The sequence below is a fragment of the Argiope bruennichi genome, chromosome 10, assembly GCF_947563725.1.
Source record: "Argiope bruennichi chromosome 10, qqArgBrue1.1, whole genome shotgun sequence".
In the NCBI taxonomy this organism is placed as follows: Eukaryota; Metazoa; Arthropoda; class Arachnida; order Araneae; family Araneidae; genus Argiope; species Argiope bruennichi.
The window spans coordinates 5,132,856-5,204,944 of NC_079160.1; the positions used below are offsets into that span (position 1 = coordinate 5,132,856).

General features: G+C 30.5%; 1 protein-coding gene across 1 annotated transcript; it reads left to right on the forward strand.

The window, feature by feature from the left end:
- The first annotated feature begins 23,227 nt into the window (after positions 1-23,227).
- Positions 23,228-39,802, forward strand: LOC129989272 (uncharacterized). Its single transcript, XM_056097683.1, has 7 exons — positions 23,228-23,432; positions 26,193-26,341; positions 30,527-30,597; positions 30,784-30,933; positions 33,438-33,533; positions 34,080-34,136; positions 39,035-39,802. The coding sequence occupies exons 1-7, from the start codon at positions 23,380-23,382 to the stop codon at positions 39,224-39,226; spliced, it is 768 nt and encodes a 255-aa protein (XP_055953658.1). The 5' UTR covers positions 23,228-23,379; the 3' UTR covers positions 39,227-39,802.
- Positions 39,803-72,089: the final 32,287 nt, after the last annotated feature.

Consider the following 72,089-nt stretch of genomic DNA (forward strand, 5'->3'; position numbering starts at 1 on the left):
CATTAGAAGGGGGGCGTGTGAATATCCAAGAGAAAATATTATTTTAAAAAACGATTAACTGACTGAAAGGAAAGCACACATACACATACAAAACAAAATACATTTCGACATATTTAATAACTTATTAAAGTAAAACAACTTACTTAATCAAAACATACTAAATTAAAAACAAATTTAATAATTAATAGTGACTTTCTTGGGCCTGTCTTGCAAAGCAAAGTTTTTCGAAGGAAGGCTTAGCATTATAAATAGCCACTCTCAGTTCTGTTTTTATATTTTGTCTTCAAAGAAGCCACAGCAGAAAATTCAGTTTCAGAAAAGTTGGATGTTGAAAATGGTAATAGAATGTGAAATGCCCATGTTTTTAGTGCAGAAAAATCCTCCTTACTCCTGCCCAAAATTTAAATAGAGATTTATTAATAAATGTCTTTTAGTTTCGCCACTTATCGTGAAGTCTATGAATTTTTCTTCCTCATCAATTGAGATTCTTTCGGGAGTCATGAAATAGATCCCTAACACACTCGTAACTTGCTATCAGTTTGTCGTCAGCAAGAAAAAACTTTTTTTAAATTCTTTACCAGCATGGCTAAAAGATTTTCAATGGTTACAAAACAACTTTTACATGATCTTCTACATCCTTGTAAGTTTTAGTACAATCATCCACATTTGCAAACATTGTTAGGTTTTTTGTTTTAAATTTCTGCTCCACAATTTCAATTTTCTACAAAAAGCATTAACTTTATCACTCGTATGCAACATACGTATGTGTATTTGCTCCTTGGAGTTGAAGACTCAAGTTATTTAACTTCTCGAATATGTCGACCAAGTACCTCAATTTCATCACTCATAAACCATTGCGAAAATAATCAGCCTCCGGTCTGTTTTCTTCTGCTAGGAAATTGGCGATTTCTTTTATTTATTCATAAACACGTTGCAAAAATTTCCCATGTGATGAACATCTTGCCTCGCAATAAAATAGTAATGCTGAATGTACTGAAACCCATGTCTTTATAAAGTGCGGAAAAGATTCTCGATTTCAGGGGTCTCATTTATATATAATTTACTATGGTTACAACCGTAGTTAACACAATATTCAGACCAGGACTCATTGCTTTCGAAGCTAAAGCTTCTCTGTGGATCATACAATTTGTCCAGACGCACTGAGGCGATTTTTGTTTTACAAGTGCGTGTATACCTTGGAATCTTCCGGACATTGAACGAGCACCATCGGTGCATATACCGACGCAATTTTTCCATTCTATGTTTGCCTCGTTCATAAAATTATTTAAAATAGCAAATAATGTGAGCGCTGTTGTTTTGAGTTCTATTGGTTTGCATAAAAGTAGTTCTTCTACTACTGACATATTATCACAAAACCGAACATAAGCAACTAAATGAGCATCTTTATTACTATCTGTTGCTTCATCAAGCTGCAATGAAAACAATTTGTCATGCAACTTCGAGAAAAGCTGACACTGTACATCTTCTGCTATATCGCCAATCTGACGAGCAACAGTATCATTTGAAAGAGGTATGGACTGCAATTGTTTTAAAAAATTATCTCCAAATATAGTTTCTACAATCTCAATTGCTGCTGGCAAAATAAGCTCTTCACCAATGGTGTGAGGTTGTTTTTTTTTTACATCTGGCTATTTTATATGAACTTTGTAAGATGCAATTAAAGCTTTTTTATTCACAGACAAAGTTTCTTTAAAAATGATTTTTGCTTTTTATATGATTTTAATTTCAATTCGAAGAATTCTCTGGGTTTGTTGACGTACTCACTATGAAGCGTTTCTAAATGTCGTTTAAGTTTATTAGGTTTCAGGCTGCTTGCGGCCAACATTTTTGAGCAAATGATACACAGGGGCCTTTCTTCTTCATTTACTTCAGCACTGGTAAACCCAAAATTTAAGTATTGTTGAGAATATTTTCTTGATTTTATTTTCGGAACCACGCTCGTCTGTGTACTTGTTGATGCTTGACTATCGTCTAATGCTTGCTTACTTTCGCTTAAAAATTTATACATGAGTCTGCATAAATCTACTGTCGTGAATATTTAATATGGTGAATTGCAATTAACACGAAAACATATATAACATACACATTCACTATAGATTCGATAGCGATAAAAGGATCGACTCAATTGAGACTGGCAGGAATTGAAACTTGCGTTATCGAACATTTTCCTTCTTTCTATAGGAAAACATTTGCTCCGCGCATGCTCGAGACGGCATATTTCGTGTGGATTCCCTTCCACAAACATTGCTTTTCTGTTTTTTTGTTTTTTCACTTTTGTGTAGTCATTCTTCTGTTTTATTTCTTTTATTATTCGAAAAAATGTATTCCCAGTTTTTAAATTTAGCTCACCCCGTCTAGATTAACTTTCATTAACGGATTTTTTTTTTTTTTTACTTTCATATTTTTTTAACGTTATCTCCCTGTTTGGCTTTTATTTCAAATATAATATTTAAATTTTCCCCGCTTTCATTTGCTTCATCTGTTTACCAATCTGTACTTCATCGGTTTGCTTCATCTGTTCTTGTCCAAAATGCAAGATGTGGTTTTTCGCCAACGTTGGTTTCGCTTTTACTCTTGTTTTGGTAGTTAATTAAAAATAATTTAAAAACAGAATCCAAAATACTCAATATACATTACTGTTGCATACATTTTATTGTAAGCGGGGGGGCCGATGAAAATTATGATTGAAAACTGGGCCGCAAATACTGAAAGGGTGAGAAACGCTGTTTTAAATACATGGATTTTGGATTTGTGGAGAGATTTAAATTTTCGAAATAGAAAATAATTGAAATTTGAAAAATCTATGTCTTTATTGCTGAAATAAATTAATTTCATTAAATTTATTTGTAAATAAGTTATTCAGATTTAATTAAATTTGAAAATAATAATATTAAGATTCTAAGTAGCTGGATTTCGGATCTCTTCTATATAATGTAAAATCCCAGTGAAACAAACTCAGGTTAAGCGAAACCCGGGCTACACGAAGTGCCACTGAAATTGTGAATCTCAACAATAAATACTGCAAAGGAATTCAGGGGATGCGAAGACATGAAGGCTTGCGAGGCGGATGAGTGGGTTGTTCGCGTAAAATTTGGAAAAATCAAGGGGCCAAGAAATTGTTGATACAGTATTGCAGTTAAATGCTGACTTAATCCAACAGCCCCCGAGGCAGACGATGTGGGTGGCAGAGTGAAAACTGTCGGTGGCTTTAGCCTTCGTAGCGTACAGGTAAGCCTTTGTTATGCCTTTCAGTCACTTACTGCCCTATTTTAAATGTTTTGCTTTTTTTAATTAGAAAATTAAAAATAGGCTTTGTACTAGCTAAGTCTACTTATAATGCTCATTTTTCTTTTAAAACAGTAGGAAACTACAGTTCATGTACTGTTGTCATTTTAAGTTTCCCCAAGGTTTATTGTAATGATGTTCTTCTAATGGGAAAAAATTGACCAGGGAAAAATTCTGCTCAAAATCGCTGAGAGAGACAAAAAGAAAAAAAAAATGGCTGAGTTTTGTAAAATAATTCATATATTATAAATTATTTCTGCATATATATACTGAAGAAAAGAACAAAAATTACTGTATTTTAATGATTAATTCATATGCTAAAAACTATTAATGAGAACATGTTGGGACATAGTTGTTCAAAATCATTGAGAGGGACTCACAAAAAATTCTGAATCTAATCAACAAAGAGGTTTTGAATTCTGTTTACACTCAAAACTTTTCAGAATTTAAAAAAACTATAAATTAGATACAAACTAGTAATAAATGTGCGTAGCTTAATTGAAAAATTATTATTTGAAGCGATTTCAATCCAATTTAATTCGGTTAACTGGCATGTATATATTTTAATATGAATTTTGACTCTAAAAATATGTAATTATATTAAAAAGTCAATATTTTGCGAAAATATAATATTTTTTATTTAATATTCTTAATGTTTGAACATTTTTTATAAAACCGTTTAAACTTTGTTTCTAAGTTCTTTTTTTGAGAAGTTACATTCATTTTTATATTTGCAAAAAATGCTTTTTTATATTTGCAATGCACGTTTTAACGCAATTTTGAAACTTTCAGTATGATTTTTTTCAAATTATAATCTATGATAGTATTTTCTTAGGAAAAAATCTTGGAAATTAAAATCTAATGTATATTTTTTTTTAATTTGGTACAATGATTTCTCAGTATACTCTGCAGTTCAGGAACTGCAAAACGAATAATCTATTCATTTAGAATTATTCTACAGTAGTTTTAATGCTTTGCAATTAAAAAAATTTGAAAATTTTCTGAAAATAAAAGTGAATCTTATTTTTTCAGTTAAGGGACTGAGCAATATTTCTTAAACAGTCAGCAAAAGTTAAAGCAAATAATTTAATTTAGCTCTAAACTAAAAGATATTTTATTTTATATTTCTTTTTAACCAAAAAATGCCTTTTTCCAATTTTTAAAAACTCTTGTCCCTTAACTAGTATATTTTGTTTTCATAGATATCTTTTAATCTTTTTTTATCCAAAAATTCAGGAATATAATTATTTTAAAGCGTTGCCAGGACTAAGAGCGTCCATCCCGCCCATACCTACAGCCCTTCTGGTTATTGAGATTACTTGCTTCATTGAAGTAAATTGAATATTGCTCACATAACAAGCAGTTCACCACCTCAAATTCAATTTCATATCCAATTTATAAAAACAGCCTATCCCAATCAGGCATTTAATTTCCCATTGAGCTTAATATTTACTGAAATGTAGTAATAACATTTAGAGTCCTACTACACAACATCCGGTCGCTTGCTCTCCACATTAACAATCATTAGCGGATTCATTTGCAGTCATTTCCTCGCATATTTGGTCGTTAATCATCGCTTTAATGTCTTCCAGACTTCGTCGGAGGTTTTCCGTCCTAAGCAACAAAATGAATAGAGCTTCCAACAGCAGGTGTACGCATCTTTGATAAATGGAGTTACCTCTGGAGACGTGCTCCTGCGACAACTTTAAATATTTGCTCGAGGTTAACTGTAACCTCGCTAGCAGCGTTTAACAAATTAGATTTAGCGCACGAAACCGCAGACTTTCTGCCTTCTCGGAGTTGTAAATCTACACTCGCTCAGATAATCCTAGAAATTAAATTACGTTTCTAAACACTAAACATCTTTCGCATTCCTGTGTAATGAGTTCGAGCGATATTTATTGAGTTACAGCAATGTTTAATAACAAGGTATTGGATAAAGTAATAGTGTTTGAAAAACGAGATCATATTAGACAATATTATGCCGTAAGTATAAATAAAATCGTTACTTTCTGAATTTTGGTAGTCTCAAAATAATTAAAAACTTATTTTTTTTAAAAAACGGGTCAAATGTAAAATTTTAAGACAAAATGATAAACATACTTTAAAATGTTATTTAATAAATCTTTGCTAAAAAGTTAAAAAATGATGGCCTCTGTACTTTCTATTGTATACTGCATTCAAACATACAGGTGTTCCTTATGATTTTTTAATACTCCATTCTCGGTTAATATCAAAACAATTCCATAAAAGTGCTTTCTTTTATTCTCTAAATGTAATCTACACTTTTGATGTTCAGAGACAAATAATTTTGCCCAAGTAGGTGTTATTTTAATTCTAAATATAAAAAATAAGGATTAAAAATCATTAATTTTTTTTCTAAAAATCGAAAATAAAAAATGAAAAGATTTTTTTAATTAAAAAAAAACAATTACGGAAGTCTATCCCTGCTGAGCTAGAAATAGATGTTTTAACCCAATATTTGATGCGAAGGAACTCTAGCTAACGGCAACGTGTTCTTAAATAAAATGCGGTGACTTACGGCATAAAATGTTAGCAAGGCCAATATTACGTGAGAGCCCGATCTTTCATTTTTGTAATTAAATGCTGAGAGCTGTGATTGATCTGAAGCTTTCAGAAGAAAACTGGGTTCAAAGTTAACTTTAAGCTGATGGAAATTTCCCGCGAAATGATGAATTGCTGCTAATTCATTCAGAGCAGGAATGAAACCGCTTCATATCAGAAACTTTTAAGCTCTTGATTGCTTCTTGACATCATTTCCGTTCACTTTTAACAAATCGTTTTATTCTAATTATCTTCTCCTTCTGCCGGTTGTCATCATAAGGAAGTTGGTTTGTTTCTCCTAAAAATAGCTTTCATTTTTATCTCAGTTGTCATAATTTAATTGTTCTCATTGAAGAAAAATTCTGTATTAATAAAAATAAAGATTTTACTGTATTAAATTTTTAAAGTATAACGTCATTTATTCAAATAAATTTTTTGAATATACAATGTTTTAAAAGGGAATTAAAATTATAAAATAATTTCTCCTAGTGCATACAAATTTTTAATAGTCACAATCACACATTTTAAGGACGATTTCTATGGGGCTAGGAGAAAATACGTACTTTTTAGTCGTTTTAAAAGAATGGTAAATTCTGTTTTTTTCATCATGCGTGTTTGAAATTTTGCAATTCGATTTTTATCTAACTTCCTGATGGTCAGTGCCTGATGACCAATTTGAACAAATAAACAGGCAAGAGAACAAATTAATAAAAAGGCATTTAAATTAATAAAAAAATCAATAAACATAATTACGATTTTTCATGGTGTCGTCTTTCGGTAATGAAAGTTTTGATTTGTTTAAAATCAATTGCGAAAGTTGTACCGAAGAGAAAAGCAAACAGTCAGACAAGAAAGTGAATTGCCACCGAGTTCTCATTGATGTTTAAAGCTTTAAATCTCTAACTCAACGGGAAGTTCTTTAAGAACAATTATAAAATTTGTACCGAACTGGCAGATAAGAAATCAAGTAAATTGAAATGTGCATTAATTATCATAAATAAAAATTCAATGCTTCGTCTTAAAGTCATAATTGTGATATCTACTTTTATCTGCTATTGCGTAAAAAATACTATTGGGTTGCTTTACAGGATAAAGGATTTAACTGCTTTGCCGAGCTTCGATGTACACCTTCCACTGATAAGAGATGCATTACTATTAAGTTACCGACATTTCGAAGGTTGTGAGCACGTTAAAAGGAGTCATTATTTCCAATATCATTTTATTAATTATCATTTGATACTTTTATCATTGCTCTGTTTTTCCATTTCTGAAAAAAATATTCATTCAGTCAAATATTCAGTCTGACTCAGTAAGCAATTTAATGCTGTGAACTATATACAAATATAGTGACTTACAAATCACTTATACTTAATCACCGAAATAACCACGTTTACCTTTACAACTCTAATTTCCAATTATTGCTCAAAACTATTTCTCTGCTACTGCTGTGCTTTTATTATTTTGCCTCGGATATTATTGTTCCGTCTGATGGCATGGTAATGAGGATTTTAATTGCACGAATTATCTTTCATAAATCATTATCTTCTATATGATATCATTATCTTCATAAATCCATTTCAAATCCATAGACTGTACTTTAGTAGAACTATTGAATGTTGTTAAAACTGTATTTGAAAGGTAGTGACTGCTGATGTATCAGATAGTGTGAAAGCTAATTAGTATTCCATTATATTCCTTCACAGGCTGGTGATCCACTGCATGTTTAAAAACCTTAAAATACTAAAAACAATAACGAGAAAGAATTGAAATTTTTATGTTTGAAGTAATTATTTATGATTCTGTTAAATTTATCTTTGAAATTCAATTATATCTAATATAATTTAACTTTCGAGCCTTCATTTAGGTTAATTCTATGATAAAATAAAATAATTTTCTATTTAAATGCTAGAAAAGATAAAATTACTTCATACTGTCATGCACGTAATTTCTTAATTTAATTAAAATTATTTTTAAGTAGATGATTTTTGTCTTGAAGACAATTAGGAGGTAAAATTTTACGTGTATTATGGAGTATCGCAACCAAGAAAATAATTTTGAAAACTTATTTTTTAATGTTTATCCAGTTTGATTTTCAATGTTTTTCCCTATCAAAAAAAATGACATTTCACAATGGAAGACTCCCCTTGTAGAGCATTTAATTCTGCATTTTGGATTCTGCATTTGTCATTTACTTCAATAATAAGTGTTTATTTTTTATTATTTTAATGAAAGAATTTTGAATTGTTTTTAAACAATCGAATTTACTGACATTTTAATTTAGCTACTATTTCTACCCATCCACAAACTTGGCGTTTTAAATTTCTTTAGAGAAATCTATCGAGTAATTCTCTAAAATTTACTATTTCCCGATTTATTTGCAAATTTTAATTAATATAATTTTTATCCGTTTTCTTTAAGTGTTTAATACTTTTGTGTGACAATGTAGGCTATTGCTAGGAAGAAACGATTTTAAAATCTTTTATTTATGTAAGCTGGGTTTAATGGTTATATTCATTTATAGAACATACAATGAATTCTGTCTAAAATTTTTTCACATAAGTATTTTGAATGGAATTTCCTCGAAAGTATCGACTTTTTTAAAATGTCTAAATATTTTTAGGGGAGATAATGCCTCCAAAAAGATTTTTTATTAATCATTTGTAATCCGATCTCTGTTATTTTCAAAGAACATATTAAAATGAGTAGTGATAAATCGTTTAATATATTGTTTATCAGTCGAATCAATCAATAATTAAAATATATTTGAAATAACTTTTGAATGATTACAAAAGATTTATATGTATCTAAATATATAAATTGTAAATAAACGTAAGATTTTATGGAACCCCTTCGTGAGTGAATGAAAAATGCACCAAAAATAAGTACAAAAGCAAATCAAAAACATGATGCTCAGCAATCGTGTCCGAACTTCCTACCGTGCCATTGAAGATTCATTCAGAGCTCTGTCAAGTTTTGGCTGTCTTTGGATATTCGTATTTATAAAAATAGCAACCTCAAGACTTTTTGTATGTAATATAAATACCATTTATTCTATGCTAAAGTTCGATAGGTATGATGAACTTTTTTAACGGTATTATAAAAGCGTAATCATCGTTTTTGCATATTAAAATAAGAAAATTCAAGATCAAAATTCTCAATTTCGTTTCAAAACAAGACATTTACACAGAGAAATAAAAAAAATTTAAAAAATATATTAACTATACTGAGGCAAAGCATTGCTTTTCTAAAAAAAGGTATAAAAGTTGAATGAAGATTTTCCATACATGTGTCGGCGATGCAAATTGCAGCAAATAGAAATACCCAGACTTTTTACGAGACTACGACGAAGCTTTGAAACAGTTTTTTACGACTTTTCTAAAGTAATTTGCGTTAAAATCCATCTTACTTTGGATACTGAAAGATCTCTCTTTTTTTTGAAGTGGTATCAAAATGTTAGGAAAGTTTCGATGAATTTTTAGTCAGATTTTTTATTATTTCCTCTAAAGAAAAATGAGTTTCGAAGGCTAACTGGACCTAAATGATGGATATTGTCGCAACCTTAGAGTCTATTAGAGGTCACTGAACTTGCATACATACATGTTTCCATGGAGCACATAAGAAAAGGCTGTGAGGTTTCCAAAGGGTATTAGACTCGGAAAACTTTAGAAGATTTTTTGACACTTTCTCGTATTCGAGATATAGAGAAAATATTATAATTATTAAAAATTTCAAATCGAGATTTAGAGGAATCTTCACGTTTTAGACCTCCTTGAATTCGAAATATAAACTTTTGAAAATTGTCTGTCTGTGACAAAGGTATCTCAAAAACACTCTAAGCAAGAAGTATGAAATTTGGTATATTGTCTTTACACCAAATTTGCATATTATTATCTAATTTTGAGCAATATTCATTGAAATAAATCTGTCTATTCTGCTGTTCGAATGCAGCGTAAATCGCGGTAACTACAAAACGAAGAGAGCTAAATGGATAAAATTCAGTACTTTTATCCATTGTCTTCAATACAGATTTAACATCTATATTGAGGACACTTATCAAATTTTGAGCTAAATTCAACAAGTGGTGAACAGCTGTCGTTCTTATTTACAGAAGCATGCAAACGTGATAACTCAGAAACGCAATGATTTAAACATATCAAATTTGGTATGTGATTTTGTGACTACATATATAATTCAGTGACGTACTTTGGATTCAATGGGTTATTATCGAATTGCAAATTTTGAAAACTAAAATAGGACAGCAATAAAATAAAAAAACGGTGATTTTCTATCCCCATTTGATATATTGCACCTGCGTAATGATTGTCCATCTGTATCTGAATAGTGATTTTCAATGCATGGAAAATTCGTTGGGAAGATTCGAAAAAAGGTTGAAAAACAAAGGAATTCTTTCCCAAAGTTAAATTAAATCGCATTTCTTTTTAAATCAAATTTATACAGAGAAATGTATATTTAGGACTTGCCAACATAATATTGTTATGAATTCGGGGGTTCTTTCGATTTGTTAATCGCTAAAAAAAACAGTCCTTTAAAAGTCTAAAATATTTATTCCAGAAAATTCCAGCAAATTCAGGACTTTACACGAACCAAATATTACACAGACATAAATACACAAGCAAACACACGTAATACACAGCAGCACATTACAATAAACAGTAGCCCACAAGTAGTAATCGGAAGAAATAACAACCACAGCACAGAACGCGGCCAGACAGAACTCAGCAGGAGGAAAGAATCTACGTAGCTACACTCTATGGTCTCACCAAACGCCTGCAGTTCTCCACTATCTCCAACTTTAGCTGTATCCGCTTTAGCTACTATACGGCTTCTCCACTCACGACTCGATGCTGCTTCTGTAATAAACTCCAAGATGCGGCTCACATCTCAATTCAGCAAACGCTTGAGCTTCACTTAACACCTGCGCTTCGCTCGACTGATCCAACTAATTCGCCATTGACTCATTATGAGACTCTAAACATCTCGGTGACTCTTTCCGCGACAGTCTTCAGCTTAGACTGCCGGCCTTTTATAGTTCCCGGAGCCGGGAAGAGCAGCTTCTGGAACAAACAGGCATATCTCGGTTCCTATTGCTCTATCAGCAAAAATTTGGAGGTTCCAGTATTATCTATTCTGTCACCAAAGTCTCCAAATTCGTCGCCTAGTTTGTTGCCAAGACCTGAGATCACTGATTTGGTATCCGATCAGCATTCAACCGAGCTGATCGTAAAACAGTCTTTCCAGTGATTTAACTAACCCTGCTGGGAAGCAACATTACAGGTTTGTAACAATATAAATCTTTGGCAAGGAATTATTTTGTCAATATGGAACTTTAGAAGGAAACTGTATCCATATAATTAAAGAATGCTCCACGTGGGACAGTTTGAAGATTGATTTCCTTTTTGGTTGCCAACAACAAAATTTGAAAAATCTTCTATGACATCTAATAGAAAAAAAATCATGTATCACTTTTATTGCTCACCTTTTATCCCTTAACATTGAGTAACTTTTTTGCATAATTTTGTTTTTGTATCATTTAATTGTATTACTGTTATTTTGCATAACTATTTTATATCGTAACTACTGTTATTGTATAAGTATTATTGTTGTATTATTAGAGTATTGTTATTATTGCTATAATATCTGTTTAACCAAGTAAGAATTGGGTGGTTTTTCTCTTGGATATGTTGATGTGGTTTAGTGGCTGTTACACTGCTTGAGACATTTGGCGCATTCAGTTAGAAGGCTTGCGTTGATTTTCGATTTACAGTATCGACAAGTGTTCTGCTGGATGGGGTTGCATTGTGGCGACGTCATTTAGTATCCCGTTTGGTCTTCGGCTTTGTCGGGTTTGCTTATCTTTATCCTTATCTGTATTCTATCCAGACAAATCAAGTGAGTTACTGTAATGAGAAAAAATAAAATTTAAAAATGCTGCATTGATGATTGTATAAAGTAAAAAAAAAAAATCGACTTTACGATTTAAAATTAAAGTAAATTAAGCTTTGGGTTTTCTTAGTAAGAAACTCATTTTAAATCCTTTTTTAATATATTTTTCATTTTTTAATATGATTTAATATATTATTGAGTTGAAAATAGGGTGATTCTATGGTAAATATGGACTGCTTATCTGTACAGTTATATCTATTCTTTTACTGTTGTTCATTGTTCACCAAAAACTCTTTATTTCGAAAAAACAAATTTTCGAAAATTCTTTTTCTAGACGATTACTGATCCTTCATTTATTAATAAGCATTTAAGTAAGTAAACCAATAAACACTTCGCCTTCGCGTTTTATCAACTTTTCTACTTGTGCTGCATCCATCATCAGCAATGATTATCATAATAGCATTATAAATTAATATTAACAATTAAAGGATACAATTTTGGCGAAACATCTCAGCTATATTCTGAAATTAATTAAAAATTACTCCTCAGTAAATCACTCTAAAATCAATCACAAAAATTTTTTAAAAATGCGTTTAACTAAAAAACTTCCAATTATAAAGTTTTTGCTGTAAAGAAAAAAAGCCAGTTTTTATTCATAAATTAATCAAGCTTTGATGATAAAAATATTGTAAATTTGCTGATAAAAAAAACTTTAAAATCACCCCTGTTTGACTTTTGCATTAATTATTTTCAGCTTGATCATTTATTATTTTATCATCAGTCAAAAACGGACTCCCCGCTGTCATTTGCGACAGGAGCTCGTTTTGGAAAACTTTTTCGCAACAAAATACAAAATGTGAAATAAAGTATTAGTCAATGGTTAGGGAAGATCTAACTGAACTAATTGCCTATACTTTGCAATTTAAATTTTCCTTTCCCATGTGTCTTAACCAAACTTTAATTTCTTGGCGATATTGGATTTAAGCATGATTTGAAGATGTTTAGTTTTATTTGATAATGCAATGGATTTACCAAAGGCAATATTTTCAAATCTGTAAAGAATAATAATTATTTTTTTTTTCTATTTTCAATATAATGTGCAAGAGTGGCAGCAATATCCAAACGATTCTATCACATTGAAAGTCATGAAATTTGATGAACAGATAGTTGTAAAAATAACTCTAGGAACCTCAGTTTTAAAATTTATTGCAGAAACTTTTAATTAATATTTTGTATCATTTTGGGGGATGTTTCGAACATAGTTTCGTGTTGTATCTTTTCTGATGATCGTACGAAAGGATCAGGAATGGTCTTTCTGATATTTCCTCACATATTCTCTGCTACAGTATGCCTAGATGACAAGCTGATAAGGCCTCGGCTTCAAGACCGAAAGGTTTTAGGTTCGAGTCCTGTTTTCACCGATGAAAACAGGACTCGAACCTAACAGTTTAATGTGCACTAGGTGTAAGCGCACCTAGTGCACATTAAACTCGTCGGGGCCTCACTCTAGTGTAGTGCAAAAGTTTGTAGAAAGCGATGCCGGCTCTGGTGTTGCCGCGTTATCTGATTGCGGTTCGAAATTACGAGGTAAGTCTCAAAATTACCTTAGTGTAGCTTTAAAACGAGATCTTAATGTAATTAAACCACACTAAGAATAAACTGGTCTAGCATTATTACATCGAATGGATGATGATCGAAGTGTGAGGGGAGGAAGGCGGGTTCTTATATTTTTATCTGCTGTATCATCGCTTCAATGTTCATATAATATTGTATTAAAATTAAATTATTAAAAATTGTATTAAATATTGTATTGAAATTAAAATACTTAGGTACTTCAAGGTAAAGTAACTTTTTAAAAAATGCATTCTCTTGATAGATAGTTTTGTAGCACTGCTAATTTCTGGACTGGTGAAGAGTTGAAAGTCTCTTTTCATTTCTTAACTTCTGAGAAATTTTTGCTAAAGTTCATTTTTATCAGAAAAATTCTTCGGTAAGAGAATGTAAGGAGTAGTAAGGAAGTTATGAAGAATTCATATTTTACGCTTCTCCATCCATCATTTACACTTCCTTTGAGCTCGATTGAAATCGACTCAGAACTGCCACGCCATTCCTACAACATATTCCTTGCCTATTCAAAGTCAGTAAAAATTTCATGTTAACAAGATAGTGTAATATCTTGATTCATACTGATCAAATAAGATGAGTGTTGTAACAAAAAAAATCATTTTATTTACGGCCTTAAATATATACAAAAACAACTTGTTCTCACCTTGGTTAATATTATTTACAAAATTCACACAACAGTTGAAAGTTTAATCAGGAAATAGTTCCTCGATCAAATTGAAGAATAGAGACACAAAAAAACACTAACCGGTTGTTAGTTCAAACGGCTACTCCAGGGGCCACTTCGGAAATCCGCCGATCTTTATCGGGTGGATCGTAACACGGAAACCCGAATCACACGGAGCTTCTCAAAAAATCTGGAAAAACTTCTCCGAATACCGACATTTCTCCAAATTCCAATTCGAAGCCTTTCTCTCTGCTCTCCTCTCTCTGACTAAAAACAAACAAAAATACTGCATTTTATTTCTGTTATATATCCGCCTCCGATTTTCTCAGTGGTGGACTTGAATTCCCTATTATCCGACAGCTTCTTAGAAATCCTTCCTCAATGGTCTTCAATTGATCGTGGCCCCTCTCGAACACATGTCAATTAAAATCAATTCATAACTAAGAGCGACTGAAGTCCACCTGGGTTCGACACTTAATGACAACGGTCGCTGGTGATTGATCGTTTCTGGATGATTTGAAGAGTCTCTTCATAAGGGAAAAAAGTTTAGCATCTGGATGTCTTGACATTCTTCTCCGTTGAAGACATGAGGGATCTATTTGAAACGACGAGACACAAATCTGTGACCCCTCACCTGGATACAATGACCTGGAACAACGATTCTACTAGGTAAAAGGATCCACATCTGACTGTCCGTATGCACTTAACTATGTGTGGGAAAACAGATGACATTACATCTGCCCAGAATGCCAATTACTGTGTGAAAAAAAGAGGGAAACATTACAATAGCATGATCAAAGTCATCAAGATCATCATTTATAGATATGCGAAATGCTATAAACAAAAATTTCTTAAACATCAGTACGCCACTGCAATATATCCGTTCACTATACATTCTACGTAATTTATAGTCACTTGAAATGACTTTTTCTACGTATATAAAATATTTTCGTACGTAGTAAAATACTAACGCAGAAACCGTTCTTATTATTTATTGCTGAATGGTCGCTATGAAATGTAAACAAATCGATTTACGGACTGAATTTAGGGGAGAGCACGAGCTGAAAAATTGAGTCCGGGATGGGATTTCGCCTGACGGTAGTAAATTCATTCAGTAAAATTTAAAACCTCAATAGCCAGCCACTTCCGACAAAATGACCCTTAAATTTTGAATTTATACTTGTAATTTGCAGCTGGGACTGCAAGTCTTGACGGGGCAATAGGCAGAGCATCTGCTCTGTGTCCCGAAGGTCAGGGTTTGGACTTGGACTTTTTTTGTCTTTTCGTTTCCATTCAAACCCTTTCACAATTTTACAAATAATTTTAATCAATATGCTTTTAACTTTCAATGTATATAAACTGTTCATTCTCTTAATTCTTGAATTATAATTTAATTTTTTAAAAAAGATAATTTTAAATTTAGATGTGTTTTTTAAATAGAAAAATATTTAAACTGAATTAATAACTTAGAGATACTTCAATTAAATATAGTACTAATTTTAATATTATTTAATTATTAATTTTGATATTTAATTTAATGTATCGTTAATTTTCAATTTGATACGTTACTAATTTTTAATGCAAAATTATATTCATTCACATGGTACTTGAATTGTAATTATAATTAAATTTTCAAACTTTAAAATATAAATATAATTTTAAAGATGAAACGGAATTAAATATTTATTATAATCTTAAAATATGAAAAGTTTTGATTTCAATAAAGTTAAATTGCTTGTTCTAACTCTACGAAACCCTATTTATAATGGAAATTAAAATGAACAGCTGATAATTCTTTAAATATGGCAGCGAACGTTTTCTTAACATTAACATCGAAAAGAAACAGAAAGCAAGTGTTAAGTTACTGAATGCGAAGGCAGATGCCTCGGTACGTTGTCCATTTAAAATTTTTAATAAAATATAATATAGAATGCCTCGGTACATTGCACAACTTTCTAGACAAGTATTTTTAAATGTAAACGAAAACCTGTTTTCCTGCAGATCTCTTTCATGTTGCTCTCGTAAACAATCATTAATTATCAGTTGTGCAGAATGTTGAAATATATATTTTGTATCCAATGATTCTACTATAAATACCATTTTTGTTATTTATGTCATTGAAAATAATAAATTTCTACATTTTTTTAAAAAAAGAAATTAATAATTATTTTTGTATTAAAAATTAAATTATAATTCAAGAAGGAGGAGTATAAACTTTATATTTGCATAAAAAATTAAAAAAGCATATTAAATTTAAATAAATAATATTAAAATTATTTATATATTAAAATGAAATATCTGTAAGTTCTTAATTCCATTTAAATATTTTTTTCTATTTAAAGAAACAAATTTAAATTTATCTTTCTTTTAAAAATTAAGTTATAATTCAAGAATTAAGAGAATGAACACTTTATATGCATTGAAAGTTAAAAGCATATTGATTAAAATTATTTGTAAAATTGTGAAAGGGTTTGAATGGAAACGAAAAGAAAAAAAAGAAGCCCAGGTCCGAACCCTGACTTTGGGGACATGGAGCAAATGTTCTCGATATTGCCCAGTCAGGACTTGCCGCCACCGCTTCAAATTACAAGTATACAAGCTATGCTCAAAATTTAAGGGTCATTTTGTCCGAAGTGGCTGGCTTTAAAATTTTACTGAATGAAAATCTTAAAGGTATAGTAAAGTAAAATCTTAAATCTTAAAGGTATATGCCATCATACAAAATCTCATCCCGAACTCAATTTTCCAGTTCGTGCCCTCCCCTTGTCACACTGCTTCATAGAATGCTTTTACAACAGCGCTTGATTTAATATTTCGCTAATGAATAGAGCTGTAATATATTTTTAAAAATATTTTGGACGAAGCTGATATTCCATTAAATTAGAGGAAATGAAGTATAAAAGAAATAAATTTCAAACAGAAAGTTTAATAAGCTTTAAAATAGGCTTAATCTTCGCCAAATGGATATTAGCTATCTAACGATTCTTCATTAATTGTTTAATAAGTCAATAATCTGGGTGAACAAGCTGGTCGCCAAAGGTGGTAGTCAGTGTTAAGTTTACTAATTTCATCATTGTAAAACAGTTCGTATGAAAATTTGCATTCTGATAGCAATGAAATAAAAACTAAAGGCAGCTAATTATTAAACAGTTCACTCATTCAACAATCTCATAGTTGATTAATTCTCAAGAATAATGAAAGATGAACATATTATGCAATTCAAGAACATGCTATCTTTTGTTCTGATGAATTCCAAATGCATCACGTATGCTCTTTGGAGAGAGAAAAAAACTGCCGAACGCAAACATGAGTTCATTAGGAAAATTAGAGACCGATAGCCACACGTTTGCTGTCCCAATTCAAAATCGTGCTAGGAATAGTATTCGTTTTGAACTTGAATAAAGTAATTAATTTTGGAATTTGGAGCAAGAATTTCTATTGGTGTATGCTGTGTGAATCTCTATTGGTCAATATCTAAAAGTGCATTGCTATAAGAAAATTCATATATACATGTATAGACGTGTATTCTATACTATTTAATAAACTTTATTACATATTCCCTCATAATTCTTAATGAAGTGAGGGATATGAGATGAATATGTTACAAAGACGTAGAAGAAAATAAACTAGCGCCAATCACATTTTCTCTCTCCATGAAACAAGAGTTAAATTTACACTACTTAGTGATGCATACAGACATCGTTCAAATTTCAATTCTGTTTCAAATTTTAAGTTAATTTTAAGTTTATAAGTTTAAAATTTATTTATCATTGTAGCAGTTGCATTTATCTTCTCTTTCGGATAATAAATGGCGATACCTGATTAGGTACGCATCCCACAGTGCATTGCGATTGTTATTATAATGAGATGAGATGCTGTTCTGTAGAGGTGCGCGCATTAAAATCTTGTCTTTCGTTTTTGTGTTTGTTTTGTGTAAAATGTGATCAGAAATGTTCCTGAAAGCATACGTCCTCTTGCTTCCACTGCACGGATCTTCATTCCACCACATCATTCGTTATTAAGCTTTTCTGTCCATACGAAACTGGCGGGTAATATCCTTGACAATCAAGGCTGAAATAGCTCCATTTAAACTGTTATGAACATCCCTCTGGAAACTGGAAATTCCAAGATCATTGATTTCAAATATCACAGATTGATTCACAGTTATTCACATCTTTCAGATTCAGAAAATAAAAGCAGCTCTTAATAAAATTCATGCCAAGGTTTCTGAGAAATCCGTCATTTTATAAAATACTGCATCACATTTTCAAAGCAGTTGTAAGTTTTAAAATGCTTTTCTGTGTCCTAATCTAGGTTGATTGTTTTCCTACATTTTAAGTTTGAATTGAGTTAAGAAATTGGCGGATTCCCTCGAATTTTTTTACGAATTATTGATTAAAAATTATAAAAATTAATATGCATATATGTATACATAAGATTATTAATACATATCTTTACAAAATTCTTTTAAACTAAATATATTACTTAAAAAAATTAAAATATCTGAATTTTAAAATGTTATTGGAGTAATATATTTTAATTTTTTCATTACATTTTCTTATTATTATGATTTAAAAATTCATTTGGAACAGAATTGGCTGTACATTTGCAGCTTCATTTAAAATTAAATTGCTGGAAATATTTATATGTGCACGTACTGAATTTTCTGCTGTATTTCAAGTTTTCTCACATAAACTTGACTTTTAACTATCCATAAAAAGTTGAGCCCTAAAATATGCATCTATATCTATTTAAATATGTAACAGGGGTCCTTTCTAAAAATTTAATATAATTTTCTGAAGTATTAATATGCCTGGGACATTTCGAATATATTCAAATATTAAAAGATATATATGTTTGACAAAAATTATTGAAATGTACTTGTTGAAAATGTTGAAATGTATGTTGAAAATGTCCTAAATTCGCTCATTTCTCATCTTGTTTGGCAATACACGTTTTAATATCGTTTGATTCGTAAAAAGCGTATATTTGCGGTATAATTTTTTTTAATTAAATATCTTAGTCTTTTTTTTTTTTTTTTTTCATTTCAGTTTACTATCCTCTTATACACGTCCTCTCAAATTTCTATACTTTTCGCCTGTCTGAATAGAATGATGCCAATATCTCCAACCCAACATAAACTAATTCATACTTACCGATATTTCTTATCGCAGATTCTATTCTGATATTAATAGTCACTCTTTCCTTTCTTGCCTCCGGATAAGAAAAGCAACTCTAATTTATTATCTGCATTTGGAATCATCCGCGTTATTTCACAAATGAGTAAATGCAGAAGCTCGAGTCGCTCATTCCCAGATATCCGATTCAGAATGAGCTCGGATTGTTGTTCCGCAAAAGCAATAGTTATTGACCGCTGACTTTTCCAAAGTGATGGATGCCGATAGAGAGCGTCAGTGTGTTTGGCTAGTTACGAGTCACCCATGTCTATTACATTCATTTTATGGCACCAGATAGAAGAAGAAGATTCATCCATTCGGTTAAGTATAATATTTTCCGAAAGAATTTCTATAAAACTGACAGATGATAATAAAGTTACATAATGTATGTAAAATGTGCTTCGGTAACTTCAGTTTTTTTTAATTATAGGGAAGTTAAAAATATTTTTTTTTCATATATATTTAGTAAAATTTAATTGATTTTTTTATATTAATATGAAATGTAATTAATCTTGCAATGTCTCTTCCTCTTTTTTACTTTCTCGTGTATGAAGTATAAAGGAACTATTGCCATCGTCAAAATATACAAACTCAATATTTTAATTCAAATCTCCACATTTCAATCATCCTTCAGTCCGAAAAACACATTAACTCTAAAATAGTTTAGGCTAGACGGCTGAAATTTGTTATATGGAATTACGACCGAATTTGTAGATTTCTGTCTAATTTTGAATAAAATCTGACAGAAAGTCGAACTTGCTACTCAAGGATCGTGAGAAGAAATTTAATGATCGCGTCTCTCCCTTTTCAATTTGATGAATGACGGCCTCGATAGCTATATCTGAAGCATCGCATGTGAGAGATATAGTAGTGTCAGTTGAGGGATGAACCAGCATAGCAGCGTGACAAAGTGCATTTTTTAGGTTTTTGAATGCATTGCAAGGATCTTCGGTCCATGTTAGCGGTATTTTATTACTTCTACATCTTCCACTGAGTAATGAGGTTAGAGGTTGTTGAAGCTTGGCGCACTTTAGGATGAAGCGGTGATAAAAATTGATCATCCCTAAGAAGCTACGCAAGCTGGTGAATGATGTGGGTTCGGGTATGTTTTACATGACATCAACTTTCGCCGGAAGAGGTTTTATTCCTTCAGCTGTGATTTCATACCCACAAATAATTAAGTTTAGAAGTGCCAAAAATACATTTTGAAACATAGATGCATAAACCATAGTCGTTTAACCTTTGAAAACCCGTGTGTAAATGTTCACGGTGTGACTCTTCATCTGTAGAAGCGATAAGTATGTCATCTAAATAGCAGAATGTAAAGTCTATCCTGATAATACCATATTCATGAATCGTTGAAATGTCTGTGCCGCCTTGCAAAAAACCAAATGTCATGAATGGGAATTCATACAGCCCAAAAGGAATTATAATGGCTGTTTTGGGGATGTCGTTTTCATGCACTGGAATTTGTTGATAAGCTCTAATTAAGTCAATGGATGAAATTTTTTTCTTTTCATGTAGCATATAGCCAGAGTCGGTCAGGAACAATAGAGGATAGCTATCGGGAAGGGTGATATTATTAAGGGCCTGTAATCTCCACACGGTCTCCAATCACCTGATTTCTTAAGGGTGAGATGTAGAGGACTGGCCCAACAACTTTTTGATGGTCTGCAAAGACCTTGTTGCAACATAAATTCAAATTCAGCTTTTGCTGCTCTTAATTTTTCGGCTGAGAGTTTTCTGACCCTGGCCGCAAATGGGGCCCCTTTAGTTTCAATGAAATGTTCAATACTATGACTTTTGATTTGACTTTATTACTTTTGATTTTGACTTTATTATCGACGAGTGTTGGCCGCAAAAGATCTGGAAATTGTTTGAGAATTACTTCATAAGGACTCTGCACTGCATGAAGCATTGGTGAAACAACACAGTAGGAGAGGTCACCAATAGAGGACAATAAAGTGAGGCCACGATTTACAATTTTGCTGTCAACCAAAAGGTGAAAGTGAGACAAAAAGTTAGTACCTATTATTGGTTTATTATTAAGACCATTCAAAGGCTTTTCTCAGTCCCAAATCCAATTTTATCAATTTTTGCCCATTAGTCTTAATTTTAGTTCCATTTGCAGCGAAGAGTTCCAGCTTTGCAACAGTTTTTTTTTCTTTTGGTAATTGTGGAATCATGGAAATTTCGGCGTCTGTATCGATTAAAAGTTGGGTGGCGCTCTCCTTGTCACGAATAAAAAGACGACCAAGATAATATTTCGACCCCTTTGCCCTCTGTCGTCTGCGAGACTCTGGGATTTAATTTTCCTGTGAGTGTACGTTGGTTTCGTTAGATCGATTGCAAGGATTATTGCACGTGAAAGCCTTAACGCCAAACATTGAAAGATAATAATATATACTTTCATTTCCGCTACTACGCCTTTTAATAGAATTACTTCTAGAGTGGAATCTGAACTGTTGATGTCTAGAATAATGCCTTTTATTCAGTTCATTTACTTGAAGGGATAACTCTGAAATCTGCTCTTGTGGTTTAATTAAAACATGGTCATCTCTAGAGCAAGCTACAACGGCATTCTAATGATACGTGGATTTTATTTCCCACATTTTATCGGCCATTGTCACTAATTTGGCTAAATCGTCGCCACTGACAGATAAAATGCTCGAGATTTCCGTTGGTAATCTTTGAAGCCAGACAGTTTTCAGAAAAGCTTCACCTACTTTATCTGAAGCTAATTTCTTCATTTCACATAACAACTGCGAAGGTTTTCTATCACCCAATTCCACCTCAGTTAATAACTTTTGGGTCTTTTGCGTTTCAGTTTCAGGGAAGATGGAAATTAGTCTGTCTTTAATAATCACGTACTTGTCGTCCCTTGTTGGATTGGTCAGAATGTCCGACACTTGTGCTAATATTTCAGCATCAATGGAACTCACGACATAATCATATTTCGTTTGATCTGTCATATTTGCAGCATTTCGAAATTGAGCTTTCAATTGAAGAAATCATATCTTTGGGTCCGGTTTCCAATACGGTGGGACTTTAATGCTAACTTTAGCGATCGATGTTGCAGCGTCGCTTTCGTTTTAGTCTTTGTTTTCCATTTTCTATTCTTGAGTATCACGTCCAGTAGTCAACCAATAAAGTGGATATTTTATATTAAAAGTTTATTAGGGGTAAAATAGTAGCTATTTAAATGAACAAAATTAGATGACACAATGACTTGAGAAAAAGAACACAACTGATTTTTTTTTATCAAACAATCATCTTCATTGTTGCTGGGCAACCAATGTTGCCATCTTACAAAAATTAAGAGGTACAAAAATTAAAAATAAGATGAGAGGAAAACATAGAAGACACAACAATTTTATAATACTATGCACTAAATATGCTTCTTGAGTCATAGAATAATCGTAACTCTATACAATTACCACACCTTCACCTGTCCTAAGTCAGTTTCAAAATTTAAAATGCATTTAACTTTTGAAGTCAATCCATCCATATTCTAAATTATAAAGTAAAGAATTTGCATCTACTTGCTCAGATGCTACTAACTCAGATAATATATTTTGCACGCATTTTTACTTTTATTTTCTTTATTTTGCACTGGCCATCATCTATTTCCTTTACATTAATATCTAGAACAAAAAACATCAATAAATTATCATATTGCAGTGAAAAATTGAAAAAACTAAATTGAAAAAGGACTCAGAGGCAGGAGCCACAAAGGGTACAGTTTCGTTAATTTCAAAAATTAAAGAAAGAAAGAAATAGAAAGAAAGAAAGAAAAGTAAGAAGAAAAAAAAAAAAGAAGTGGGCTATCGAATTCAACCAATTGATACTTACTGTTTGAAATAAAATTTCTTAATTATTTTTCCGATATTTATTTTCAAATAAAATAAAAAAATACTATTGTTTACCGATGGTTTGATGAGATAACTTTTATATTTTTAAAGCGTTGATTTTTTGTAAATATAACGAAGTGAAGTGAGGCAATAAAACAATCTGTTTTTAAATAAACGATAGTGCAGGGAATGAAGTTAAAAATTAATTACTGCGGACTTAATGATTCTATATTTTTTATACAAAATAGTTGTCTTAATTGTTTGAAAAGTTTTGCTTACTTATAAGATGGCTCTTTTGCGGGGAATCGTAAAATCCTCAGAATATTTCTTCAAAAATCCGTAAGCATTTTTTTTTCTCTGGATCTTCAAAAATTTTTAATATATGTTACAAATTCTTTTTATATCGGGTTTTTAAAACTCACGAGTTAAAACAGTTATGAAAAATATACTGATGTACTTTTATAATAAATTTAATTTTTCTTTACGTAAATGGCCCGTATCTTTTATTTAGTAAACAAATGTCTACTGAAAGCTTGTCAACTTTCGGCCACAACAAACATGAATGCATTCTGGCTTGTTGACGGAATGACAATATTGGTGCTTCTGGTGCCATTTTGTACACTAGTGGTGAGAGAAACAAATAATACCGTGTGAATTATACCATGAATCTGAAAAAATAGTATCATGCCCTCAGTACTATTTTTTTTTTTAATTCATCATCTTTATGCCGTTGATGACGATTGAGATGAGAAAAACCATGATTTTCTGTGCACTACTTGCTGCCGCTTTACCAATCTGTCCGTTATGAATGGTAATTTTGATATTAATTTCACAATTTAGTTCCGTTTATTAAATTTCCAGAAGCATATGATTAGGTAAACGAACTGCAACATTCAATGTGCCTAGTTATTATTTCTTTCATGTTGGATATTATTTCCCATTATGATAAATTAATGACTGTATTTTACAGTATATGCTTGGAGATTGCTGTTGATATGATTTTCATTAATACTTGATGCTGCTAGCTATGTATAGCATAATTCTGGGTACTTTATTTTATAGATTTTAGGTTTTATCACCATGCAACCAAAATCAATTGCATTGTGTATAATGGAACTTGGGATAATCTGAAAATTGCTATGTAAACCTCGAGGACATAAAAATAAACAAATATCCAATTCTGTTACAAGCCATTTTAGTGCTCACTAGATTGAAAACAAACACCTTGTTCATTTTAGATCAATGTTACAGCACAAGAACAGATTTTTTTTCTATGCAATTTTAATGCATTTCTTCAATAACAAGTTAGTAATTTGTTTTTAAATTCATTCAGCTAGTGAGGCCACATTTGTGAAAATAATGCAAATATTGAAATTAGAAAATTATTTCTTATATGCTAACTAATACATGTTTTTATATAATCTTACAATAAGCAAAATAATTACTTGAAAATATTTCTTCTCAACTTTCTGGAACACTGAAGCAATGTATTTTAGATGCTGTTTTCTCTTTCTCTATATCTTTTCATTTTATTATTGAAATTATGAAAATTCATGAATTATGTTCATTATTATTGGCTCAAAGCTATTAAAAACTTTGTATTTTGTCATTTTTAAAAGGATGAGCTATAAATTATAATGCTTTCATCAAAAGAATTCATGTGCAACATCAAGAATAGCTACCTGCCAAGAAATTTTTGAATGAATATGGGTCAGCTCCTATCAAGTGTTTGAGTTGCGATGACCTGTTATATATTTAATTGTTATGTGGCCATTTCTCGTCTTATTTTCAAAGAGCACTGCAATTTCACAAACTTATTGATTTAATTCCAAGTTATTTATTTTTTCTTTTCTATTGAAATGACTTTGAAATTTTTATTATTAGGATATCATTAGAACTTTAAGGAGAATTGCAAGATGATCTCATAAATGTATATATATTTAGAGCTCAATTATAAAGAGAAAGTTTAGTACCATTTCATACACCTGCTATTTAAACATTAGGAATTAATTTATAAAGAAAAATAATTGCCTTAAATTTTTATCACCAAGAAAAAGTGACCTTCAAATTGATTTTTGGGCTATTAAATAAGTATAAAAAGAAAGGAAATGCATATGTGACTGACTGAAATTTTATGGTCATTTCGGTATGGAAACTTTTTTTTTTTTTTTTTTTTTTTTTACATTTACAATTTTATTTTGTTTTTTAAAAAAGTTGTATGAATGCGAGTTATAATATTTTTTTTTTTTTAATCTGTGCAGGTATTATTGATTGTATGACCATTTAAAGCCGTTTATATACTTTAGAAATGTCATTAATTTGATCATTTTTTAGAAATTTATAACATTGCATATTAGACACATCAGTAGAGACATTCTGCTTTAATAATTTAATTTTGAGAATGAACATGATGATCTTGACAAGGAAAACATATTGAAATTACTTTGTGAAATAAATTATAAAATAAAAGGAGCGAAGTTATACAAAACAATTTCCAAATTTTAAAGTCAACTATTGGATTGCAAATGCATAATATTCGGTTTAATGAGAAATAAATGAAAAGTAATTGCTAAAAAGCATAGTAAATTATCCTCAGATTTTAATCAATGACATAAAAGATTCCTTAAATTTGTACCTTTTACTGCTCCAAATCAGATTTCAGTACCACTTTTGCATCTAGTCATGAAAAGGTAAACTGTTTCCACCTTTTGTTAATCAATCTCCTATGGTCTAAATAGCATGTATATAGAATGGCATTAAGTTTGGCCTTATACATTCTTCATAATTAAGCCTTAAATACCTAGACTTTAATTACAATCACCTTGATTATCTCTTGTTAGATCAGAATTGCTTACCTTCAGTTACCATTACTTATGGAATAAATGCTGACAAGATTTTTGCTATGGTATAGAAATTTATTATAGAAAAAGTATCTAAATGTCATGAAGAAAGCATTCATATTATTTTTCAAATACTTTTGTTAAATTCTTTTTATAAAAAATAATAATGAACCTAGCACACTGCATGAATAGATTAAAAAGTGCTATCATATACTGATCATTACATGAATCTTTAAAAAAACTTTTTTTTTTTTTTTAGCTCTGTTGTTCATAGAAATGGTTGGAATCTTGAATTTTCTTATTCTATAAAGAAAGCATTGAATATCCCTCCACCACCAAAGAAGCCACTTACAGCTTATATGATATATTGCAAAGATAATAGGAAAGAGCTTTTGAAGGAGCATCCAAGTAATTTTCTTTCAGTAAATGTGTTATTACAGTTCAAATATTCATAATTTTCTTTACTATTTTTAATTGTATTATGCAGTTTTAATGATATGATGAACTTCTGTTAAAATTATGAGAGAAATTACTCGTATTTTATGTTGAATGTGATTAACTAGTTACGAAATTGTATTGACTAAATTTTATTTAAATAATTTAATTATTCATTAAAGGAAGCAGAATTGACAGTTTGTTCTTTGTTTTAAAGTTATGCTTATAATCAAGGATATTAGAAGTATGCATATATAAAATGTCATTCTGAATAAAAACCAAAATAGTATCCCTCTCCTTCCATTACAATCTGCGTGTTTCCATTATTCTGAAGCTTTATGCCTAGGGCTGCTTGGATTGAAACAGCAATTGAACTTAATAATGATATACATAATATTTGCAAACTAATTTCATGTAGTTGCCTTTGGTGATTATCAGGCTATTTGTATTGACATTGCAATGTCAACAATTTAATTTTAATTTATTAAATTAAAATTGTAAAATAATTGAATTAAAATTAATTTAATTCTAACTAATTAAATTTAAAAATTAATTTAAAAAAGCATTATGACTAATGACTAAATATATTTTTAAAAAAACAAGAAAGTTATAGCAAAAATCTATTTCCGTATTTTAAAAAAAATGCATTGCGTTCTAATTATATTTCTGAAATCTATATTAATACAAGTTCATAATAACTTGGAAAGGAAAATCTGTATATGAAGAATAAAATCTTGAAGGAAAAAATTACCAGAGGTATAAAATCATGCTGAAAGAAAGAAAATCTCTTATTCTTAAGGTGTAAATCCATTTTCTACTTTTACATAGCTAAAGAATAATGCAAATAATGATCTTTTTTAACAGAAGAGAAACAAATGATTAAAAGATAGGATCAAACAATAAAATAGATTTAGTGTAGATTTTGAAAAAAAAATAACTATTGCAAATGATTCTTTTAAAAAAAATTTAATTGAAGAATTGTGCAATTAATTTATACCCTTGTAAAGACAAATTTTGGAAATTTTAAGATGCTATTAAAATTATTTGTGTGAAATAATATTTTAAAAGTTATTGACAAAAATCAGCACAATTTTATTTATGTTTGAATGAATTAAGAGGTTTAAATTTTTCCAAAAACCTCTTTGCAATCACTCAGTCAAAAATTTTAAAAGTTATTTAAATTATATACAAAATCTCATTATTGATAACTTGGAATGGACATTTATATTTTATGAAATAAATAGAAGTGTTTCAAACTCTGCTATTTTGAAATAGGAATGGTACTTTTTTCTAAAGTATATGTCAAGAATTGCAGAAAATGTTGTTATTCAGTCTAAGAATTTGGCAGCTGTAATATTTTCTCTCTTGGAATACTTAAAAAGCAAACCTTGAGACCTGCTATGGATTTGATGTATTTTCTCCTTTAAAAAAAATTATAACTGAAGAAATTAAGATTTCTGTAACATAAAACTGCATTATTTTGCTTTGAATAATCTCACTGGAGTTAGTTCCTAAATAATAAAAAGATCATGATAGGAAAAAATCAGGGTAAAAAGAAATCGTATTTTCTCCACATGTGATTCTAACCATTTAAATTTTAAGAATTTAAAGAATAAGAGTTTAAAAATGGACCATACTTTTCTGTTAAATACAGCGGATTCTTCAATTTTTTTCTGTTATAGCATTTCTGACATAGCATCCGGATTTTTTCTGTCAATGGCATCCAGGGCATTTGCCCTGTTTGCTTTATCAAATTATTCCACTGAAGAACTGCTTTTGTTTTTAAAAAGTGTTATAATGCTATTAATTTTGTTTAAATAAAAAGGTTTCATTTTTCATAAACTAAAATAAATGTCCAGACAAACCTGTATTCATAAACATAAAATATATTTATTTTTGGAAAAAACTTTGACTTGTAACTTTTCATTACTTGTTTTATTATTCAGCTCTCATTTTATATCTGTGCGTAAAGTATTCAGGAGGGACTATTTTACTTGCCATTTTTCAAATTATATTGTGTTCTTATGAAAAATGTGAAGAAGTGAAAATGAGAATTTACATATTCTTATAATTGTTCGATTAAGATTTTGAGTGACAGGTGTATATTTTTCTAGAAAAATGGAAGATATTACTTAAAATAATTTAGATATATTTATAAAATAATTTAAATGTTGTATGGAAAGTTTTTTTTTTTTTTTGACAGAAAATTAAACACCAATCTGTATTTGGATAGGCAGTACAAATTCTACAATCTAGTTTCCTTATGAAATACTAGCCGCCTTTGGCGACCAGCCGGTTCGCCAATATTACCGTTCGCTACAATTTTCAATTAAATATTTTAAGTAACTGGTCTCTTAATAGATTCTCAAACAAACATTTTTAATCTTCAAATTTTGATAGTCATACCAAACTTATACTGTTGTTTAGATCGTTTCGTTCAATTTACTATATATATTTTTCTAATGTGTTGTCATTTCTGATAAAACTTCAACTTTAATTTAAAGTGGAAATGCTAAAATTGCAATTAGTATAAAGATATTTTTAATGAAATTAAGCTTTTTATTTTATTTATCATTTTTATTGTTATTTATTTATTATTATTATTATTGAATATGAGTATTGCAAACAGAATCGCTCGGTATTTAAATCTTATGTGAACTACAAAATATTTTTCATAATTTATGTAATATCTCAAACAATAATTCAACAAAAATTTGTCAGATTCAGCATAAAATTCAGTTTTTAGTTTTGCTTTCAAAAGGATTGAAATGAAATCAATAAAAATATTTTGTTCTGGCCTATAAATATATTTCAAAAATTATGAAGTGTAAATTTAATACAGTAAGGTATCAGATTCTGAGAAATATTCTGGACACACCAAATTTTAAATAAATAAATGAATGAATGTTTCTATTTTCCACGATCAACTAAGACTTATTTATGAAGTTTTAAATGTTAAAAATTTAGAAAAACTCAACATTTTCATAATCTTTGGCCAATTAATCTTGAGAAACCTGCACGCTGATTGGCGTATTTTCTTTGAAACGATCGATGGAAAATTTAAAATTATCCCTTTTTTTATTGAATAGTGATATTCAAATTTTTATAAATCAGTCAGTTTAAGTGATTGATTTAGTTGATTGGAAATTAACTCTTTTTATTTAAAATATTAGTGTTTCAAGAACATTTTGTTATTCGTGATTTCCACAGCAGAAGCTTTATGTAAAATCAAAAATTCGTTATTTATTAGAGCATTTATTGAATCAAGTTACATAAAATATAACCATTTTCCATTTAGACCATTTTAGCAGATCTGTGACTTACTAAAGGTTTACAAATTAGCTGTGTGGCTCTAATTTGAATGGATATCCTGTTCATATTAAACAAAACTTGCCTTAAAATAAAACTGATTTATTGGATTAATAATATAGAGAGTGTAAAAGATCATAAAATAATTTTTCTTGAATTTATTTTTTAAAAAAAATAATAATAATATTTCATATTTGTTTCATTACCTACAGACACGTGCCGAAAATTATATTTTTGCAGATTTCATTTCCAAAAAGATTTAATTTATTTTTAGTTGGAGCTTTAATCAATGTGATGACAACACTTTGAAAAAAGCTAATTTTTTCCCATGAGTGCGAAACGTGCTCGTGCAGCTTAAATTTTATTTTTATTTTGTACGAAAAAAATTGTTGAAAAATATAGTTAAAATATTTATTTAAAAATTCATTAAAAATAGAAATTTAATTTCATGGTTAAAACATTGGTATCATTTAAAAGATAAATTTTTGATCTTTAACTTCATGTAAAAATCTTTTTTGTGCGGTTATATTTTCGGAAGTTATAGCAGAAACACGCCAAAATTTCACTTCATTTTTAAATAAATAAAATTATAATTCAAAAAAATAACTCCCATGTGCACATTTCCGACCTCCAATGTATACACGTGCCAAATTTGGTAGCTGTAGGTTGAATGGTCTGGCCTGTAGAGCGCCAACACACATACACACATTGAACTTTATTATAAGTATAGATTTTCTTGCATATGTGAAAAAAATCATGATTCACATTTTTCCAATTGCTTTTGAATTATTGCTGTAATTTTTCTTAGTAATTCACTTAATTAATGCTGTCTGAACATTTTTTTTTCAGCCTTGACTAGTACAGAGCAAATTAAGAAATTAGCAGCTCAATGGAATAGTCTTAGTCTTGCTATGAAGGAGGTAATTTTATTTTTAGTATGATAAAATTTTGAAATGATATATTTTAGGTGAAATAACCAACTTATGTTACAAATTTTTAGATTTATTACTGTTTTTAAAAATATTTCGACTACCTGAATAAAATAACATGTGCTATTCATACTGTGTAAAGATTTTTTTTTTTTTTTTTCCCCTTCATTATTTTAGCCGTATGAAAATAAAGCACGAGAATCAACTGTGTTGTATGGAGAAGCTCATAAAAGATATTATGAAAATCTCACTGAAGAACAAAGACATGAAATAGCTATTGCAAAAGCTGAAAAGAAAGAAGCTCGACGTTTATTAAAACTGAAAAAAGTAAGTCTGTACATTTGTTCTCAGGATGTTTATTTGATATTTCATTTCTTAACTTTGTAATTTTGATTTAATTGTTAAAAAAGGATCTTCATAAAAAAGAAATGGAATATTTATTAGTTGTAAATATTTTTTTTGGGAATTATATTATTTTTTTTATTATGTAACAATATTTCAATTCCCTATTTTACTTAAAGCTAAATATAATAAATATTAAAATTGAGCATACATTCAAAGTTGCATTATAGAATAAATGTTTTTGCAGCTTTTTCACTTTAAAATAAGCAAAATAGTTTTTTTAATAAAATTCTCTTAATTTTGAATTAGTTTTAAGAATTTCAAATTATACTTAATTATTTCAAATAAATTATAACTTTTAACCATAATTTCTAATGAAGTCACTGATCAATAGTTGTGTTCCATTTTATTGCATCATTGAGTTATATTTCAGTTTGTAAGAAAAACTGAGTGAATGGGATGAGCATGAATTTTATAAATTTTTGAGAACACTTGCAGCTATTTCCATATATGAAAATATTTATTAATGTAAATAGTTGGTTACTCTTAATAAAAGCAAGGATGCTAATGTAAAAACCTAACATTTGCTTACATAATAGAAAGCCTAACATTTGCTTGCTTTTGTACATTGCACAATTAGGCACACTGAATAAAATAATACACTTTTGAAATGCATTAAGGGTTGTATTGAAATGCTTATATATATCCTATGAAAGTTTTAATTAACATTGTTTATTGGATCTTTATTCCTAGCTTAGTTTGACATATCCAATGTTAGATTTTGATTTCTGGATATTAATTAATTCTTTAATAGGTTGTTGAGGCATTGATTTATTATTAACTTATTTCTTTCAGTGATCACATGTCTATTTTTATTAAGTTCCAGCATTTGATTGATTACTTTACAGAATTGACATAACACCAAGAAAACTAGGAAAATGTAGGGAATTATGAAATTCTTCATACAAACTGAGAAAATACAGGATTTTTTAAAATTTATTTTCTTTTTATCTAAAAAATCTGATCTCTTTAAATATTGTTAGACTAAGATTCTGCCGCCATAGTTCTAAAAACTAAACATTCGCTAGTGTCAAACTGTGAAAGTTTATCTCTTTACTACTCACTGCTCTCCCCCTCTTTCTTTTGCATAGATCAATAATCCAATTTCCTAGATTGAGGGAAAATGACAATATTGGAATTATGACTACAGCTACTTAAATATCAGAGGAGCTATTGAAAACTTTAAATGAAAGGCTCTTTTTATGCCCCAAAATTTTTCTATTTTAAAAGATGCACCTTATTTAAATTCATGTTTCTTGAAAAATAATACTGTATTATTTGAAAAGCTGTCATAATGACAACAGAATTGAATGCTATTGAAAGTGGATTTTTATAGGTACTCTGTATGGTGACATGAATTTTCATGGAGATGTCTAAAATAATCTGATCTCAAGAGTAGTAAGAGAAAAGTAGAAAAATGTTTAGGGTTAGGAAAAGGGAGTCCAAGAAATGTAAAGCAACTTTACAAATTAAATTATCACAAAAGAAAAAAAATTTGAAACTCATCGATTGAAAAATCTTTAGGAGTTGCAGAAATTGATACTCAAATATATGAATTGGGGAGGGAGCTGTAATGTTTTTCATTAAATAATAAATTATTTTTATCATGATACCAAGATTATTAATTTATGTTTTATTTCAACCGAGTCTTTCATTTTGCATGACTAAGTTAGAGAGCATGAAGTGATCAATATCTTTTTTTTTTTTTTTTGTTAACATGTAGATTTGTCTGGCTAATTTTTTTTCTGTATCTAAACATAAACGTTCATTTAATATACTATTATTTCAGGTATTGTTAAATTGTTGCTTACTTTCCTTTTCTTTTTCTATTGATAGAAACTAGGAGATATTGTTATTCTGCTATAACTAGCACATGAATGCTGTTTTCTCATACTACATTATGCAAAAATTCCCTGTGCTTTCTTATACAGGGATATTTTGCGTGTTTTATCGCTATATAAAGCTAGTAATATATATATGAAATTGAGTGCGATGGGATAGATTTTTTAATCGCATTTAGCTTGTTATAACTATTTAATATTTTTTCAATTTTTTTTTTTATTGGAATTGCTATTGTTTTCCCCCAAAATTTAAATAGCTGGTTGCTACTTAAATTCTGAGAACATCCTAACATAAACTTTTATTTTTAATGTATTAAATCAATCAAAAACAAATAGATTAAATTATAAAAGTTCTTCCTAGCTTGCAAAATTTTTCAGGAGTTTCTAGTAAAATGAAATAGTCTTCTATTTTTTATTTAAGATTTCATAATATTCTAATGTCCAATGAATGTGTGTCATTTCAATCATATTTCAAAATCATTTGTATTTTAAAGTATTTCCAAACTTCTATATCTGATTTATTTATTTTTTCTATTTTAATGCATTTGTTTGCATTTTCACCTAAATTAATAATGTTTTTTAATATAGGCCTTGCGAGAAACTGGCATTCCAAAATCTCCTGTACCAGCTTATGCTCTTTTTGTACAGTCTCAGGCCAAGGATAAAGATATAAAAGATGCAGCTGTAAATGGAGCTTTTTTTTTCTAATGTTACTTTTATTTATAAAATTTGCCATTTTTATTTATTGTTTAAATTTTATTTATATGTTTAAATTTGATGAGTTCCTTAATTTTTTGTCAGATACATAATTATCTATTGCTATGGAATTCATTTTCTAGGATTTTAGAAATACTGCATTTCTGTAATAATTGCAAAGATTTGTTTATAGCATATGCCATTTTATTTATTTATTTGCATTGACTTTGACCATCTTGTGCAATTAAAGATAAAAACCATTTTTTAATCACATAATAGTACATTATAATCATATTATAATTTTAACCTAGTTATAAAGTCAATTATTTGTTTTTAAAAGTTTCAATTCAAACTAGAGTAATGTCTGGAATTGTATCTTATTTCAACTCCAGTGAATTTAAAATCTCCCATGGAAACATCTATTGTCTAATTTGTTCATGGTCATATAATTCATTAATCTATCATGTTATATATTAAAAATATAAAGATTAGTTGTTGATGTAAAATGAAATTAATAAGCATTTTGCTTCATAGGAGTTTATCAAAGAAGCTGCTGAAAAATGGAAGACCTTGTCAGAAGCAGAAAAAAAGGTAAATGATTCTAAGAAATATTTCTGGCATTATATACAGATAAATTTTTTTTATTTGTAACATTTATTTTATTTCTTTGTGCAGATTATTCTTTTATTTGTAATACATTTCTATTTTAAAAATTGCTTGCATTTATTATAATTATTATTACTAATTTTTATTCTACTTGGTTTAGATAATATATTTTGTCTAGGGATGTAGACTATTTATACTATTCAACAACTAAATTATGAACTGAACAAAGAGAAATACAATTCCCGTATATTTGCCGCTGCTTTTAAAACTAAAATGGATGACAAAATAATAATTAGTTTTAATTTTTGTTTTACTTTTGTTGTAAAAAAATTCAATGTATTAAATATATAGAAATGAAGGTTCTCTCTTTTTCTCTCCTTGTATCAAGTTGTCAAAATCGAGCAGAATCTTTTTCTTTTATTTGGTTTTGGTTTCATCTCAGGTTGACAGCATTTGGAATAGCATTGCCTTGTTTATTTATTGATAGGTTTAATGAAACGGCCACTGGCACTTCACTTACTTATCAAGAACTATATTCAAATTAAAGATCTAAACTCAATTTAATATGGCATTTTCCACCTGCACACCAATGGTACACAGGAAACATCCTCTGGTACTTTGCTGGAAATCAAATGTGACCATGGTTCCCTGATTGCTCTGTCTAGACCAAAAAATGGTCACCTTAAGTGTCTTCTTTCAAGGTGGTGGAAAAATCCATCTCACTTGTAAAAAATGCTGTGGCGATCCAACTTCACCAGATCACATTCTGGGTTGCTTCGGACTTCTAAGGGAGACTTAACATCCGATCCTCTAATTATTATAGATTTTTTTGGCAATCAACAACCTACTGCAGCTGATCTGACATGTATCAGATCTTTTCAGGATAAGCAAATCAGCATAATGGGATCTGTGAGAAAAGAAAATGTGATGTATTTCAAAATATCCTGATTTTTCCCTTGAGAGTGATATTAATTTTAATAAAATTATTCAATATGGACAAAATGCTACCAAAGTAGCTTCACTTCAGTTTTTCTCACTTTTGAACACGCTTGTTGCATCCCTGAACATAAATAGATAAAAGCTTTATTTTCTTTAGGGTTGTAATGAGTGTAGACGTTTCATAGATTCTTCAAATTTTAATTCGAAAATTGTTTTCCTTCACAAAGAGCAATAAGCTTCTTTATTTCCCACTAAGCATACTATTCACATGGAATAAAATATGGCAGCATGAAGGTTTTATTAATGCAATAAATAACAGAAACTTCTAGTAAATTTATGATAATCTTAAAATTATTGCTTCTCTGTTGCAATTACATCTTAGATATATTACATATTCACTTAGGGAGCTGCATTGCATTACAAAGGATTGGACCACAATAAAACTATTGTTACAAAAAATATACAGCATTTTCTGAGAAGATTCTTTGATTGGTTCTAAGAATTACATCATCAGATTAGGATTAATGAAAATCTTTCTAAAAAGCATGGAACTAAAATCTGATTCTTAAGTAATTGATATCAAAGTTGAAACATTTCATATCTTATTTGGTTGACAAAGGTTATCATTGTTGGCCCCCAGATTAGGGAGTTTTTCAATCACAATGATTTTCAAATAACAAGAGTGGTGGCAATGTACAATAATTTCAAGTGTGTTTTTGTAAGATTTTTAGGTGCAGCTAATTGTGGATGAGATGCTGTTATGTTCATGTTTGGGGCTCAATATGTTTAAATATTTTTTCTCTTCATGGATATCTTCATTTCTTTTCTATTTCTATGAAACTCTCAATAATGAGCATTGGTAAGAGGTTATGTCAAAACTTTGAGATAGGTATGGAAGGTAGTAGAGTCGGGCAATCTTAGGAGACTATTACTGGGCCATCCAAGAAGATGCTTCTGCACTGCAATACAAACAGCAATCTAAAAGAAAGCACCTTACTTGAAATCATATAAATGTAATTATTTTGTCTTCCAGTGTTATTAGTTATGTAATGTTAGCTTGTTTTGTTGCTTTACAATGAAATCTTGATCATAGTTCTTTTAGACTGTGCATTTATTATATACACATACATATAGACATATATGTATAAAAGATCTCTTAGCATGTTCAGCATTATAAACACATAGCTACATCTTTGTGGGCTTGCAGGGAAAGGAGTGTCTGGAATAAAGGAAATGGGAAGTATAATCTCATACATATTCATTTGAACAATGATATTCTGGAAAGATAATTCACTCATTTCATTTTGGTAGTTTGTTTATTTTAAATCTCAATAAATGTATGTAAAATTTTATTATCTCTTATCTCATTTTAAATTCTAGAGTAAATGATTTAGCAATCATAGAAACATAAGTAACCTAATTTGATTACACTTACAAGGATTCATGAAAATTTGGTGTTTATTATTTGTAGCAGGAATTCATTAGTGATGTTTATATATCTATTCTATTATGTAAAAATGCTATTATAAAATGAAACCACATACCAAATACAGTATTTTGATATAATAGCTAGAATCACTAACAATATGTGCCATATTAGTTACTTAAGTCCTATCAAGTAATTATGCACCACATTTGAGATTATACCTAGCTTATTTAAGCAAGTATTTTGCAAGTGATTTTTTTTGGGGGGGGGGCAAATTGTTATAATTAGATGCCAACATTGATTGAATTTTAATATTAAAATTGATTAAAATGCCTTAATTGAAGGATTTCACCAGCTTGTTGATTACAATAGTTGTTGGACAATCAGATATATTGAAAGATTTTCATTAAATTTGTTTGCAGTTGTCAAATGAAGTATTGCTTATTGCCCATTTTGAAACAAATCTCTATGATCAAACACAAAAGTCACTTTTGGATTAACTGATGAAAATATCATTAATATTTTTTTAAATGCAGATCCGAGGAGCTTTATTTTTTCATTTCTTATCATTAAGCAAAAATAAGCGGTAATTAGCCAGCGAAATTACTTATTCTTATTTTTCCTAATGAGCAATCAATAAAACTTTACTCGTGATGTGATACAATTAAATGTGTTATTTCAAGTTATAAAATAAACCTGCTAATTTGGTTCACTGGGGTTACTGGTGCAACAATTGTTCCAACCTTCCATATGAAAGAAAAACTATCTGTTGGTATAGGTCTGTACCACCTATAAGGAGAAAGGTAATTAAGTTTTGTTATCTCGATGAAAGTAGTGGAGTTGCTTTAATGAGGAAGAAAACGAAACCTATTTGTCTTTCTTACTTTGTCTCTGAAAGAATTAATCTTCTTTTCTCTTCACCCTTTATTGGAAAAGTATGCTTCTTATTAAAATGTTTCTGCTTGCAGACTCCATCCAGCTTATTAAACATTTTTTATAAAAATTGTGCGTGCTTGCCCATTGTTTTGAGCTATTGACTTATCAGTCTTTTATATAATTAAACAACAGTACCTACCAGATGAGAAATTTTAATAATTTCTGCATTTTATTTAATATTGAAACAGAAATTTTAACCTCTGAAGTTTAAATAGCATTGTAATCCATTATATATTCATTTAAAAACAGCTTTGTCTCTTTGAAAAAAACTGTTTTACTATGATAAAAATTTTAACTGGTTATGCTCAGTAAAGGTATGTGTATGGAATGGTTATTATATTTAATTTGTATGAAAGGAATTTTAAAAATAATAATAATAATTTTTATTGGCGTCAGATTATTGTTATTCCCCTAGAAATCATTTGTTAACTAAGAAAATATGCATTTTATAAATTATGCAATTTTATTTTTGAATGGTTAAATTGTATCTTTGTTGCAGATGCAAAAAGTCTAAGATACTATATTACTTGTACACATACATGCAGTTTCATTATGTTGTATAATGTTTTATTTGATAGAAATTCATTAAATCTTTGAAAATGCACAAAAATAAAATGAAAAAAAATTAAATATTCTGCAGAAGTAATATTGATAACAAATAAGTAGTTAATTGTTAATTATGTTTTTTTTCCCTCCTCTATGTCTGTAGACTTATCACAAAAGAATACACCAATATTGAAAAATTATATTTACAAAACAAAAACATTATAACTTTGATTGATCAATCATTTCAAAGACAATAATGTAAAGTTTTAAATACTACAAATTCAAAATTACTATAAGTGCTCAATGGTACCATTACAATAAACTATAAACAGTACTTAGTATCGAAATTCATCCAGAGCTCTTTGCAGCATGTCTGCTATTATGGTTTGTGTGTAGCAATTATTCTAATAATGAATTCTTTAGTCCTTGCCAGCAATGGCAGGAAGAACATTGACAATTTTTATGCTTCCTCACAGAAGAAAAAAAAAAGTTTTGAGATTTAAATTGAGGATTTTAGAGGCCGTTGATTACAGCCTGGCCTTTGCTATTTCACTATTGTATCAATTTTCCTTTGAATTTTCATGGACAGATAAGATCCAATTAAAATTTCTTGTTAAATGCATGAGAACAGATTAAGCAAACAAGAAATGCTCACTTAACGAGCATTTTTTGTTGTTTTTGTTAAGCATGAGCAATAAAGGCCAATGATCTTACAAGAAATGGAAATGCAAGAAATTCAAACCAGAATTTAAAATTTGGAATGGTATGATATTGTTACAAACGAAAACAATATGGTTGTATTTGAATAAATATAAATTTTTGTGCTATGCACAAAAAATAAATGCAATTCTTTTATATAAATAAATGTAAATTGTACATGGAAAAATAAAACATACCCTGAAGAAATATATTCATGAAACTTTTGGTTATTTTCAGACAAATATGGTATTTTTCCAAGGTTGGAATATTTTTTTTACTGTCATCTTGTGTTACTTTATAACTTTCATAACCTGAAATAAGTTTTCTGTTTATTTAGAAATTTGAGGAACAAGCTCATAAAGAAAAAACTCGTTTCAATAATGAAATGGAGAAATGGAAGAAAAAATTGATGGCAGAAGGTAAAAGTGAACTTCTTCACAAATATGAGGAATTGAAAGGGAAAAGCAAAGCGTTAGACATTGAAGAAGTTTCTAAACGTGTGAAAGCAAAGAAAGAAGTGGCAAAGTAAAAGATTGGTTACTTTTCTCTTCAAGTTTTGATGAACTAGATGGTATTTTCATTTGCAACTTTATGAAGAATGAAAATAATGCTTTTTATTTTTATTATTTTTACTCTGTTTTTGTGCAGGATGGAATTGCATGAAGACATTTTTGAATTGCCAAATAGGATGGCTAGAATGAAGAAATTTTTAAAATCTTGTTTTGGCATTTAATGAAACTTTTTTATATGTGTTTATCTATAACAATAACCAACAAAGGATTTGGTTGAACTAAAGTGCATTGGATATCACATGTTGCTTTTGAGTTAAAACAATGCAATTTTCAATTTTTTTTTTTCCTTGTGTGTGTGTGTCTGAAATATGGTAAAATCCATACAGTGAAAGTTATTTTTACTATGCATTTTCATATGATCTGAGTTTTCAACTTTTTCCACATTCACTTTTTTCCAATGAAACAGTATATACTTGATTTTCTGATGTGCTCCTTCTGTGTTATGTATTTGTATAAAAAATATGATTTTGTTGCTTCTTCTGTAATGAATTCTTAATAAACCTGTCGAACGTTACATTACATTTCTCTCTCTCCATCTTCACTTTTAAAATGATTGTAAAATGTTTGTAATGATCCTAAGCACAAGTTCAAAAGAAAAGAGCATCGGTTATTTGATATTCAAACAATATTTTAAAAAGACATTCCTTATGAAGTTCTCATTTGAAAATATATTTATTTTCACTAGACTGAGTATTCATTACGTGTTCCAACAGAAACAATTAAAATAATTTTCAGGTTGTATTTCAGTTTATTACTCAAAAAAGTGATGATTTAAAAATTCAAAATAGTATTTGAAAGGTAATTTAGTTCCTCTGTGAAATGTTAAACAAAGATAAAACTGTTGATTCAGTGTGTGTGTCTTTAAAATGATTTGAAGAAATCAATTGTGGTAGTGTGTTTATCAAGTATGAGAGTATAAGGGAAGCAGTTTGAATTTATTTATACAAAAATTTGTAGCTGAATTTTGTTGAATAGCAACCCTGCCCCCCACCCTTTTTTTTTTGTCAGCTGCAAAGAAAATATATATGCCACAGCTACAATTGTAATATTTTCAACATTATATTGCTCCACATTTATCTTTTCCTTTCACCTTTAATAATGATTTACGATTTATATAAAATACTTTGACTATGTTACCTAATAAACGAGACAACTAGATTAATTTGAACTGGATTCGAATTGATATATTGCAACAGGGTTGCCACGCCACCGAGGAAACACAGGGAATTATAAAATCATCTAAGAAACTAAACTAAAAGGGAAATTTAAAAAATTTCGTGAAAACCGGGAAAATACTGGAAATTTTTAGTTTCTTAATTATTTTTCTCCCCTATCTAAAAAATGCTTATCTCTAAAGTTTGTAAGAAAAAGGTCGTAGTCAGTGCTTCCGAAAAGGAAATTTCACGATTTGTAATACTCTTCCCTTTTTTCCTGTATAAATCAGTCCAGTTTCGATTTGCTTGACAGTTGTTGTTTTTCTATGAGATTCTCCAATTGCAGCTAATGAGCATGCGCAAGACTTCAGTAACTGCGTGAAAAAATAAAATGCGTTTCTCTGGCGGAAACATTTCAATCTGCGGAGGCAGCGCGGTGGTATTCAAATCTAGTATGTGATTTTCTGCTTACATTTTTAGCTCTGTTGTCAAATTTCAGTTTCATTCGGTTCGGAAAAAACGCAATTAAAATACAAATTTGATTTTCGTATTCTATTGGCCGCAAGCCAAAGATTAATCACCAGAAAATTCGCCAAGGATGGCACGATTGATTCTGTAGAATGTGCTAAATTCACACCGAAGATCAATATTTCGTAAATATTGTGCACCAATGCCATGCGAGGTATTCTCTGCTTTATCTAATTTCCATAACATTTTACAGGAATTGGGGAATAACTTTTATTAGAGAGTGCGTGAGAAAGTTTCTGGGAGACCATTCCCACTGGTTGGTTTATAATTGCACTTTTTTACTAGTTTCATTTATAAGAGGAATTAGTTCCAGACATCGCTTGTTACCGATTCTCTCGAAATTAAAATTGCTATCCTCTGGCTGCATTTCAAAGCTATAATCAAAAATTCATTGAATTTTTACAATATGTGAGCAGATATGAATCGAATTTCGAAGAAAACTGTCTCTAGGCTTTTCCTAAGAGGCGCACTAAAAAATTTGTTATTCAAATGATATCACGCGGAGCTTATTTTTTTCATCATTTTCTCGGTTCTAATTGTAACTCGACTGAAAGTGGATAAAGTTAATTTCTTTCAGCTATTTTAGCCTCAGGGCCGCCGATGCTTCCAACTAAGCATTTCCTTCATTAAGAAGCGATTTTCGAAAAAAATAAACACCTCTTTGCTATAGCAGGGGTCTGGAAACTGTGCGCACAGAACTGACATTAAGCAATATTTCAAGTTTTACTTAGATTTTTATATAAAAATATTTCAAGGAGAAGCAAGTTCCACATTGAGCTGGGAATAAGTTTAGCATATTAAATGTTTCGGCTAAATACCGAATTCCGAAAGTCGCAGTTACTGTGCCGGTATCTATAAATTCAGGGGAAAGCATAGAATGCTAGTTCTCGTGCACAGAAGTGAACTGCGAATGACCGAACGTAACTAAAATAATGCTAGACATTAAGGAATGTTTTGAACCATTGGACAAACATCTTACAGGAGGAAATAGCTGAAGCAGCGCATTGCGGTAACTAAAGGGCTACTCCGACCCGTCCGAAGGCACACGGAAAAATCTGAATGACCGTCTGTCACGACACCATTGACGAGAATGATTGGTTGAGTCCCAAGGGCTGTCATAGGTGACGACACAACTCCCTCCGTAGGAAATACTTCCCATCATCGATAAGGGTCACCCCACACCGTTTCTCTACCTACCTGGGTGGTGAGAATCAATTATCATGAAGGAAATTTATTTTCCTCATATCTGAGGTACCACTGGGGGGGGGGAGTAAAAGATATTGTTTATGTGGTATTTGTATTACTATGAAATTACACAGAATTATGAAAAAAAATGACCATTTTAATACTTTTTGAACCGGGTTGTCCATTTACGAACTTGGCCGAAATGATTCCTCTTCCCGGTGGAATACATTAAACATTGGGTGAAATCGTGTTCACAAAATAACAAGAGATGGTTGGAAAGAGCTCTCTGAGACTTCATGTGTGTAAGTAATTACAAGTATTCATTGTTTAGGGATTTGTGAACATTTAATTGTCTTCATCCCTTAAGAACTACTCTGAGCTTTGAACCATCGTGTATATTACTCAGCGATTTTCATTCTTTCAAAAAATGATGAACAAATATATTTATATTTAATTTGTATAGCATTTTTAGTGATTAAAATTTTGTGTCCTAATTGAAAATAATTTGCAAAATAATAATAGCGTCAGTATTGCCGTAGAGAACTTAGATCTACTTTTATGAATTTTATAAAAAAAATTAACAAAATTCTGAAAAAAAAAAACTAACAAATTGTCTCGTAAAGAATGTGAAATAATTTTGGAGAACAGTCAACCGTCCCGATTTCCATTTAATGCAACTAGAAAATGTTTTGAACTTATTTAAAATGCATTGTAATACCATCACGGTCCAAAAGAAATCTGGAATACAGAACTGAAATGAAATCCAATAGTGAATAAACTGAGGCGAAATTTGAATTTGTTATTGATTGCATTTTATCTTAGCTAACGCACTTGAAATTTACTGTGTATTGAAAATGTAAAATGGTTAGTTTCGTTTTATGTTAATAATTTTTTTTTTTTTTTTAAACCTTTACAATTGAAAGTTATAGGAAGAAAGTCAGTATGAGTCATCTGCCCAAAACTTTCCCGCATACTCTCTAATTAGGGTAAATTTATGTTTTAGGCTCGATTTTTTTTAAAAAAAAATTTTAATTATTTATTTGAATGAAATAAAAATTTGACATAGAATTGCAGTCAGATGGGGTCAGATTGCTCAAAATGGGACAGAAATCCTCACATTCGGTGTAAGGACCGTATGCCAAAGATTCGCCAAAATCTCGAGTTCGAATTTTTCTGACTATTAAAATACTTCTGTACTAATTATACGAGAAAGTCCAGAGCGTTTGTCCGTTCATTCCGAAATGCATCGGTTCGAGTTCTTTTTAATCACGATTTCACTGTACCTTCTGCTTAGGATAAACGGATGGAATCACTGACATTCGGGCCACGTTTTGACTCATGATAGCATGAAGCGCATATGCTTTTGTGTCATTTACAAATCCCAGCAAAAAAACATTTGTTTACAGCACCCAATTGACTTCCTTAATTGAACTGGATAATACGAAATGTTGTTTTGCCTTGTTCACCATTCACTTGTCACATTGAACCTTCTTTTTTTTAATGTTTTTTACCTTCAAGCTATTGTTCCTTTTAATACCCCTTCGACCCTTTTTCGAAATAGAATTGAAACAGCAAAGTGCTTACAAATAGCTTTCCTCTGCGAAAATATTATTTTCTTCTTGCGTTTTATGTATGTACAATGACCTATTCAGAGCTATATAACAGGATCTCATTTCAAAAGAAGCACGTCACTCTAACCCGGCAAAGAAGGAATAAAAATAAAATCAGATCGTACGATTTCAAGCACAAAGAGTTTGGATAACGTCTCGTTATATCCGTAAGAGAGAAATTCACAAGTGAAGGAGGTTTATTAGATTTATTGAAAATGTTATTTTTAAAATTTAAACTAAACTGAAGGTTTTTGGAATGGTCTCGCCAGAACTTTCTCGCATACTCTCTCATAAAGGTGAATGTGTGTTTTAGATGCCTTTTTCTCCGACCGATTAAAATCAAAATTTGATCCTGGAACAATCACTCTACATATCTCGGCTATATTTAGTTGTTAATAGTTTATTATCTTACAGTCATATATAATTTTTGTATTCTTTACTAAAAGCAGTTGCGTTTTCATTTCAAGTTTATTTAATAAGAATATTTATATATGAAGTTTCAACCTCGGTTGTTTGGTGCCTAGAATAACAATGCAAAGATTACAAAAAAGGCAACTTTCGACAGTAAAAATGTTTTTAAAAAATTATTACAGAAAATTAAAATAGGACTTTAAAAAATCATTAGATCGATAAAAGGAACAAAAAATAATAATATTAAATAAACAGGATTTTTGTTTAAATCGAATTTATAAAAAAAATAGTTTTTTGCTTTGCAATGTATATACGTAAGTAAATTTTTGAAACGCCTTACAAAATTTAAATTTATAAAAATTTATTTAGAAAGAATAAACGAAAAAAAATGCTTGGAAATGACGGAAACGTTCGAATTAAATATTTGCTCTGAATTTCAAATTTAAATGAACGCATTGTAATAAAATAATAATTAATATCTTACTTAATGTTTTAATTGGACCATCATTTCTTAATTGGATAAATGCTATAAATTTTTTTAATTAAATAATTGTTAGCATCTGATTCTGAAAAGTACATTTGGAGTTCCGTTATTTGTATGATTTTTAAATTTAATTCATGAAGGTATTAATTATTGTCGGCGTCCTGGCCTATGGCGTCTATGGCCTGGCGCGTCTTCCCCGTGATCTGGGCGTCCCGGGTTCGGGCATAGTTGTCCTTCCCCCTGTGTTCTATCTCTGAGGTGTGTGAAAGAGCCTTCCTGTAAAAAGGGGTTGTGCAAGCGAATGTGTGTGTCATCTTCATATGAGCTAGAAATCAGACTTCTGCTCTCCGGTGCTCAGGGGTTTTCAACCTCAGAAGCTACTGCAACCCCCTTTCCGATGTAACGTGGACACGACAACAACATCATCATCATTAAAAATTATTACAGAACTGCTTCACCATTATTTCTGGAAAACATTTCGCATGTTTAGAATGAATAAAGCATAAAAAATATACTTGAATTGTAATTGTACATGAAAATAAAAGATACGTAATTCCTTTATTATATTTAAATATAAATTTGTTAATGATATCATTCAATTAAGGGTAATAGTTTATAAGGAAAAAGAGTTTATTCCAAATTGGCATACTTAAAACAAGTATTTTTATATATTAGAATATGACAATATTTATGGAAGTATTAGCAAAAATTAAGTATGAAGGTGAAAAACAAGCAACAAAAATAAACACTCGCCGGAACCTAATTGTAAAACGAAATCGAAAACGCAAAAAATAAAATAAATATTCTTCATAAAATTTATGTAAAACCATTGGTTTTTCTCGTGTTTCGAACCTATAAATGATGCGAAATGCTCTAGACAAATCTTCTCATTCATAATGATGCCATTTAGTAAAATTATTTATTTACATAAAAGTGCAAATTTATAGAACCAAATGATCAAATAAATGTTGTTCAACTTTTGCTCTCAAATTCTATGATGTAGAGGGAAAATGTTAGTTTTGCGACAAATCAATAACTAATTGCTTTTTTATTAATAATAAATCATGTTTACATACATAGAAATTATTTTTTTTAACCATTCGCTCTTGCCATTCTTACTGTATAAAAATAACATAAATATTTTATTTATGTATCTACTATCTTTTATATTTATTTTGTCACTCCAATCTTTAGTAAATTTTTATCATTCAAAACATTTATTTTATATCAGGTAACAGAATGTAATGGTTCTAAAGTAGCTAGCATTATTTCCAAAATCGATATTAATTTCTTAAAATAAATAAAGAAGAAAATGAGATGTTTCCCTTTCTTTTAGCGATATTTTTTTCAATGTACTTATTTTTTTCTTTTTTTTCTTTCAGTACATTCAAATGGGATATTTTGATTCTTACCGTATGAAATTTATGAAGAGTTTATCCAAATCTATGAAAATATTGCGAAACTGAAAATATTTCTGTAAAAAGCGAGGGCAAGTATGTTAAAATTATCAAATTCGATTCAGATTATAAGTTGATATATAATACATACTGTACCCTGTGTCTCAAAAATAACTGATGAATTTTGAAAATCAATGACAAAAATTACGGAATCCATAAGAAATATATCGTTTGCGGCTTCACGCTTGTGAAATTTTATTCCGCCAAATTGCAAATTTAGTTAACATTGCCACCGACACGTCGATGCAAAATAGTAAAAATAAAGACCGGTATGAAAATGTTGCAAGACCTGTTGCCAAAAAATGAAACTGTGATGTTTTCAGCTCCCATTTGCAGCAACGTAGTGCAGTCTGCAGGGGGAGATTTCGAAATCTCAAGTATTTCGATTTACTGCCCTTGATGCAGATCTCTGCTGCGTAGTAGAAGGTTAGCTACATTCACAATTAGGTGGGTTGAAATTCCCTGATTTTCTAAACAGTATATTTTCTTTACTGATTTTCAAAATCCATCAGTCATTTGCGAGACACCCGGCATATCCACCTTATATCTGAATAAATATAGCAATGAGAAAAGCCTATAACTGGAAAATGAACGAAATGAGGTGAGATGTTCATTAGCAACCGATTTTTTAACATCCTCATATATTTATTGTATTTGTGCTTCACTTTTTATTAGAAAATAATTCAACATTTATTCATTTTCGTTAGTGTATGAAGAGGGATGTTTTTTTTTATTTTATTTTAACTCTTGTCTAGTATTTAGTTTTTCATTTGTAAATCAAATTATAAATATTATGGAATTTTAAAATAACTTTTTTCTCAAATCTGCTGTCAAGTCATTCGAATAGTACGTTATCAAAATGTAATTGTATTAGTGGATTCATTCCGATTCAATTCTGAAAACATTAAAATAGGGAATCTTCGCAAAAAAAAAAAAAAAAAAAAAATGCAAAATTGAAACTCGAACACATTAGGAAGTCAGTGAAAAAATTCATTTATAAAGTTTTCACCTTGCAAACATTGTACAAATCAAGTTCAATAAAAGTTTTCGAAAAGTAATTGCATTTGCAACTAAGAAGCGTCTTTTGCAAATACAATTTTGCAATCTTTTGCTTTTTTTTTTTTTTTTTTTTTTTTAGTATCACGCTAACCTTAAATAAAAAAGGCGAATTTTCTTAAGGTGATCTACATTCTCAGTAATAAGCAGAGCTTGGTTTGAAGAGAAAACAAAGTGCAAATCATAAAAGTGATTTTTAATTTAATTTGGCGACGCCTTTACAAAGATAAGTTTGCAGAAATGAGCAGATGTTTCTTGTAATCCGTTTCATTATCATTACCTTTCGATTTTCCAATACTTGAAGCATAAGATAAGCCTTGGGAATGTCTCTCCGAATTTTTCTCACGTATTCTTTAACCCCTTCGCATATAATGAGGTGCCTGACACGCGTATCGAATTACTGAATTTAGTTTTAAATCTGCAATGAAGTGAAAATATTAAGAAATTTAAAATCCCCAAATCACTTTGAACAATATCTCAAATGCTCCTTCTATTTGCATAGAAATTAAAATAACAATAAATGTCCAAACAGGAAGTGTCATCTAATAAGGAAGTGAAGTAAATTCGTGAGTCAATGGGTTCATAAAAGTGCTAAGCTCCCTTCAACATCATAAAAATGTGAGTAAGGCCATGAATGCCATGATTTCTCAGATTTTTATTTTCATAGTTCCACACATAAGAGTTTTGGGCTTTGTAGTGTAATAAAGAAATGCAAGTAAACATTTTGGATATGTGTTTCGGTCCATTGAAACAAAAATTGAACACAAAACTACAATTTTCGTAGCAGGATAACCTACTAAATCTTATTTATTTAAGTCCTTGCGTTTTCACTTTCCCGTACACGAAATATACAGAAAGTATTGTACTCTCCAAAAAATACGAACTCAATATTTTGACGAATATTCTCGTTTTAGACCTTCCCGAGTTCAAAAAACACGTTTTTGGAATTGCGTCTGAATGACCATCTGTCTGTTTCAGAGATAACTCAAAGATGCTGTGAGCTAGACGGATGAAATTTGGTATATAGTCTTTACTCCAAATGTGTAGATTTCTGGGAAATTTTCAACACAATCTATTCAGGAAGTCTGTCTGTCCGGTTGTCTGAATATAAGTTAAAATGGTACAAATCAACAAAATGAAAAACGCTAGATAGATAAAATTCGGTATACAGATTTAACATTACATTGTGACATTTTGACACATTAACAGATTAACATTACATTGTGACATTACATTACATTAAATGTGACAGGATTAACATCCTGTCACATTTTGAGACAACTCCAATGATGGATTGACTGTCTGTCGGTCTGCATTTTCAGAAACATGTGTGATACCTGCGCGAGCACGTTATGAGTGCATATAAAGCATCAGCTTTTATCAGCGAGTTCCCATCACATTGACAAAAATATAAACTGAAGGATTCAGTTAACTGATACTGTAAACTAAGTCTAAAAAAATTGTCGTTTTTAGCACGTATTGGCATGAAATGGAATCAATAAGAAATGCGATAAAATTTTATAGTAAAATAAATTTGAGAAAAAGTTTTCTCTGGCGATTTAAAATAGCTATATTATTAATTCAGTTTTATTTAAGGCACACCTATTTTATCACATACGGGATCTACGCTCTAATCAGGAATCAATAGTTCATTTCTAAAACTTTATTAATTAGCATATTATCTAATATGAAATGGTCTAAAAAAAATAATCATATTTTATGCAGTTTGAATCTATCATTGTTCTGGTGAAATACGAATTTTAAATTTTTAAACAGATTCCTTGTTCTGTGAGTCATGTTTAATAAAATATTCTTGTGACACTAATATTTAAAATAACAAAAGTTCCACTCTTTTGCAATTAAAACTGATTGATTTATGAAAATTCCAAAGCATCTATTATATATTTATAAAAACTCACGATATTAGACCTGTCTATCGATCGTCTTGAAGAATATAGCCAATCAAAGCTTGGACTTTTCCCGAAACTGACTGTCTAAACTAATGAAATTGTTGATTTTCCGAAAATAATATTCAAAGCTTTATAACTCAGTCAGGCTTGATCGTGGAAGATTAAAATGCTACGTTGCCAAGATAATTTTACGGAATACAATGAATGGCGGTGTAAAATTTAAGTTTCATCATTGTTGATCTTCCTTTATTGATTTAAGTAAAAAAAAATAATACTATTTTCCTCATTTAAATATTTTTGAATTGAAATTGAATTTTGTAATGAATGAGAGAAATTTTTAATGAATGAAATAGGGCATATTTATTTAAAAAAACATATTATGGTACATGTAATATTGCAGTGTTAAAGGATTTGATTTTCTTTAGTCATTTTTAAAAATGATGCTTGGTTTCAGCTAAAAAGCTTTCATATTAATAGAAGTTTTATCTCTTCCGCTTCAAATTGAAATTTAAATCTTACGGTAACTGACAGCAAATTAGAAAGATATGTAGTACAATGAAAGAAATAACGTAAGACTTCAATGAAATGACGAATTATGTAATTATCGAAATATGAAGCTTAAAAATATTTTGCTGAAGAAGCTATTAAGAGACCAAGGTATATAAAAATTTTATTGAAAATATTAGAAAGCATTTCTTCTGGCGAACCAGCTGGTCGCCAAAGGCAACTAGTAGATAATAATTCTAAAACTTTGACGAGAAAGCAATCTATATGTCTTTTGCAATGATCACCTCCGAAAAATGCCTAATCACAAATTTTAACGGCCTGTTCTTTATTGCGACTTTTTTTTTTTTTTTTGTAGTAAATAACCCGGATGATTTTGTTGAAATCGTCTTATCACTTGTCTCATTCGGTATCTTCTTTGATGGCAACCATTAGATCAGCGGTTCTTAACCTATGGGTCGCGACCCATAATTGGGTCGCGCTGAGTCGAACCAAAAATTACATGTTTTAAAAATAAACTCAAATTATGGAGAAATAAGGTTGAAGTAAAGAAACTTGCTTCATTCCCGATTCTTAATTTACTTGTTGAAGACAATAATATTGATTTTCAAATACAGAAAATTATTATTAATCATTTAGAAAAACTAATAGCAGACTTTGATCGATATTTCCCTGCAGACGGTGTTTTCAAATATAATTGGGTTCGAATGCCATTTAATTTTGATGTAAGTGATTTGCATGAGGAATTTGTTAATATTAATCAATTTCAAGAACAATTCATAGAAATACAAAGTGACCAAGCACTTCGATACAATTTCTACAAAAACGCTGAATCTTTATGTGCTTTCTGGTTAAAATTAAAAACCGAAAAGCCAATAATTGTTAAAGCAGCCCTAAAAGTATTATTGCCCTTTTCAACAACATATATGTATGAGGCTGGTTTTTCGGCTCTGTGTGTAATCGAAAACAATTACCGGAACAAGTTAAATCCTGAAATAGATATAAGGTGCTCCTTGACAAGCATTCAACCGAGGTGTGAAGATCTTTCAAAATGTATTCAAGCACAAGGTTCTCATTAAAACTGTATGACTTGCATTTAAAATTTAAAAGACTTAACATATGTATTGATATTTCTTTTTATTTTTTAGGAATAAGTTAAAATGTCAATTATTTTCAAAAAGTTATAAATATATTTTAATTTGATCAATAAAAATTATTAAAAACACTTGATTATTAATTAAATTTTCCTTGGATCGAAAAGTACTTTTGTTTATCTTTATTATTAAAAAAATAAATAAAAAATTTGTAAGTTAAAAAAAATTATCATCGTAGGATTGAAGATTTTTTTAAAAATACGGTCTAAAATAAAGCAATGAAAAAATTTTGATTTTTTTTCTCAAATATTTCTCAAATTTGGGTCGCGGCTTAAAAAGGTTAAGAACCACTGCATTAGATCAACTTTGGATTCTGTCTTCGCGAGCAAAAACTTTGCTGGAGTCAGCGGTCTTGTTGCCTAGAAGAGATGAGAAAGTGAAAACACCGAAGCTCAAAATGGGGTTCACCATTTGACCTCCTTTCTAACTATTCTTTAGATGATTCTATTCTGCAGATTCAAAAGGTTGGTGAATCTGTCTCTGATATTCTGAGAGTCCCTCAACATATTTTTATTGTCCAGAAAGTTCTTCACACGGGCTAGGGATTTGCATTAAATTTATTAATTTGCTTCCATTCTTTTTTTACCTTCTCGTACAGAGTATTGGAATAAAGAAAGTATTGGAATCGTCAATAAATTCGAAATCGAAATTTTGACGAATCCCCATGTTTCAAACTTCCTCAGTTCAAAAAATACATTTTTAAAAACTATCTATTTGTGATAAAGATAAAATCAAAAATACTTTGAGCTATGCAGATGAAATGTGCTGTATGGTCTTTACACTAAATTTATCGAAAGTTTTTTTTATCAAATCCTGAGCAATTCTATTCAGAGGAAGTCTGTCTGTACTAAAGTTCGAATATAAGTACAAAACGGAGAGAGTTGAATAAAATTCGGCATACGGATTTAGCATCTATATTGTAGATTCGTTTCAAATCTTGATCCAAATCCAATAAAGGATTGAACGTTCTGCACCTTTGGAAGCATGTAAATAAAAAGTGCAATGACTTAGATGTATCAAATTTAATACGTGACTTTTTGACTACGCTTGTAGTGCTCTGTCAAATTTTAGATCAATCGGTTGAGAAAAACATTTCTATTTTCAAATTTGAGTGAGCAGTTTCGATTTTCGGATACGATTATCCGCATACCGGAGATTAATCGCCAAATCGCTCATCAAGGATCACACAAAAGATTCAGTAAAAATGATAAATACACGTCCAAGGTGAATATTTCGTAACTACTGCACGCCAATGACACGTAAAGCATTCTTTTCCTTACCTAAGGTCCACTCTTTTTTTGCGGTGAGTTAGAAGGTGAGCACACCTTCATTAGAGAATTTTCAGGATAGCTGTAGGAACATCATTCTCGCTGCTGTGCGGTACACGTGATAATACACTCTTTACGATTTCCGCATCAGGCAATTTACCGGAATAATATCATCCAAAAAGCATTATCATATTCTTTTTTGATATATCTCTCCAATTATTGCGGCCACAAATATGACATTATCTCTAGGCACGGGGGCAAAAGGTGATATGAGTCTTCAAACACGGTAACCCAAAAGCGTACCAAATTAGAAAGATGAAATATGGTATTGAATCTTTATACAAAATCAACATTTTCAGATTTGAGAAGTACGAAAGGACTTTTTATACACCATTTTATCTACAAAGCAATTTTTTAAGTCAAAAAAAATTGTATGAGATGTCTGCCTTTCATAAATCTTTTACAAGAAACATTATGCATCGCTTTGGATACCAATGCAGTGTTAAGATAAAAAGCTTGTTATCATTTTGTTACTAAGCAAATTACTTTCACTGTTTCACTGAAGGTTGAAGAACTTTACTACACTCGAAACTGATAACTTATCTCGGAAAATTGGCTTACTTGCGTGTTATACGTCAAAAAAATGCATGTTCTTAACTCCTTATAAAAGGAAAGGAGCTTTTCGGTATTTTTTTTGTACTGATTAAATATATCTTTTGAGTACAAAATATCTAATATAATGGTTTGGTAAAAATGACCTTTATATCTGTAATTGTCTTTGAATTACGAAAGTGGATTAAAAAATGAACGTTTTGGAAATGAATATAACTGGCCGGTTTAAAGAGGACGATTGAGTTTCTAATGATTTTTTCAGAAATCTAAATTTTACTTTGTATTTTAAAGGTGAAATCGGTTTTTTGCTAAAAAAAGATTAGCCCATTTTTATTTGAAATTTTAGTTTTACATACACGTACCTAATGCCTACATAAAATTATTAATTTTTTAAAACCCTTTGCATTATTGTACTAAAAAGTAGAAAATATTTTTTAGCAAAATTCTAGAGATAAAAAAATTACAAAAGAGTTAGACGTAATAAAAATCTAAATGTCTGAAATAATTAAAAAATATAAAAAGAACAGTCTCCAATTTTTTTTACTTATTCCTCAGTTTTAATTTAATATGAAAGCGTACGACCCCTAAATAAGTTATCAATGGTTATTTGATCCCCGTCTGCAATTTTGAGAGACACTACTTGGCTATACATTTCCTATACCTGAGAAAAGCTTTGATAGAGTCCCCGAACTTCAACTAATGTGTCGATTTCTCCGATTTTATTTCAAATGAAAGTTTACGGGCTCCAGATTTCGTCTACCCCCCCCCATACACTTCTGTTGGAAGGGTTATCGCAATATTAAATTTTCCCAAAGCCGCCAGCCTCAGCAATCAGAACAATTTCGCCATTTTTTTTTCTCTCTCTTTGCTAACGTAATTAAGCAATCAGAATGCTCTATGTTTATCGTGCAATAATTTAAAAGAAAAGATGGCCTTCATCAAGGTTAGCTGATATGATTAAATTAATACTTTTAATATGCTAGGCAAACAGCTGGTCGCCAAAGACGGCTAGTACTTTTAAAACATAGAGTTTCAATTACATGCAATATATATTTTGCTTTTTAACGCGAGCGTAAGAATTTATACGTATGATATTCATTACTACTTAATGTGATAGTTATATTTTTCTAAATGGCCGTTAAGTAAACAAATTAACAGATAAAGTATGTGCAATGTTTCGCCTAAAAACGAAACGTGAAAAAAAAAGGGCTGAAAAGTTCATTTTTTTATTATTATTTATTTAAACCATAATGAGGAATGTTGTATTGAAACGTAATTAAAATATCATGGTAAAAAATAAAAAAAAGATTCACAAAGAATACAAACAATTTTTATTATTCAAAATTTCAACAATCACTGAATTGTCCACAACATTTAACAGCAATTCCCAAATATAATTAACATGACGACACAAGTTGAGTTTGTTTACGATCCTTCTCAAGACGAGAGTCATCATTTTGAGATCATTGACATCGTGTGATTTTTGTCAGATTTTTCTTTATAAGCGCAAATAAACCAGGAAGCCATTTTAATTTTAAATATTCGTTTATTTAAATTAAAAATTAATACATTTCTTTTTGCATCCTTTATAGTTTAGTTCTGCACAAGACAAAAAATTATTCACAGTAAGTGTTTTATTCTCTCGTATACGAAGTGTAGTTCAAAAAATTCAAACTCAAGAGTTGGATAAATTTTGATAACGTTTCAGAATTCTCTAAATTCGAAAAACACATTGTCGGCATTATGTGTTCTGTCTTTCTGCATGTGACAAAGATAACTCAAAAACGTTTGAGTTAAACCAATAAAATTCGTTATATAATCTTCATACCAAATTTTGAGCAAAATCTATTCAGAGGAAGTTTGTTTGTGCGGCTGTTCGAATAGAAATTAATATGATAGCTGCATACAGAATAAAACTAGACAGATAAGAATGGGCACACAGATTTACCATCTATAAGTGTAGACATTTGTCGACGTTTGAGACAAAAACCTATAAAGGGTTGATTGTCTGTCGGTCTGTAGTTTCAAAAACATGTTTACGCGATAGCTTAAAAGAGCATGACTTAAATATATCAAATTTGGTGTGTGATTTTATGACTGCAAGCGTAATTCTCTGTCAAATTTTTGTTTCAAGCGGGTTGGATAAAATGTATCGTAACACAAAGTCGATTTTAGGTTATAAGGTTAGGTGCTATTATATAAACCGCATTGCAGTATTTAATCACCAAAAACTCGCCAAAGATCACAAGATAAATTCAGTGAAAATGCTAAATTCGTGACGAGGGTTAATATTTCGTAACTATTGTATGCCAAAGACCATGCAATATGTTTTATGGGATAACATCCTTATTAAAGAGTATACGAGAAAGTTTTAGGGAGTATTCCCGCTGATTTTACCTTGCTGTAAAAATATCAAAAGCATTGTTCCAAATCAACTAAAAAATAAACAATATTACATTCCTTATTATTCGGTCGAAAAGAAAAATATTTATTTGAGGAATTACTTGTGGCGTGACATGTTCTCCATAACATGTCATTTTGAATTCCATGCGATGATTCTGCAGCAGGTTGCATAGCTGGAGTGGAGGCCTCTGGAACTTTTTCTCTTTCACTCACTCTGTCATATTTGGCATAATGATATGAAATGGATTTGCAAATGTTTCATATTCGCGGCCTTGATTTATTTTTAAATATAATAATTTTTCAACGATCAATGTCGACTGCTTGCAATTTTGAATTGCCGAGACAGTTTTAAAGTTGTTTCCGCATAATATAAAATTCTTTGAAATCATAAAGTTTGAAAAATCCCGTGATTTCTATTCTTCATGTTTGCTTGCTAATCTTGACATTTTATCTGAAATGTCAAATCTTGTATGTTGAAAACATTCTTATGTATTTCGACGGATGATACAACTTGTTAGATTTAAGTTTTTATAAACATTTCTCTTTCGTTCATATACAGGGTGATTCAAAATTTATCTTTAAAATTTCGTTGGGAGGTAGGAAACGTCAGGAAACCGATTTCACATTGGAAAGTATGTCCGCAAACATCATTTGCATGGACAAGTGAAGTGGACACAAGGAAACAGTACAGTTAAGTGATAACGAATGTGACTTTTATTCCAACAAGGTAAAATATATTCGTTAATAGTAGGTGCTCGAAATGGCGACCATGTACATGAAAACAAGATTCATAGCGCCGTTTCATTGACCGCCGAACATTTTCAAAAAACCCTGACATATCAAGGACAATGCCTGCGGCGGCCACTATTCGAGTAACAAGGTCCATTTCACTGTCTACTGGGATCTCGTACACATGGTCTTTCATGGCCCAACACAAAAGGAAATCCATGGCCGATAAATCAGATGATCTGAGTGACCAGGCGATAGGTCCACCTCTGCCGATCCATTGAGCTCCGAATGATCGGTTCCGATAATCAGACGCAACAACTGTACTATGGTCTGGAGCTCCGTCATGTTGATACCACATATCTTGGCGGATATACCGCAGGCATTGTCAGTGATATGCCAGGCGTTTTGGAAAATGTCCGGTGGTCGATGAAAGACACTGTGAATCCCGTGTTCTTGTAAATTATCGCAATTTTGCGCACCTACTGGTAACGAATGTACTTTATTTTATTTATTTATTTATTTTTGGAATAAAGGTCACATTCGTTACCACTTAACTTTACTGCTTCCTTGTATTCACTTCACTTGTCCATTTTGTCCATGCAGATGACGTTTGCGGACATACTTTCCTGCGTGAAATCGATTTCCTCAGATATTCCTTACCTCCACACGAAATTTGTTACGATAAGTTTTGAATCACCCTGTTCATTGCATTACTGAGAAGGTGTAGAATGAATCCAAAGTTCCATCTTCCAAAATTAAAATTAAATAGATTTTTTCAGTTTTCAAAAATATATCCCATATTCTTCTCATGTGTTTGCATATCTAATTAAAATTGGTACTCTAGAAGTATAAGCGGAGATTATAGATAAAGAAAATTGCAGTTTTCTGTCGTTATTTAAAAAGGAAAGATATCTCAAGACATATGAAAAAATCGTTAAGTATTCAATATGTGTTGATATTGTAAAGGGAAGAAGGTATTACGCGTATTTATGTTTTTCCTATTATTAAAATTTTCTATCATTCTTCTGACGCACTCTTTTATTGAAAACTATTGCATGGATTTTAATTCATTTGATTCAACTTTGGTAGTTGCCTTATTTCTTTGTTTCATATTCGATTGCATAGGTACGTAACATAAGTTTGCAGATGAGTGGCCAAAAGACAAATTAAAAATTCAATTTTATTTTCCCACTGGAAGGTATGATTTGTATGTTGGGACTAAAGATGGAACACATCTATTCTCTCCAGAACACGAGATCGAAAGTATGTGAAGTTTTTTCCCTCTACTATTTTTACCAAGATATTTCGATAGGGATTTCTTTGGCACGTGTCGATTTACGAAAGGGAATCTTGGGTATCTTTATCCCTTCTCTTTTGGTGGGAAAATGACCGAATCAACAATTTTTAGAGCACATATTAGAAATAATATAGGATTTGAATAAGGAAATAGTATTAAAGAAATATGGGTTAATTTAAGATAAAAAGTAGAAATGAATTAGGATTTAAAATAGATTAAGAGTTGTTGCATTCACACAAATACAGAGAGAGACACAGAGGAGAATGCTGTGCCCTTGACCGATTTTAAATATCATTTTAGTTTTGTTCATAAGTTCACAATTTTGTAGAGAATGCCAAATTTAACTCTGCTTGGTTTTGTATTAAATACAAATTTTAAAAAGACCAAAATTTTCAGTTTTAATATTTAAGAAAACTTACTCGATGCCGATGGTATAAAACAATGTCGTACCTCTGATCTGAGAATATTGTATGCTCGTTTGACTTGGGAATGTTATGAAAATAAATATATTTTGAGAAAAGGAATCTTAAATAAAATAATGATTGTTGTTTTTGATAAAATCTAAAGTTTTTATAAATAAAAGTAAGTTATTTACATATAAGATTCGATCCTTTTAAAAATGTATTCTTTATGCTACTGATTTATGAACTCTTATAACTTGAAAAACACTCAGAATTCCTCTTTTTTTTTTTTTTTTTTTTTTTTTTTTTGTTAAAGCAGCAAAATTTCTTTTGGATTCTTTTCTATTTTCAATAACAAGTTCGATTATGTAATTTATGCTTATTCTTTTACTGAACACAAAACCTTTCATATTATGTTCCCCACCTGCCAGCAGAGACAGAAGTAGTCAAAGTTGTTATCAGTCAAAGGAACAACACCCTTCCCTATGTCATTTTGGGGAACCTTTTTCAATGAAAAAGTGAGTGAAATATTTAAGTAGTAAAATTATTAGTAAGGAAATGGTGAGTAGTAAATATTAAGTGTAGTAAAATGCTTCTATGGAACAGTAAAACATCAGTGGAAAAAAAAGTTCTGGACCAAAAAAATTATCGCGTGATAATATGAAAAGAAACCAGACAAGGAGAAGAAACTGCCTGGAGCAATTTGGCATCCATGAAATTGCACACAGGATTTCAAGATTGATATACAAATCCAAATTCTTCTCAATCCATCGTTTAGAAAAGAAACGGCATTCCGACTGCCGCGAGTGTGATTGAGCAATTTCGATCTGCTCAAATGGTTCGACCCCGCTTGTTTTGAAGCTCACATTGAGGCTAGAAGATCTAAACTTCGCACGTAAGTCTCCGCCCTACGTTTTTATTTTCTCATTTGCGAAGGATAGAGAAAGTAATATATTCATCAGAAAATTAGAACTCGAGAATTTGACGAATTCTCAAGTTTTAGACTCTTTTGAGTCCGAAAAACATATTTTTGGTATTATGTCTGTCTTCCGCTCGTCTTTCTGCGACACAAAAAAACTTTTTACTAGACGGATAGAATTTAGTAAATGATCTTTACACTAAATTTTTTAGATTTTTTTCAAATTTCGAGAAAAATCTATTAAGAGGAAGTGCGTCTGTCTGTCTCTTCGAATATAAATTGACACTATAGCTATAAAATGAAGCGAACTAGATGGATAAAAATTTTTGTATGTCTGTCGGTCTGTGCTTTCAGAAATATCCAAACACGTTCACTCGAAAACGCTCTGACTTAAATATATCAAATTTGGTATGTGATTTTATGACTACAAGTGTTCTGCTGCTTCAAATTTTATTTTCAATCGCTTAGGGAAAAACGCATCTAAAACAAAAATTCGATTAATATTTAACGCATCCTAAGTATTAATAGCCAAAAAACTAGCCAAGGATGACATTATAATAAAGCTGCTAAATTCCCGTCAAAGGTCAATATTTCTCAACTATTGTACGCCAGTGCCATTTAAGACATTTTCTGCCTTATCGAAGATCCACACTTTGTTGCGAGGAAGGGGGATAAATTATTATTATCCTTTATTAGATTATTAAACTTTATTAAAGAGTATGCGGGAGATCACTCTTGCTGGTTTAATAAATACTTAAACTGTAAACTGCGACGTATGAAAGAGCGACCTGCGCAATGAAAAAATGCTCTTTAGTACAAACCGTCTGATCGGGAGCTACCAAATTCAGCGTGTAGTTATTTTGTGGGCTCGCTGCGGAAGGAGGCTTCAAAATTTAATAAGTAATGAACTCCTCCCAGTATATATTTCCAGCGATCCTTTTCCATCACTGTCAAATTCAAAAAATGATATTTTCAGTGATATCCATTTTATTCCCTTGCAATTTTTTTCTGCAATTTAGAAGTTTTTTAAAAAAATATTTAAAGTATAATTTGCAATATAACTTTTCATTGTTTTGATTATTGCATTTATTTTCACACACATCTGGAAAATCTTAAAGAAATTTTAGTGCGCACGTTATACTGCTATAGAGCATGCGTTGTGTACAGTTAAGAGTATATTTTTTAAAATAATATACAGAAAAATCAATGAAAATAATATTATGTTAAAATTTTTATTTTATGCGATTTATTTTAAGATAAAGCAGTTTAAAAACTGTATGTTTGTTGAACTATTACATAACAAGAATTTTTTTCTCTCATAAAATTAACGAGTTTATCAATTTTGCATTTATTTGTCCATAATACTGTTCTATTGTTCTAACAAATTCGTTGTAAGATTGGAACTAGTTACGGCAAGATGAAAACTGTTGTATTTCGATAAGCATCACTTATGAGGAGCAGTTAAAGGAAGGACAAAAATACATGAACGGGAGGTTATATTGTTAAATAGTTTAACGTTTTATCCGAAACTTCCTCTCAAATAAATTCTTTTCAAAATGTCATAAAATGTATGATTATTTATTTCCGAAATCCTAATAATACTATGTAAATAAATAAAAATATACAATAAAATACAAGTGAAATATATAAAATACTCATAAAATATAAAAAGTGAAAAAATTACAAAAATCTATAATTTAATTAAAAAAATTTCTTTAAACAATTTTGCGATCTAATGAAACAGAGAATTTTTTAAATAACTATTGTAAAAACTTCCTGATGAAATTTTATATTTCTTTCCATTAGCAAAAACTATGTAATTAGTGAACTTTAAAATTCTGTGTTATATTAATCTGTTTTTTAAATCAAAAATATCTCCCCCCCCCAAGCATTTAAACAAAAGGAATAATTTTCACTCAGTAGATTTCTATAACCAACAGCATTTTGCAATATTTTGTGAATAAATTCGACTATTGTGTTTCGACACAATAGTGTGCGACCGAATATTGTGTTTCGACAATGAATGCAATCATTTCTATAAAAATTCGTACATTTGCTTATAAAAAATTGTTTAAAAGAGCATTTTATTTTTATTTAAAATACTTTGCATATTTTTTTAGAATTCTTTTAAACAAAAGAGCAAATTTTAGGACAATTTTTACTTCAGAATTGTTTTCTTTAAAAAAAATTCATTTCGTTCAATGAAAATTGGCACCATAAAAAAAAAAAGTTAAAGAAATTGGGTTACCGTGCGCAAACATTATAACTTAATTCAAAAGCAGGTGGATTTTTTTTTCTATTTTTCATTTTAAAAAAATAGCAATCATGCCTTTCTGTTCGCTATCTTTAAAAGATTAAAATTCGCTATCTTAAAAATTATTTTCTTTGCATGAATTCAATTTCCTGAATAAAATCTGACGAAATTCTGCTCGAAGAATTCCTCCACTTTTCTTATCGTCTTATATTCTTTTAATTTAATTAAATGAAGTGGAATTAAATTAATTTTAAAAACCATCAAATTAGATTGTTCTTTTAAATTTTTACGCCGCGAGGTACGATGAAGGTTGAAAGAGAAAGAGGAAGTTCGAAAACTGATGATTGATTACTAAAAGTTATTATAATCTTGACTCTAGTGTTATACTTCTGGTTTATTAGCTGTTCTTGCAATTCCTAAAGAAAGTAATTTACTGTTTGTTTTTGTTTTTTTTTTTGTTACATTTGCACATTCATTTTGCCATGATTTTTTATATTTTTATGTATATTTAATTATTTTTCTGAATTTCTAAAATAAAATTCAAATTTCCTGCTATGCAGGCATTAGATCTACTAGATACAATTACGATTAGAATGTTATGCAATTTTTAATTATACGATACGATATGATATGCGAATAAAATCATTTCGTAAAGAAAGGTTAAAATTTCTGTTTGATATTTGACAACACATACCAAAGTTAAATCCTAAAATGGATAGAAATCAAAATTTGTCTTTTTGTTCTATAATAGCATGATAACCTTGCATATAATTTAAAATACAACAGAATGTTGTGTGATGCCAGATCCTTTTACTGTCTGCAAGATAGATGCAATCCAAAAATCAAGACTACACATTTGACATGTATTATATGATCACTGCTTGAATCTACAGCTTGTAAGGTGATGAGTATTAAAACTAATCATTGACGCTTCATTTTTATTATTATCGGTGATAAAATATCAAGAAATTACAATAGAATGAGAAATGAAAAATCTCTCATACCTATGACTTGCGTAGTAAAGAAATTTTTTATTTCTCGTTTTTCGTAAATACTGAAACATATATTTCTATTAATGAAATGCACAATCACTGCAAAATGCAATAAATTTATTTTTTGCTCTGTCTTATGATTAATGAGTTGAATTTATAAACTAGAAGTCTGACAGACCAAATTAAATGCTCAAAGCAAAAATACTCTTTATATTCTAATGGCGCGAAAATATTTCGAACCTTAAATGGGTGCCTATCTATTGTGTGCAACCGTGTATAAGGTTAAGGATTACAGCTTAAGGAGACCTGGTCTAATATTATATATTTTTACGTACTTTTATATAATTTGATTTATTTCATGTTTGAAGAATCGAATTTTGTCATAGAATTTTTACTCACTCATCGATGTAGCAAAGTATTGAAATGTTCGTTTACTATGTTAATGTTTTCAAAGCGCTATTATCAGATATTCGATTTATTTTATTTAATTTAAAATCCATATATCAAGGACCACTTGGTAAGCTATAAGAAAGAAAAAATTGTTTTAGGGCTCCATATCAGATAAAATTGATTTTAAGACTGCATCGTAGATATTGCTATCAGGCTCTCACAGCTCATCTGATAGAACGGCGAACTTTTCTGATAACTCATCTGAGCTCATCTGATAAAACGGTGTTTCTTACTTTTTTGTATTCGAACTCAAGAATCTGACGAATCCTCACATTTTAGACCTTGAATTGGAAAAAAAAAAAAAAAAAAAAAAAAAAAAAAATATCTTTCTGTTTGCGACTGACACCTCAAAAACACTTTGAGTAATTAAATTGGATTCTTTTATATAATCTTTACACAAAATTGTAAATTTTTCAATTGCGAGCAAATTCTTTTCATAAGAGATCTGTCCGGATGCTCGAACATAAGGTAACAAACATATAAATAACAGCAAAACGAAGAGAGCCAGAAAGATAAAATTCGATACACGGATTTAGCTTCCATAATATAAACGCCTTCTCAAATTTTCAGCCAAATCCGATGTGGCGTTAATCGTCTATCGGTTCGTACTTTCAGAAGCATGAAATAATACAATGATTGAAGCATGAAATAATACAATGAATGAAATACAATGATTTAAATATATCAAATTTGGTATGTGATTTTGTGACTAGAAGCGTAGTTCTCTGTCAAATTTTTGTCGGAAATCGGCTGGAAAAAAAATGCTTCTAAAAAAATTACATTTTAGGATGCTATTAACTGCATGCCAAGGTTTAATCGCCGCGGGTCAGAAAAAAAATATTAAATTCACATCCAAGGTTACTATTTCGCAATTATTTAGTGCCAAAGCCATAGCAGGCGTTCTCTGGAATGACACTTCATTAGAGAGAAATTCCAATTTGGGGTAGACGGTTGTAACCTTGTGCCTATACTCTTCATTCTGCACGTGCAGCTGTCTACTTATCTAGGATCTCTCCGAAATTTGAAATTTAACACAAAAAACGAAAACATGCAATGTCTGAGCACATGTTCATGAAAACAACTTAAGCCATACATGTTTCATAACCGAATTAGTATTTTATAGATTTTTTGTATTTAAATGCCATGATATATTATTTAATTTCAATAAAGAAGCAAAATGTGAAATTAGAAAGACAATGAACTTTTTTATGCATTAGCTTATATAATAAGAAAAAGAAAAAAATTCGGAAAAGGAAGTTACTCTGTTCCCAAAACAAAATGAAGAAACAAAGGACTGCTCATTTAATAGAATTATTTATTTCTTAAAAATCTTCAGGGGATTTATTTCAAATTTCAAAACAATAAATATCATTAGTTCACAGAAGACAGTAATGTCCAGTGTCCGTGTATGAATCGCATACATCATCCTTAAGATGACTGTTCATTTTTTATGGTTCACCATGGACTAATATCATATTTGAAGACAAAATATCTGCAGAAATCGCTTTTTATCCTAGTTTCAATAGAGAAAAAAGGAATTCAGATATGTAGCAAAAATAAAAATAAATACAATTTTGAATTTGATGATTATGATAAAATGCATTGTTATAAATTGTATTTGAGAATATTTAGAATTTTTAATAAAAATTGAACAAATTGTCGCTGGGATATAAAAATTATACAATAAGAAAGCTATATTTTTAATTTTAAAATCATCGAAAAATGAGTTTGATTAGATAATATGCTCTGAAATAATTGAAGATAAACTTAAAATTTTAGGATGATTTAGTATCGTTATATTTTTTTCTGACTACCTATTGCCCAAGGACAACAACCTGCTAAATTTCAAATTTCTATGCCTGTTAGATTAAATATTTCGTGATGAATCAGCAAGTTTACGTATGTACAGATAATTTGGTGGTGTTTCAAATTTGAAATGTGATGTTCCCGTGCATCGAAAACGCTCCTATTGAGACTAAATGGGCTAATTATGGATACAGCATATTGAATGAGATGACCCTGGTTATAATTATCAAATCTGAAAACGGACAATAGATAATATTTTGATAGATAATTCAAAATATTAGCTATTGTTTATTTACGAATTCCAGATCTCATTTTAAAATTCTGTAATATTCTTTAAATTGAGCTGCTTAGTTTCGGGCAAATTCTCTATCAGCGAATTGCTTCGAATTGATAAATCTAGTATTTTGCTAATGACGCTCTTTGATACCTTGCGTCTCCTTGAAAGTATTTATAGCAATTAATTACAAATTAAAAAGTAACCAGAGAGAGAGAGAGAGGTCTCTTAAAACTTCTTCACATATTCTTATAAACATGTTATCCGAGAGAACGCCTTGCATGGTATTTTCACACAATAACTACCATCTTAAATCTATGGCGTGATTTTAGCATTTTTACTATGTGTGATCTTTAATCTTTTGATCTAAGCGAGATCTTTGGCGATATTTATTGCGATTCATTTCTAGCATGCGGTTAATAATATATGAAAGTCAAATTTGTGTTTTAGACGCGTTTTCTCCTCTATGAATTGAAACCAAAATTGGAGTAGAACTGCAATGGCACATATCAAATTTGATATATTTCAATCACTGCGTTTTTGAATTATTGTGTTGACGTGCTTCTGAAAAGTACAGACCGACAGACGGCCGACTCCTTGTTGTAATTGGCTCAAAATCTACTACGTGCCTACAATAAAGATATTAAATCGGTGTATTGAATTTTATTCATCTAGCTGTGTTCGTTATGTAGTTATATTAACTTATATTCGAACAGCTGGACAACCTCTGAACGGATTTTGTTCAAAATTTGAAACTACATAGTAAACTACAAATTTTTTGAAAGGACCATATCATATTTTATCTGGTTGGCTCAAAGTGATTTTCCTGTTATCCTTAGTCAGAGACAGATATTTTCCAAAAATGTGCCTATTGAATTCTCGGAGGCCTGAAACGTGGAAGTTTGTCTACATCTCGAGTTGTGATTTTTTAACAATACCTCCTATGCAGGGGGATTAAAAACTTATTGTAATAAATTTCGTGTGGAGGTAAGGAATATCTAAGAAATTAGATTTCACATTGGAAAGCATGTCCGCAAACGTCATCTGCATGGACAAGTGAAGTGAAAACACAGAAGCAGTAAAGTTAAGAGGTAAAGAATGTGACCTTTATTCCAACAGAGTAAAGTACATTCGTTACCAGTAGGTGCACAAAATTGCGATAATTTACACGAACACCTGATTCACAGCGCCGTTGCATTGACCGCCGAACATTTTCAAAAAAGGTTGACATATCGTGGACAATGCCTGCGGCATATCTGCCGAGATATGTGGTATCAACATGACGGGGCTCCAGACCATAGCACAGTTGTTGCGTTTGATTATCTAAACCGAACATTCGGAGCTCAATGGATCGCAGAGGTGGACCGATTGCCTGGTCACTCAGGTCACCTGATTTATCGGTCATGGATTTCCTTTTGTGTTGCGCCATGAGAGACCATGTGTATGAGACCCCAGTCGACAGAGAAATGGACCTTACTGCACGAATAGCAGTCGCCGCAGGCATTGTCCGTGATATGTCAGGGTTTTTTAAAATGTTCGGCGGTCAACGCAACGGCGCTGTGAATCCTGTTTTCATGTACATGGTCGCAATTTTGAGCACCTACTACTAACGAATATATTTTACCTTGTTGAAATAAAAGTCACATTCGTTACCACTTAACTGTGCTGTTTCCTTGTGTCCACTTCACTTGTCCATGCAGATGACGTTTGTGGACATACTTTCCAATGTGAAATCGATTTCCTGACACTCCCTACCTCCCGACGAAATTTTAACGATTATTTTTTAATCACCCTGTATTGCTCGTATACGAACGAAAAAGTAAGAAGTGAATTAATACGAAAAGCCTTTTTCATATAAATATATTTTTCTTACAAATGTGTTTTTAAGAAACTGCTTTTATTCTGTTCTCTAATGGAATGCAGCTTATACCTCCCACAAAGAAAATTTACTTTATCTCTGACGTCAAAAGATGTCGGTAACGGATGTTTCGCTGTAGCACTTCGGAATGACTTCCTCCGTTCGAAAAATGCTCTCACGGTTCATCGCGTCGCCACAAGGAATTGGGTCAGCAACCAGCTGTGATGATATTTTTCCACGATATAAAAAAAGGGAGTCTGCATTCCATTTTACTGCCCACAGGGGTTCGGATACTGTCCGGTTGCCCTTAATAACCCCAAAAGGAGGGCCCTGAGAGGAGAAAATGTCTGGCAGTTGACCTACATCGAAGGAAGCGTTAACAGGTGAAAACAGATGTTCCAGGTCAGAGCTGTTTTTGCTGGGTCAACAAACTGCTGGAAACGAACGTCATTTCATGATCAAGGCTGCACGCTGTCGAATAACTTCTTCAGGCGTGTTTGTTTAGTCAACACGCATTAACGTAAGTTTCTGGGAACAAACAGATCAGACGAAATAATGCTCTTGCTGAGTTAATTCCGCGTCTGCAAGCGTGAACTTACAAGATAATGTTTACGCGAATAGTTACTGAATTTTCGTAAATTAAGTCTACTTTAATCGAGCGATAGATTAATCAACTCATCGCTTTTACACGATTGTGCCAAGTAAAAAAAGTTGTGTAGATTTTATAGAGCATTCGAGGGCCTTTATTCGAATCGGTCCTATTATTCAAATAGGTCTGTTGCTTACATCGGACCTAGCGTGGCTAGTATGTGTGTTGTGACTTATCCCACCTGATCGACAGTAACATCAAACCATGAGCCCGAACGACTTCAAACAATGTAGCACAGCACGAGTCATGATAAAAAATGTGCTTTAAATGCAGCTTCAAGGGGTCAAGGACCTAGAGGCACCAAAGGCTGAAGTCTGACTTTGCCTCATGCCTGCATTGCATTTAGCTGAGCATAATGGAATGGCCTTCACGCCTTGGGTGACCCTACCAGGAGAATACTCTCCCGACATACTTTGCCCAATCCGCTCAGGATGAGGCAGCAATGCAGGACTTTAGGGGAGATGGCTAGTATGATACAAGTAGCCACGAGTTAAGACTAGACACCATTAATACAGTTTACAAAATTAAAACTGAATATTTAAGAGATTTTTTTCTCCTTTACTTTCTACTACATGAATATTGCCTATGAAGGAAAATGGGAAATCGGCTGCTTGTACAAAAATGTATATAAAGAGAAAACGCCACAGGTGGTTTATCCTTTTTATGTAAAACACTCCCGATTTTATTTAGTGCAAGCAGTCCGTAGCAACCATCAGGTTCGCCGAAAATTAAAATTTTTATAATTGATTTCTGAATAATTGTTCATATATCATTTCATTTTCCGGAAAATTTTCTGACATTAAAGTCATGTTATTTTCATTATTTTGCTTAAGTTATGTTAATTGTGTGCGTGAACCTTTCTAATTTAGAGAGTCCTACAACATCCTAACGCTATTAAAAACTTAAATATCTACCTTTTAAATTTCGCAATATTTTCATTTCATTTTTTTTTTTTTTTTTTTTTGTACGTCTTATAAACTACACAGATATTAAACGGAATCCTTTTTCTTTAACTTTCAGCAATGGAAGAAAATCACATGATTACATATATGATAAAATAATGGACACGATTTGAAATCCAAAATAACGATGTAATATTTTGTTGGAAATGAAACAAAAAATATTTTTTTAAAATTGCCAAAATTTAGAAAAATGAGTGCGATTATAAAATTAGTATTATTAAAAAATCAATTTTTTTAAACTTTCAAGCAATGATTTTTTTTTTTTTTTTTTTTTTTTTTTTTTTTTGCTAAATAATATTTTCAGAAGTTAACGCGAAAAAATGACAAAACGTAGCTTAGTTTTTAAATTAACTGACTAGTTACTTAGGAATGTTTTTAAAAATTTTAAGCATTTCTATCTTATAAGGTAGTGTAAAATTTATTAGCTGTAGGTCCAACGATCTAGCCTGTAGAGCGCCAACACACACATACATTCATCTGCATTATTACTAGAAATATAATTATTACATTTCAAGAATAGATTTATATCCAATTTTTATCAAACTGCATTTGTATTTAGTTCGTTCGTGTCACTGTGGACATTATAACATAAGAATGCAGAGACCTAGAAGGACTAAATGAACAAAGGGTTTTATCAACAGAATGGTAGTTGTGTATCACATTTTGCCCTTCAAAGAATTACATATTCATGGATTCATCTGCCCGTAGATTTGTAAATGCCATCATTAAACCAGTAGAAGTGGTCACAACGAAACTTTCTCCCATGCTCTCTAATAAAGGTGTTCTCCTGGAGAACGCCTTGCACACCACATGCGTACAATAGTTGAGAAATTTTAACCTTTGACATGAATTTAGCTTTTTACTGAATACAGCATGCAATCCACGGCAAGTTTTTGACGATTCATCCCTGGCATGCAGTGAATAGTATCTGAAAATCGAATTTTTGTTTTAGACGCATTTTTGCCAACTTATTGAAACAAAATGTGTCACATGATTACATTTGTAGTCATGACATCGTATAAATTTACTAGGTTTCTTCACAACGGATGTTTAATCTGTGCACGAAATTTCATCCATCTAGTTCGTTTTGTAATGAACGTGTTAACTTATATTCAAATAGTTGTGCAAAGAGTTGCTCAAAATTGGATAGAAATCTAAAAATTTAGTGTACAGGCCATATATCAAATTTCATTCATCGAGCTGAAGGCGTTTGAGTTATCTTTGTCACAGGCTGGTGACATAATGCCAAAATTGTTTGTTTGTTTGTTTTTGTTTTTTTATCTCAGCGAGGTCTAAAAAGTGGAGATGCGTCAAAATTTGGAGTTTGAATCCTTTGACGATGACGATTATAATACTTTCTCCGTAATTCGTATACGAGAGAGTAATAAGAGACGATTCAAATTTCTTATCTGAAACATCCTAGCATAACAACGTTTCAGACTCAGACGAAAAAAAAAAATGTAAACACTAAAAATGTATTTAATATCATTTCAATACGTCTGAGTATGAAACCAGTGATTTAAGCTATGAATTTTTTTTTATTTATTGAAATGTTGCATATATATATATATATATATATATATATATATATATATATATATATATGTAATTAATGCTATTTAAGGGTGTGAAAATAATTTTTTCGTAGTAATATAGTCCATTATTGAGCAAACAACACTCATTTTGATTGTTTTTTTAATTAAAATTCTCATCAAACTTTTGAATAATCCCTTCACATTGAACGCTTACTGCCCAGGAAGCAAGTACGCGCTAGATTTGTAGCTCTATGTGTTGCTAGATTGTAGCTCTTGTAGCACCAAACAAAAAAATATCTGCACGTTTGTTATGGCAGGTAATCTATAAAACTTAAATTCGTGAAAGAAAATATCACTCGATTTGGAAGAATGTTGTCTTCAAAAAATTGTAAATTGAATTTGCATATGGGTGGATTAGCACAATTTGCAGCGTTTCCGATTGTAAATCCCACGTTTTTAGCTTTTAAATGAAAAGCTTTGGGAAAAGCTGAAAATTAAAATTCAGATACCTATTTTCTGAAACATTCCTTTATAATTAAAAAATAAATAAAATTATGTTGTTGATCTGCATGTTTAAGCTTCCACCTAACGATATTTTAAATCATCTTCAAAAAATTTTAACACTTAATCTCTTTATAAAAAATGTCATTTCATTTGATCTCACAAATAATTTCTACAAATGTTATCGGCTGCCATTTCTCCCAAAGGAAACATTGTTTGAAAGGTACTGCGAGTAGAATCCATTTCCATCATGTCAGCATTTATCCTCCGTTTCCCCTTCACGCTAGCATTTATTTTAAAAAGAAACAAACATTTTAATCTAAAGCAAATTTGAAAGACATGTTTTGTTTTCCGTTTCATTTCAACGATTTTTTTTTAAATTTCTGCCAGAGAATCCTTTTACCGTGTTGCTACCCAAAAAAATGCAAAATGCATATTGTTCTGAAAGCTTTTTGTCATTGCTGTGTATCTAAAAAAACTCTTGCTACATATATTAAACTTCCCAAATGCATAAAATTTGGAATAGTGATATTTGGGACTTGCTTCTTCGATTAGCATCCATTTTTCTCAAATTACTTAAATTGTAAGAATTTTTATTGCAATTGCAAATTTAAAAATGAAATATATAAAATATACTTCTCAAAAATGCATAAATTTTGTACTTTGTTATAAAATGTTTCAATGTATAATAGGAACTATTTCCGAAGATTTATTATGTTTTGAAATATATTAAAAAGACAAGAACTGTTATTTAACATTAGGAATTAAAATTTTCAATTCCTTGTAACTCATCAACACTTTATTCAACCTCAAAATTTTATATACATTCAAGCCAAATCAATCTGGAGAATTCAAATATGTATTCAAAATCGGGACCTACAATTTGAAAAACATGAGTTCGAGTATATCTAAATATGGAGATCATCACTTGCGTAAAAGAACATTTCATGGATTTATAGATAACTTATTTCTACACTAACAGGCATTTACGGTTTTATTGTGCGGTAATTGGTTTCGGAATAAAGACCAGTACCCGAATACTTTTTAGCAGACTATATAATGAACTTAATCATATTATATAAGTCCCATTATATAAAGTGAAAAATAAGTGAATGGCACAAATACAAGGTAAAAATACAAAGCAAATCTAGAACGGCAAACACATAAAAAAAAAGCATTACTGGAAGGTAAATCAAAAATATGAGCAGAAGCGTACAGTTTTTAACAGCTATAATCATACGTAAAAAAAGAAGGAAAAAAAAACTAGAAGCTATGCCAGAAAAATTACATAAATTAAGAATCAATCAAAACAAGACTGCAAACAACCCAAGGCACAGATCCGTCATTCTAGCCTCCTCTGAATTTCTTCACAAATATCTCTCGAAACGTCACAAATCTTTCCCGTCGTCCATAGAGAAGACTCGTTCCTAAGTACAGTAAGAAACCAATGAGGTTTGGATTCACCAGAAAGGCGGGTGAGGTAATAAGGACCAGTGAGTGTACATTCAAAAGCGAAGTGTTTGGGGTCCCCCAGATCACCGCAAATGCAGAATGGGACAAAAAATTTAGAAGTGCCTGCACTATAAATGTTAAATCTATACTCCGAATTTTATTCGTCTCGTTTTCTTAGTCTTGTGGTTAACATACATTCGAATTGCCTGATTGACAAACCTTGCTTAAAATTTGATAGAGATCTGCAAATTTAGTTCTAAGCTCGTATACCAAATGGAATCCGTCTGTCTCAAAGTGTTTTTGAGTCCTCTTCATCATAGACAGGCAAGCATTTTCCAAAAATGTGCTTTGCGAACTCGGGAAAGTCTAAAACGTAGAGATCTGTAAAAAATCTCGAGTCCGAATTTTTCGAGGATAACAATACTTTCTCTATACTTTGTATTCACGAGAAAGTAAAAAAAAAAGAAAAATAGTGAAACATTTTCCCCCAATTAATCAAGATTAAGTTCGGCCCTGGTGAAAGTGTTTTCTAGTTTTAAGTACCAGAGTGGAATCCGTACCACACACATAGTCGACGTAAGTTTCTTATTCACTTTACCGCTGAGAGATTCCTGTATTGATCCATTTGAAGGAGAGCTCTTGAGACGCGGTGGTCGGCAACACTCGACTGAATTATCCTTCTTCACGTCCTCTTATTAAACAGATAAAGGGAAGGAATTTTTTTATTATTCAAAGAAGTAACTTATTCACAAAATAGTTACCTTTACTTTCTCATATGCGAAAGGTGCGAATTGTAATCACCTCCAAGTTTGAATTAATCTTCGTGCTTCTGAAATCTCCGGAAAACGTGTTTGTGAAATGGCATCTTTTCTCGGTCTGCAAACAACTTGACTCAAAAACGCAAACAGCGACAAGCATGAAATTTGGTATTTTTCTGTTCGTCCATCCATGGCCACGTAAACATCATAATTCAACTCACATACTCTCTAATAAAGGTGTTATCTT

Bases quoted from the DNA above. Each gene is read 5' to 3' on its own strand.
- LOC129989272 (XM_056097683.1), top strand. From the start codon at position 23,380: ATGGCTCTTTTGCGGGGAATCGTAAAATCCTCAGAATATTTCTTCAAA. The intron at 30,934-33,437 runs GTAAGTCTGTAC...TTTTTAATATAG, and splicing joins GTTTATTAAAACTGAAAAAA to GCCTTGCGAGAAACTGGCAT. The intron at 34,137-39,034 runs GTAAATGATTCT...CTGTTTATTTAG, and splicing joins TGTCAGAAGCAGAAAAAAAG to AAATTTGAGGAACAAGCTCA.